The sequence below is a fragment of the Cyprinus carpio genome, chromosome B4 (genome assembly GCF_018340385.1).
Source record: "Cyprinus carpio isolate SPL01 chromosome B4, ASM1834038v1, whole genome shotgun sequence".
Taxonomy (NCBI): domain Eukaryota; kingdom Metazoa; phylum Chordata; class Actinopteri; order Cypriniformes; family Cyprinidae; genus Cyprinus; species Cyprinus carpio.
Window position 1 is genome coordinate 34,551,575 of NC_056600.1, and position 72,089 is coordinate 34,623,663.

At 39.6% G+C, this 72,089-nt stretch overlaps 2 protein-coding genes across 3 annotated transcripts in view; both read right to left on the minus strand.

The window, feature by feature from the left end:
- Positions 1–20,247: 20,247 nt before the first annotated feature.
- LOC109063074 (bifunctional apoptosis regulator) lies at positions 20,248–38,501 on the minus strand. Its single transcript, XM_042722972.1, has 8 exons — positions 38,179–38,501; positions 37,576–37,840; positions 29,088–29,292; positions 28,821–28,990; positions 25,210–25,358; positions 21,431–21,606; positions 21,155–21,351; positions 20,248–20,945 (listed from the first exon to the last, which is right to left on the minus strand). Exons 2-8 carry the CDS (start codon positions 37,821–37,823, stop codon positions 20,774–20,776), a joined length of 1,317 nt encoding a protein of 438 aa, XP_042578906.1. The 5' UTR covers positions 37,824–37,840; positions 38,179–38,501; the 3' UTR covers positions 20,248–20,773.
- A 28,726-nt stretch (positions 38,502–67,227) lies between these two features.
- Positions 67,228–72,089, minus strand: part of LOC109077368 (gastrula zinc finger protein XlCGF57.1-like) — a 9,329-nt gene continuing 4,467 nt past the window's right edge. Inside the window, exon 3 of one of the 2 annotated variants that reach the window (XM_042722929.1) lies at positions 67,228–70,821. In XM_042722929.1, the coding sequence (XP_042578863.1) occupies positions 69,596–70,816 (1,221 nt within the window). In that variant the 5' untranslated portion in view covers positions 70,817–70,821 and the 3' untranslated portion in view covers positions 67,228–69,595. The remainder of the gene's footprint in view (positions 70,822–72,089) is intronic. The other variant, XM_042722928.1, reaches the window with a different exon arrangement.

Here is a 72,089-nt window from a genome sequence, read left to right on the forward strand (position 1 = left end):
CCTTACTGGACCCCCTGCAGTTTGCTTACCGAGCAAACAGGTTTTTGGATGGGATTGCACTTCATCCTGCAACATCTGGACAAAACAGGGACTTATGTGAGCCCAGTATAAAGCCACCATCACATCCCTTCCTCAGTGTCTAATCCCAACAGTCCTTCAGACCAAACTGACCCAGCTCTCTGTTCCTAGTTCTACTGTCAGTGGATCACCAGCTTTCTGACAGATAGGCAGCAGCTAGTGAGACTGGGGAAATTCATGTCCAACAGCTGCTCCACCAACACTGGTGCCCCTCAGGGATGTGTTCTCTCCCCCCTGCTCTTCTCGCTGTACACCAACGACTGCACCTCAAAAGACCCCTTTGTCAAGCTCCTGAAGTTTGCAGACGACACCACACTCATCGGTCTCATCCAGGACGGTGACGAGTCTGCTTACAGACAAGAGGTTGAGCAGCTGGCTGTCTGGTGCAGTCTTAACAACCTGGAGCTCAACATGCTCAAAACAGTGGAGATGATAGTGGACTTCAGGAGAAACCCCCCTGCAACCCCCCCACTCACCATCATGAACAGCACTGTGGCTGCAGTGGAGTCATTCAGATTCCTGGGAACCACCATCTCTCAGGACCTGAAGTGGAACACATTGTTAAAAAAATTCCCAAAAAAATTCCCAACAAAAGCTGTACTTCCTTCGCCAGCTGAGGAAGTTTAACCTGCCACAGAAGCTGCTGAAACAGTTCTACTCAGCCGTCATTGAGTCTGTCCTGTGCACTTCAAATAACTGTGTGGTTTGGTTCAGCTACAAAATCAGACATCAGAAGACTACACAGAGCGGTTCGGACTGCTGAAAGGATTATTGGTGCTCCCCTGCCCACCCTTCAAGAACTGTATACATCCAGAGTGAGGAAAAGGGCTCAGAAAATCACTCTGGAAAGGTTACTGATCAGGCACAAGAACATTTAACTCCTGCCATCTGGCCGGCGCATCAGAGCCGCAAATACCAGGACATTCAGGCACAAGAACAGTTTCTTCCCCCAGGCAATCTACCTCATGAACAGTTAAATGTTCCCCACTTATACAATAAAAATGTGCAATATCCTTATATTTATTTGTTACCCCTTCATCCTAGTACATCCCTGCATCTTACTCAATCCAATTCCATTATATTTATAGCACAATTGTTTATACACTTATTTATCTGCAAAGGGTTTTATTTTTTATTTTTTTGACTGTGTGTTGTTGTCTTTTGTGTACTGGAAGCTTATGTCACTAAAACAAAATTCCTTGTATGCGCAAGCATACTTGGCAATAAAGCTCTTTCTGATTCTGATTTTCTTAATGTATATATTTCTGTGTGTGTGTGTACATATATATACATATACATATATATATATATAAATATATATATATATATGTGTGTGTGTGTGTGTACATATATACCATGGGCTTAAGGCTTACAGTGGCAGTCTGATATACTTTAAAATAAACATTTATTATTTCAAACCCATACATGATGATGTCCGGCACACTTATTTATTTAGAAGTGCGGGGGGGGGGAATTTTTTGCTGCATACCCCTCTAACACTGGATAGTTGCGCCCCTGGTCGCGTTGATTGCATCACATTTTTATTGGTTGGTCAGTAAATGTGGATCGTAAACACATTGTGCAAAGAAATTGCTGAATTTCTGACACTGCCTGAAAATTATCGTAGACTATCTTTGGTCGCAAGACTGTGACAACGGCCATCTTTGAACCCCTCTCAATGTACGACATAGGACCACCGATTAGGAGCCACGATCACAGAAATCCCAACTATCACTACACCAAGCCAATCTTTTGTCTGGGACAGTCGAAAATCGTGCAGTGTGTCTCGGGCTTAAAACATTTCATAACTTTTTAATCTAAAAATTAACTTTTTTGTGTAGACTGCCCCAAATATTTGACGTATTTACTGTTTTACTGTTTACAATTCAAAAAGTCACAAGGCAACATGGTAACAGTCTTCAATTTGAAATTTTTTTGGATGACAAGATTATTTAGATTTTATTTTTATTTTTTTTTACCTATGGGGCTGTTGAATGCTTGAATCAGATTAGTTGATGAAGGTTCTAATTATTTTCAGGCAATCTTACGTCTAAAGTAGTTACAAGCATTTCTTGACCACATTATGACCGTACTTCACCGCATTTGTCCATATCACTTCGCCAGATGATTTCAGTTATTTCAAAAGGTCCTAACAGCCTAATACAGCTAAATAACCAAAACCCAGAACAGCACTGGCCAAACAAATAAATATAGTGAACAAAATGATAAAAAAGACAGATAATTTCCATGTTTTTGCCACAAAAATACATTTTATTATGTACGGAATACTCTTATTTCTCCCACTCTCTCTCTCTCACAGATGCACATGTACAATAGAAACATTTTACCAGTAAAATAGTTTAGCAACTTAAAGGGGTCATATGATGCGATTTAAATTTTTCCTTTCTCTTTGGAGTGTTACAAGTTGCAAAGATTAAAGTCTCAAATCCAAAGAGGTATTATTTATAAAAGTTAAGAATCAACCACTCGTTCTAACATGCCCCCACGTCTACGTCACAATGTGGGAAGATTTGCATAATGCAGCCCAAATGTTTACGCAAAGAAAGAGGGCGTAACTTTTATTCTTGCTGTTGCCACCGGCGCCATGTTGTGGAGTCGCTGTGTTTCGTTGTGAAAGCAAAACTACTTTGGTGGTTAAGTTGTATTTACAACACTGTTGTATTCAACCCAAATATTCAGATGTGTGCAGTGGGGCAATTCCAGCGTTGCAAGGACAGTCTGGCACTTCTGACTCACAGCCTGTAAGTACGTTTTCATATGTAAAGGATTTGCCACTGATGATTCAAACACTAGTTTTGAGCAGTGTAGAGTAGCACTTGTTGTTTGTCATTTCTTTGATCACAAATGCAGACATGGTTTTATGTTCACGCAGTGCGATATGCAATGCAACAAGTAAAAACACAGTATAAGTCATTATAATCAGTAGTTATGTCAACAAATGCCTCGTTTGTAATGGGTTTCAATGGTTTATGTCTCGTCGCGCCGGGACACACGGCATCACAGTACGGAGGGGTGTAACTTTCCATCACACACTTGAGGTATTCAGCCAATCACAAAGCACTGGATAGCTGGCCAATCAGAGCACACCTTGCTTTTCAGAACGATGAGCTTTGTAAAAATCGATGCTTTTCAGAAGGCGGGGCACAGAGGAGGAAAATTGATGTACATTATGTGGAAAATAATGTTTTTTGAACCTTTAACCACATAAACACATTGCATTAAACCAAATACACAAAATAATGTTCTTTTAAACAAGGTCATATGACCCCTTTAAAAGCTACATGACATTTATCACAAGCGAGGTAACAAAGGCGCTGTTCTTGAAGAAAATGAACAAACTTTAACTATTAGTAGAGATGTTGCTGCCAAAACTTGCTGAGAGATGCACAGACTCAGGTAATTCACATGCTTAATCTCTGTCTTTCATAATTTAGTTATTAACTGCATTAGTCTGCTATCAACGGCTCAAACCCCCTTCACTAGGTCTAAAATGACATTTTGTAATTACCAATAGAGGCACTGGATGAGATGCGTAAGAAATAATACTACTCACAAAAGCATTTTAAGGACAAAAACCCAGATGAATGCCTTGAAATATATCATCTGATTGATGTCTTGTGGTGTGGTAACCATGGAATAAGTGGAATAATTGACTCCAGTACACTGAATTATTAAAAAATAATGCACACCCAAGGTGTAACAGCCATGACGCGAAGTCCATTATTTTCTAATAATTCAGCAGCCTGTCATCAATTATTCCTTACTTAAATTAGATTAGGCCTAATCATTTAATGGAAGAAATAATTGACAGGTTTAACAGACAGTCTTCTTCCAGCACAGAAATGTTGCAGGGTCGATAAAAAGCTCTAGTTTTGGTTCAAAATGAAGCAGCCAAAGTGCTTACTGCTTTTCATCAGCTCAATTGTATCACTAGACTACATTATAATCACTACACAGACTGGTTTGTATTAGTTTAAAGATTTTAAGCATTTATTTTTTTCCACCAAATGCCACCGTTTGAAATTGCTCTATTGGTGAACAAGAAATGAAGCTGCAAGCAGCAACGAGGGGGCCAAAGGCACAGCAAACACAGAAAGCACTGTAAGCACAGTTTGTGTGAACCAACCTTAAAATGTTCAATAAGACTTTACAACTTTATTTAGAAAATGCTTCATTCAAATAACTTTAGAATCACAAGGCCTAAAAATGTCATGTAGTTCGTAGCCGCTTTTCCACTGTCAAGCCAACAAGGAGTTGTTTGAGGCAAATAGCTTCAAACCTTGAACCGCAAGGCTTAAAAAAAAAAAAAAAAGAAAGAATCCACTGTCAGTCCAGATGTGATGCAAAAGATGTGCACGCTAGCTATTACCATAGTAAACATGGTAAATACCACCGCTTGATCAGAAAAATCATACAGGCTATCACAGTGTATTTATTTGGTAACATATTTTATCTGTCAAGAAATCTCATCTTTTTATACTTAACTGTCTGATGTTCATTTTAGATCATAATATATCATATTTTTTTGTTCAGGAGTTCCTTCTGTTTCTCTGACTGAAAATATAAAAATAAATGATTAGGGACTATGGACGTCACACGTGGAGTTCAGGAGAAGAAACGCTAGATTAGCTTAATGTCAGCACTTATAAAAATACTGACTTATTTATGGATTGATTCGGTGAATGTTTACTCTTTATATTCAGGTATGTTAGTGTATTATTATAATATTTTGCAAACTAATTGTTTTGACTATCTGAATTATTTTAACTGTGGTCTCCATGTTTTTGTTCGATACTGTTGTATAGTTCACTTGAAAAAAAAAAAAAAAGATGTTTTTCAGTGTTTTCAATTCAGAAGTTTATTTGGAGTTTAATGTTACAGAAAATAATGTTATTTAGGCTACTTCTGAATTTTTTTTGCTGTCAAAATTAGCTTGTTAACACAGCCGATTAATTTTTCTTGTTTTTCCAAAAATATTTAACGCAGTCAATGCAGGAACGGAGCCACACCACTCACAGCTGCTGCTTCTGTGTCTTTTTTTTTTTCCTGAGAAGAATTGTATTTATTTTGATGTCAAACAACAAATAGGAGGCGTTAAAGACACGCACTCTATCTTCACTTCAGTACCAAGCGCTACTCAAATGAGTGCAGGAAATGTACTGTGCTCATAGCACACGCTCTTCAATTGCACACACATAGGTGCCAGCGAGCACTGTATCATTTCATATCAAAGTGCGAAAGAAAATATGTGCATGCAATGTCATCAGTTAAAGTCCCTGTAAAGTCAAATTTAAGTATGTGTTCTGAGTTTGTCATACCACAGAAAAATGTGTTATTAGCCACCCAGCAAAATTTGAATGATAAAAAAAGCTATCAAAATCTCGAAAAAATGAGCAGTAGTCTCAGCTCTCAAACGCTGGGGGGCGTGTCCGCTGGCTGCGCTGAAACCACGCCCACTCGCGGGAAAGCTGCAGTAGCCATCATAGATATACATAATAAAGGCTAGAGGCGTTTCTCAATGTCAAGGAAGGATCCTCGGAAGCCAGAATTTCGAGGATGCTACGTCATCGACATCCGTCGAAGGACTGTTCCAATGTCGAGGATCTTCGGAATTTCAACCAAGGACTGAGTCCTTCGTTCGAAAAATATCCCATATACAGGAAAGGATGCATATGTGTAGCCTTCACGCTCTCAAATCACCCACAATCCTATGCGCGCAGCTTTGCTATCTTGTTCAAAAAATTCAAAAATGTCAAACGTTAGTGGAGTCGAAGCGTTAACGGGGCAATATGCTTTCAATATGTATTTACGTTACCAAACATTTGTTATAACTGTAGTAAATATAAGTAAAGTTTAACGTTTAAATGCCAGTACAAATTACTACTGTATTGATATTATAAATTATACAAATACAAATTACTACAATTAGTTATTGATGGCTAACTGAACCGGAGCTGTCATTTAACAATTGTTAGCTTGGTTGCCGTCACCGGCATTTCTTTTATAAATAACTAGTTAAGTTGTCCAAAGTAATTTAACGTTAATATTATACCATTCACAGCGTTATTCATAGCTTTCTCGTCTTTTTTTACAGGGACCAAGGAACAAACGGAGGCGTTCATACGTCTCCGTACGTGTAGAAAACAAGCAACCAAACCAGTAACGTTTGCACTTCCATTTTTCAGCGCCTACCGTTTTAGCATTTAAAACTTGGTTTGACTATCAATAAATATAATTTTGGATAGTCATAATTATAATTCGACTAGTCACAATGACAATTAGAGATATCTGCAATTATAATTCCAATAGTAAGAAATCGGATTAGAGATATCTCTAAATACTTTATGACTAGTCAAAACTAAAAGTAAAAACTAAAGTTTTAAATGCTAAAACGGCCGAAAGCGGACCTCTTCACTGACGTAATGACGTGCACTTGCTAGCCTGTTCCATTTACGTGTTCTCCGAGTGCTAAAGAGGAGCCTCGCCTAGACTCTGAAGGAAGTGACTTGGAAGGACCAGTCCTGCCAAGGAAGTATCCTTGACATTGAGAAACGCCTTAGATGTCTTACGGCGGAGTCTCTAACGTCATCATTTACAAAATGTTTGATTTCTTACAAACGTTATTAACGTGTCTATAATTCTGGATGCATGAACATGTTGAAATTGCAGCTTTTCTTTTCGAAAAACGACTTGATCGTGCAGCATAGTTGTGTATCACGGCTACTGGCTGAGACCACAATCGAGCTGTTCAATTATAAAGGTTTTACTGACACCAATAACGATTTTATGACAACTAATCTTTTGTCTAAATTACAGTCTTTGTGTATGTGGTTGTACGTTAGTTATTAGCTGGCTGTGAGTGAGAGCTAGTAGTTACAGTTAGCTGCTACAGCAATTTTACATCAGTGGGAGAGGCAGAATTGCTCCTTCTTTTCAATATAACTTAAGTTGCACATGATTTCCAATCGGTTTGGTTTGTTAAAAACATCTTACGTTATGATACAGGACATTGCTGGCTTTATAGGAGAAGATGCCAGACTTTTGTGCAGCCTACGGATGCTCCAATCGCCGTAGTCTCAAAACGAGAGCCCGTGGATCACCTTTCACCTGTAAGATATGACAATATTATGATTATATTTGGGATAATCTTTAGTTACTTAGTGGATGTGTGTCCAATACAGGTCCTGTTACACAGGAACAGCGGGGCTATGACATAATAGTATTACAAGATTGTTGCTGACCCTAAGTTTGTTTTTACAAGTTTGTTTACACAATCACAGAATGTTTCTTTTGGACACCTTTTTATAACTAGTTTAGTGTGGTTGTCTTGTTCTAAAGTACATACATGCATACGTGTTGCATACGTGCACATTCATACACACAATTACCCCAAACATGATAATTTAGGTGTGTATTTTTGTCCTTACCCTTAATGTTGAAAGAAGGAAAAAGGGTTGGAAATGTTGACAATATTTATATATCTCGGTACATTTCTCACGTTTTTAAGGTTTTCCAAAACCGGAAAGATGAGGAGGCAGTGGGAACTTGCCCTAAGAAGAGACTGTTTTGTTGCCTCTGACAGGACACTGCTCTGCAGTGAGCTCTTCTTCCTCAACCCTAATGCCAGCCAGTTGAAGAACATCTTTAGCAAGGTGATGGCCCGGTGTGCAGAGGCAATGTGACACACAGGATGACCCAGAGTCCCTACCCGCTGTCATCCACACCTCTACAAGCCTGTCAGCTGTAGATATGTCCTCTGCAGCAGGAGGAGAAGATCTTCCATCCCCGTTTGCTGACATTCCTGCCCTAGTACATGACCACAGCTACCTTCCCGTCCGCTTCGATGGTCTCGTGGACAACGCTCTCGTGTACATTTCAGGTAAAGGCTGACTGAAAGTCCATTTTGCCTATAATCGATAGTGCCAATAGTCACATTCTGGGGGAAAACCATCTCACGATAGTCCAAAAAGAGAAATGTTCCCTTAATTTCCACATCCTTATTAATGCTTATTATTATAAGTTATGATATTATTATACTAACTCAAATTTCAGGGTTTATTATGCGACGGGCTCTGAAGAAGCTGTCGGGTGATGTCTGCCGTGCCAGCCTGGTGACAGACGCAGCATCTGCCATCAAGGACCAGAGCTACCAGCTGCTGACTTTAAAACACAATGGAGGTCTGGTGATGCCCTCAGAAGACACAGTGAGGGTCGTCAGGGAAGCAGAGAGGGTCATTCATCAGGCATCAGCAAGTACCAGACGATCACAGCCCGTTAAACTGCTAGAGGTCGTGTACACTGTACAGAAGAGGATAGGGTCAGAGGATGTGTTTGTGCTCGGAGCACATCAGCGAAACGCAGTATGGCATAGACAGCCACCACAATACGCTGTTAACATTAGTTGTGTCCCTGTTTTTTAAGCTAAGGCTGCACCACATCACTAAAGTGACTAACCTTACCTTACAGAGCAACAACATGTGACAGAAGCTCAAAAAAAACGTCCTTTTCAAAGGGCATTAGCCCAAGCTATGTTATTTTGGGTCATTTTTGGGTCAAGTGTAGTTCTCTCTACAGGGTGGGGATTTCAACATGCAGCATTTCTTCATGTATATTTGTAAAGGGGAATCTTGTATCTATTTTTTTTATTGCAAATGTAACTTTTATAATAGTTAAAAAAATAAATAGACTTTTGTGCAATTATTCCATATTTTGTGTAGTCATTCTGTATCAGAACCCCTGACATACAATCCAAATAGTCTACAAGAAACTTCAGAGTGTTACCTTTCATTTGAGACCAGGATTATGCTTCTACACCAAGAGGTTGCCACACAGTAAGCCTTTTATCGTCAGTATGCATTTTGGGTAACCAAAAGTCCTATGGGGAGTTTTCGTAGGGCATTTTACAAAACGCATGAGCATACCTTGGCAAATAAATGGTCTAAAGTACTCATATTTCATTCTATATTGATCTGCTTTTGCACACAGCTTCACAAGAACTGGTGCTTGGGCTCAGTTGTGTTTCTAAAGTCATATCAAGAGACCTAGAAGCTGAAATGTGGTCAACTGAGATGCTTGTTATCCAGCAGAAAGAAAAAACAATATTCTAGCCTCTATAACTCTGTGCCAGTACTTCACACAATTATTCTGAAGTACAATTGTTTCCTAAGAAACTACAGGGTCTCAGCTTTCTAAAGAGGTCAGGCATTTGATGGTAGGCAAAAATATCTGGGAACAGTGATCTCTGAAGTAGGCACAGTGCAATGTCGAGGGGAAAAGCCTAGTAAATGGACCAACCCTGGAGAAGTTAAAATAAACGTAATAATTCAAATTATTTTATTATAATAGTAATATTAATATTATAAAAGTGTATATATATAACTCTCATGTTGCCATTATGTACACTGAGTTTTAGTAGCCTATATATTGATTTAACATAAATACCTTGTGCGTGTGTATATTCATTGCACCTATATGTTCTGTTCAATGTTATTTTCATATGGAAGTCCATGGTTATAATCATTCATAAGTATGCAGTGTCATAAGTACATCTCTGACGTTTATAACAAACCAAACAGTTTGAAAATCGGTAGAAAATTGAGCAAGTTATGGTCATTTAAAAAGTAGATGCACCATTAAAACACAATGTTATGAGTGAGCGAGCTGCCTGTGGCAAGATGGCCGCCAGGTGCAGACGTCGACCTCCATTGGCCAGCAGTGCGCACGAGACATCTAGCCTTTATTATGTATATCTATGGTCGCCACACTCAACTGTCACTGCTACAGCCGGAATGGATGCTCCTAACAGCTTAATTGGTTGCACAAAACCATATATGTTTGAGCCTCCAGAGCCAAAATGTAATTTAGATGATGGTAGTACGCATTTTAGTGACGAAGGCATAGCTAGCAAACTGTAAGCTGTAGTAAGTAACAGTATGACAGTAACTCGCGGTTGAGCGGTGAACTGATGCGAATGTGCTCTATTTATATTGTTAGGGGCGGGCCAGGAGCTCAGGGGGACGCAGTGCGTCATCAATCCCCCGTTTTAGCCCCGCCCAAAAAATCCGGATCACAGCAATGGTCAGAAACTGTTTAACGGTCTAACTCCACAATTCAGTGTTTTACAGTTCACAGTCTTTGTAATATGTTTTAGCAATACATTTCTAACATGTATAATGTGTTTAGACATTTTTTTGAAATTGCCTTTACAGGGACTTTAAGTCATGAAGTTACCAAAAAGGCAATTAAAACTACCTTAAAACTGTGCATGCATGTACGTATTTGAGTCACATTTAAGAACATGTCTCTGAAATGGTTTTCAAAACTGTCCTGAATACTACACAGAGACGTAGTTCACTGACAAACTACGCAATATCATGTTCATTAATGCATGTGATTCGTCTGTGATAATAAACGCGATATTGCATAGCTTGTCAGTGAACTACGGCTCTGTGTAGTAAATGTCGCTCCATCTGAGTCACCGGCTCATTAGTAGAGATGACGCACTGAGTTGAGAGAAAATATGATGCGTGTCAGATCCACGTCATGTTCAGCAGCTGCAGCTCTTAAAGTAATTAAAAGCAGCCAAAACAACCTAATAACCAGCTGCTGCGATGTCTGTTCATCAAACAGCAAAGGAAAAAAAAACTTTATAAGTTTTAAGGATTCTTCTATATTTAATTTAGATTTTAGTGATAACTTTATTCAATTTCTGTATATTTGTTACTTGCTGAAGGGCACAGCTAGCTAAATATAACATTTATGATAATGGGTTTATGTGTAGATTGTTTAAAAAAATAGCTTAATATAAGTGAACTTAAAAGTCTAATAAATGCTAAAATGGATAGCTCTCAATTATACTTCAATGATGAATGGCTATAGTCAATGGTTAAATATTAGGAAAAAAATAATTTCCTCGAGACATCAGTAGTATTGGTATCATTTGTATACTCTATCACAGATGAAGTGAATAAAATGCAATATTTGTCAAAAACACAGACGTTTCAAAAACATTTTCATGAGCAACAGAAACACTTTATGTACTGCTTAATTCATCTGTTCAAGAATAAAGTTCAACATTTAAATACTTATAAAGTTTATGTGTGGGGGTGTATACGTTTTTATCAGTGCGTTTTGATAAATGACTCATAATAACATTTCGACTACAGTAAAAAAGCTTTTACTATTAAGAAAACAGATTTGTGAGCAGTATTTGAATTGAAAATGTTAGAATAAACCCGAAACACATATGATTGTTGTCATGTGGTGATTTTAGCCAATCGTGAAACAGCGGTGTCATCATCAAAGCTCCTGCAGTCGCGCTGGACAAACTGTTTAAAATTAAAGGCTCTCGCGGTGCTTTGATGAAACACATGTCAAGCTGAACAAAATTTCTAACCAGCATACACTGCTTCAATTCAGATTTCAAACGATTTGCGTAGCACCGCGTTAAGTCGAACACACCTTTTGTGTGGTCATGTGATCTCAACATGTGTGCACATGTGGCGACCCGCTCCATGACAAATTAAACCACTTAAATTACAACAGTCTTATGAGTTTATTCAACAATATCATTCATTTCTGTAGAGCTGGACATTTCAATAAGAACCAAATGAGTGAGTTCAGCTTTGAGAATGAAAACCAACCTGTTTGTTCCTCAGTATCTTCATGTTTGACTCTGAATGTGTCTTCAATCTTCATATCTTCACTCTCCTCTTTAATAAACTCCATCTTTGTTTGTTCCTCAGTATCTTCATGTTTGACTCTGAATGTTTCTTCAATCTTCATATCTTCACTCTCCTCTTTAATAAACTCCATCTTTGTTTGTTCCTCAGTATCTTCTTGTTGGACTCTGAATGTTTCTTCAATCTTCATGTCTTCACTCTCCACTTTAATAAACTCAATCTTTGTTTGTTCCTCAGTATCTTCATGCTTGACTCTGAATGTTTCTTCAATCTTCATGTCTTCACTCTCCACTTTAATAAACTCCATCTTTATTATCGTGTGTCACATGGATCTCAGCTGCTTCAGGAGTTTTTCTGTGTGTTTGAACACTTGATCATGTTTAAGACCAGAATAATTAACAGAAAGAAAATTAAATCCAGACTAAATCTTTGGATGTGTCTCAATCACCTCCCTAGTTCAGTAGTCAGCACACTGGTGAGGCTGAGAACACACTACACCAGCGGTTTTCAACTCCAGTCCTTTATATATATATATAAAAAAAACCTTTTACCATAAAAAAACACAGATTTGTGAGCAAAATTGAAACGGAATATGTTAGAATAAACCAGAAACACACATGATCGTTGTCTTGGTAGTCAGCACACTGGTAAAAGAGTCAGACAGAGTGATATTTAATAGCCTTAAATCACCTGACAAGAGAAAAACAACAAAAACTAGCACTCAGTACGCAAGTTTTGTATAAAGATTTATATCTGGTATTTACTGATTTGTATGTTATATTCAATTTGATTCTACTTTTATGAAAACATTTGCAGTTGTTTTGAAAAAATTGTCGCTACACGTTTGTGTTTGTTGTTCTGGTTGCATTTACACTGTTTTGAGCAGAAGATTTGAGCGAATCAAAACAGTGAATCATTTTGTGAATCAATAGATTCAGTTGACTTTCTCCATCACTACTTGCCAGTAACTGAATTCGTGTTTATGATGAACTGTTGCCTCATTTACATATAAAGTATCCTTCATTGATGTCTGATAGATAGATAAAGCACCAAAGTGTTACATTAGGTAATATTTAAGTTCTCTGAATGAGCTGTATTGACTTAAACACTCTAAAGGTGGAAAGCACTCACTTTTTTTTTCAGCCGAATCATAGACGCAGGAGCGCGACGCAGCCTTATGACGTCACATCGACAGACCAAAATAATAGTCTTTTTCACCAAAACCAATGGCAAACAAACAAATGTATGTATATGGTAAACTGAAGTGAGCTTTTCTTTTCCTCTTACCTCTGTATAAAGTAGCGTTCATAGCTCTGTTCTTGTACAGTGGTAAACAAGGAAACACTAATATATTTCATGTAGCATAATTACACAAAGACACTTCTGTTTACATTAACAAAAGGACTAAAGAGGAAAACGAGTTGTTTTGGCAGCATGGTTTCAAAAAAAGTTATTTTAGCAGTGTGGATGAATTTTCAAGTCTGAAACTTGCATTAAAATTTGATTCCTTGTGTCATGACCCTTTTTAAACTGAACAAAAAGTTAGTTCTATTCTAGATTGCAATATAAGGCTACGTTTACATGAAAAAAATTATATTTACAGGTCCTTCTCAAAAAATTAGCATTTTGTGAAAAAGTTCATTATTTTCCATAATGTAATGATAAAAATTAAACTTTCCTATATTTTAGATTCATTGCACACCAACTGAAATATTTCAGGTCTTTTATTGTTTTAATACTGATGATTTTGGCATACAGCTCATGAAAACCCAAAATTCCTATCTCAAAAAATTAGCATATCATGAAAAGGTTCTCTAAACGAGCTATTAACCTAATCATCTGAATCAACTAATTAACTCTAAACACCTGCAAAAGATTCCTGAGGCTTTTAAAAAAACTCCCAGCCTGGTTCATTACTCAAAACCGCAATCATGGGTAAGACTGCCGACCTGACTGCTGTCCAGAAGGCCATCATTGACACCCTCAAGCGAGAGGGTAAGACACAGAAAGAAATTTCTGAACGATTAGGCAGTTCCCAGAGTGCTGTATCAAGGCACCTCAGTGGGAAGTCTGTGGGAAGGAAAAAGTGTGGCAAAAAAACGCTGCACAACGAGAAGAGGTGACCGGACCCTGAGGAAGATTGTGGAGAAGGACCGATTCCAGACCTTGGGGGACCTGCGGAAGCAGTGGACTGAGTCTGGAGTAGAAACATCCAGAGCCACCGTGCACAGGCGTGTGCTTTTGAACCAGAAACAGTGGCAGAAGCGCCTGACCTAGGCTACAGAGAAGCAGCACTGGACTGTTGCTCAGTGGTCCAAAGTACTTTTTTCGGATGAAAGCAAATTTTGCATGTCATTCGGAAATCAAGGTGCCAGAGTCTGGAGGAAGACTGGGGAGAAGGAAATGCCAAAATGCCTGAAGTCCAGTGTCAAGTACCCACAGTCAGTGATGGTCTGGGGTGCCATGTCAGCTCCTGGTGTTGGTCCACTGTGTTTTATCAAGGGCAGGGTCAATGCAGCTAGCTATCAGGAGATTTTGGAGCACTTCATGCTTCCATCTGCTGAAAAGCTTTATGGAGATGAAGATTTCGTTTTTCAGCATGACCTGGCACCTGCTCACAGTGCCAAAACCACTGGTAAATGGTTTACTGACCATGGTATTACTGTGCTCAATTGGCCTGCCAACTCTCCTGACCTGAACCCCATAGAGAATCTGTGGGATATTGTGAAGAGAAAGTTGAGAGACGCAAGACCCAACACCCTGGATGAGCTTAAGGTATCGAAGCATCCTGGGCCTCCATAACACCTCAGCAGTGCCACAGGCTGATTGCCTCCATGCCACGCCGCATTGAAGCAGTCATTTCTGCAAAAGGATTCCCGACCAAGTATTGATTGCATAACTGAACATAATTATTTGGAGGTTGACTTTTTTTGTATTAAAAACACTTTTCTTTTATTGGTCGGATGAAATATGCTAATTTTTTTAGATTTTGGGTTTTCATGAGCTGTATGCCAAAATCATCAGTATTAAAACAATAAAAGACCTGAAATATTTCAGTTGGTGTGCAATGAATCTAAAATATATGAAAGTTTAATTAATGAACTTTTTTCACAATATGCTAATTTTTTGAGAAGGACCTGTATATAAAACTAACTTCATACTGACACACGGCTAAACAAAGGCAGAGTACCGTAACTCAATTTGAATATTTCAAAACAAAGCCAAAGAGCGGTAACTTAGTTTCTCCAGGGCTTTTCAAAGTTACTGTTACGATAACCCATTATTTTCTCGAAAAAACAATGAAATTGACTCAAGATACTCATCCACATAATAAAGGAGGACTCATTTTTTACCAAAATCGAAATTACGGTCTTTTGCCTTTACACGACAGAATGGTACTTTAAACGGATCCCCACAGCGCATTAATATAGAACAGTTATTAAACTTACTTTTCTGATTTTTTCAACAGTCGTCATGCCTCAAAGTAGTCATCTAAAAATTAAATGTGTTAAACATCAGAATTATTTCAAATTAACAGGGTAAAAAGAACAGAATTATAGACAATTACATAAGGCCAAAACATTGTTATATTTGCTTACAATAGCCATTTAAATTATTATTATTTTTTTTTTTACATTTTTTTTTTTAAAATTAGCATATCACATGATTTAATAACTCTGACATCAAAGGTTTCCAGTCAGGTCCAGGTTCCTCTGCACTTTTCACTGCCCTGTCCACTCTTTCATAATTTCTGCAATTTGGCCAATAGACAACTCCATCGCTGCACCAGTTTTGAGGCACCGCTGCTACTGTTTTGTTGATCAGGAAACATGATGAGAGCTTTGGATTTTCCAATGTTTCTCTATGGTGCTGAAACCTAAAGATGTCCGAGTACTGGTCCCTGCACAACTGATACTCGACTGCCACTGGCTCATCTGCGTTCGAGGGGAGGGGCTTACCGATTGGTCAGTTGTGGTGTCTATGAAGGCTTTTCATAATTTATGGCCTTTGCAACATTGACATTCTTACTGAACTTAATTGAATCAACAATAATCTGACAATTTACTGTAAAGTTACTTTGAGTCAATCTGTATTGTATAATGTGCTACATATAACTATATATGACTAAAATAAAAATACAAGCAAACAGGCGATTATTATCCATTTTTAGAAAGACTGTAGTGTTTGTGGCGATGCAAGTTGATGACATTTTTTTTGTTGGTCTCTGACCCTCATTTTGCATAAACATCTATCCAGTCAACACTAATGTGCAACCGCTACAACTAATATTACACCAACAATACTACCACCATCATTCTCCTCAGGAAACAATATAACAAGCAGCTAAACTTGAGTTTTTTGTTGGTTCCTTAAAGCATAAGACATTCAACATTTTTGAATAATCTCTGAAGCCTTGGCACACGAGTATATCAGATGTTTGTAAAGTAGTATAGATTTTCAGATAGTCAGAGTTGAATGCGTAAGTGAAGAACAAAGACTTTTCTGAAAATTCTTTGTGTACTACATACACTCCATCACTGCATGTATTCTACAAATGTCATTTCCACTGACAAACACATTATCCCCATGTGACACTTTAACAGTCCACTTGTCAAAGGTCAAGTCACCATACTGCCCAGCTAGCAGGGAACGTTCTCAGAACTTTGGCTAACATTCCGTACAGGTTTGGTTGATGTTTTAGGGTGCTTTCACACTAGCACTTTTGGTGCGCACACGAGTTCGATTGACGTCAGAGTTCGGTTCATTTAGATGATGTGAACACTGTCTTCTGAACTCAGGTGTGCACCCACGAAGAGTCCGCTTATAAAGGGTGTTCTGGGGTACTGTTCATGTGAATTCTGGTACGGTTCGCTGCTGATGTGAACGCAATCGTACCAAATCACGAAAGTGAACTGCTATTAATGACGTATTATATGATAAAAATGTGTGTTTGTGTGTGTTTCACTCACTTCCCTGACGAGCGTGACTGACGCGCTGCAGACAGAGAACCATATCTCATTTCTGTTCGCCTTCAGCGTTCTTTAGATCATTTGTAGTACATTCGTAAGACAGACGTTAGAAGAGTTTTTAGTCTTGTATGATGCCAGTAAGTCTAAAAACCTAAATTTGCCATGCAAAATATACTCGGTTTTTCGAAGTAGAGGAAGTAAAGGGGAATCTCAAGTCTCCTCATCCAGCCCCCTCAGGAGCATGCCGTGTCTCCCCAGCTCAACCCACGCTGGGAACCCCCACATACCTCACCAATGGTTCCGCCCACTTGCCAAAACATGAGACGAAAAGGACTGCTCTCGACCCTCATCCTCACCCCAGTGTGGGCTCCAGCCCCTGAATCCAGCCCAGAGAGGCCTCCAGTTCCTGAGTTTAGCCAAAAAAAGGGGTCCCATTCCTGAATTAGGCCCAGAGAGGGTCGCGGCCCCCATGTCTAGCCCACAGAGGGCCTCGGAGCCTGTAATTTTCCCCAAGGATTATTTTTTTTTGGGGGGGGGGGGTTTCAGCCATAGAGGTCGGAGGCTGATCCGCCATGGCCCCCTGAGCTCCCAGCGCTGCCATGGCTCCCTGGACTGCATGCTCTGCCTTGGGCCCCTGAGCTGATGTTATGTGGTGCAATGAATGGGGGCGAAGGGGGGAGTTATGTTATGTAAATGTCCTGTGTCTTGTGTTTTGTTTAGTTTCCTATGTGTCCCATGTGCCTTTTTGCTCTAGTTTTACCTTGTGGTTTCCTTTGCCCATATTTGGTTCTTCCTGTTCCTGTTCTGATTATGTTGATTTGTCTCCAGCCATGTTAATTTAGTCTCATCATTTGTGCTCCTTTATAAGCCTGTCTTCTACGTTTATTCGGTGTCCAGTCTCAGTTATCTTTAGTGTGTGTACTCTCCACGTTTCCTCAGTTTTCTATTAAAAGTTCTTTATTGCAAAGATTCTCAGAGCCTCCTGCGTTTCCCTGCCTGACACAACGTAACGGGCACTCTACCTCAATGTGCCTTATGTAATTTAATGGCTGTTACTGCTTGTCTGGAATAAATAGCAGGGTTATAGGAGACACACTCTACCGTGCATGATTCTTTAACTGGAGTCAATCCATGTTTGCCCGTTATGATACCAGACATTGAGTAAATGTTGGGAGTTGCTACCTAACAGTGAATGATGTTCCGGGTTGCTAAAGACCCGAGGTATGCATTTAAGGGTTAAAGCTGAACAGCACAATAAATTTATATTTAAACTTTCTGTTGTTATTATTGAAAAACAATGAATTAAACATTATATTAGACATTCTCTCTACTAGTACTCTAATTTAATTCACAACATTAACCTGACACTGGAAGACATTTTCTGCAGATTCTGAGAACATGTTCAGTATTCACTTTGATATGTTGTTTTATTAAACATTTTTAGAAACAGTAAATTATTTGCTTTGAAGAAGATAACATTTAAATACTTATTTACATAATGATTCAAGTGATAACTGCACAATATTTGTAATTTCATACATACAACACATACACATCACATACAACACATATGATATTCATGATAAATTTATATAAGTTAAAGATGCTTTTTATTTTAAAGCCTCAGTATAAATAAACAATATAAGTAAATCATAATACTACAACAATAGGTCTGTGCAAATTGCAATTAATTGCAATCATAATTTAAAAACATAAAAGAGGACAGTAATGATGAGGATGACAAATATTTTATTGAACATAAAAATAATGTAGAAATAGGCAATGAAACAATTACAAAAAATTTCTTTGACAGTAAAGTCATAATAGAGACATGGTAACACACTAAACCATAGTTACTTATAGTACTGTGTTATGAAATTGACGCGTTATAAATGTGAGAATAGTATACTGCCCTACAAAGCAAAAAGGCAGTAACTACGCAGAGTGCAGAACTGAGAAAAATTACTTAAAAGTTATCCTGTCATCCAGCCTAAGTAGTTGTAGGTAGATTATTGGACATGTTGCTGTTATGTTACTTTATATTTTTATAAGATGTTTTGTCACATAACAAAGGATGCCTTGAATGTCATGAAAATGACAATAACTAATTTTTGACCAAAAATGCAGTTACTGCCTTTTTGCTTTGTAGGGCAGTATAGCTGTCAGGAGAAACTACCAGTACCATGTACTTGTTATGATTTTTAAACAGATAAATATGAGAAATAAAAAGTGACAACAGCATTTCTCTGAATGGGGTCTCACAAATGAGTAAATACAGAAACTGCAGCAATGACATAAAACACTCAAAAATCATGAATTTTGCTCAAATTACTCACTTACCCACGGTAACTAAACACAATGTCTCCTGACATAAATAAAATTCAGTCTCGTTTTTATTAGTTTAATTAAGAAAATTATTACATTTTGAACCATTTTATGACATTAATAATGTAATACTTTTTACATTATGTGCATCTATTACAGTATGTGTAGCAGCTCATGTAATAACCAAGCATACTATAATAACTGCACATAATGTAATAAGTATTAGATTATTAATGTCATAAAATGTTCATAATATAATTTTTTCACAATGTAATAAAATCTAGGGCTCATAATGTTATAATTTTTCACACAATGTAATGGTTATTGTATGAGAAATGTATTTATAACTTATGAAAACTGTTGCAACTTTTAATGTAATCACATTTCATAAGAAAATTCCACATTATAAAAATTTTTTACAATATAATAAATATCTTTCAGTATAATAAATCTGACCACAAATCATAATAATAGTTTTTTTTAATGTAAAATAACCTATTACATTAAAAGAAAATTATGCTTTTTAGGCTTTATAGTGATACCTATATATACTGTATATATCTCAATTTTTTTTTTATCTTATTGATGATTTTGAGTCACTTTAACCCAGAAACACAATTTAGGTTTTATGCACTAAATTAAAAATAAATAAAGTTTACACTCTTATGTAATCCTAGTTTTCTTTTTCTTTTTTTCAGTTTGAGATACAGTTATTTATATTCTTCACCACAGGTTTTCAAACAAGTTACATTATAAAATAAAATTGTTTTCATAAAATCATAGTCAATATATAAAAGGAATAAATGTGCTAAATATATTTGACTAACAGATAAAGAAAACGAAAGAAAAGACTGCGATATAATATAGTATATATAGTGTAACTTGTCTAATTAACTCTCATTGTCAAATTAAAGAATCTTTTATATTATATTATAATTAAAGCCTTAGTGTCTTTGACTGATGTATAAGAAGTAATGTACTGTAATAATACTAATATTATCAACATAATCATCAATAATAATAATAATAGCATAATCTCATGCTATTTGAATTAGAATTAGATTTTTAAAATGTTCTGTAAGGGAATGCCAATGTTTTTATGTTTTTTTTTTTTTGTTTTTTTTTTTAAACTATTACAATTATGACATATTGACAATATTTTTGGTCATTTCTCATTATGTACAAATTAATATTATATTACGAGCCCAAGATTTTATTGTGAAAATGATTACATTATGAACATTTTAAGACATTAATAATATAATAAATATTGCATTATGCCCAGTTATTACAGTATGCTTAGTTGTTTAAAACATTTCCTTATTAAGACAAGGGGGAATATTCCTCACTCCAGGTTTTAATGGTTGGGTTAGGTTTTTGAGGGGATGAGATACTAAAGGTGAATTAAATCAAATAAATATAGAAAAATATTATAACAACAATGTTAACAAAAAGTGAAAACACTTGTCTAATTGCTGTTAAGCTTAATAGTGAAGTTATTATAGTTGGTTAAGTAAAGCTAAAATGCAACCCTGCAGGCTTGTTGGTTGAAGTGATGGTTATTAGGTGACTGACACAAAATATGGCTTTTTTATTACATTCAAGCAAGTGTATTTTGTAATAGAAATAGCAATTGTACTGAAGTACTTCAAATTTTCTGACTCTAAAAGAGAAAAAAAAATCTCAACGTTTAGGTCTTTATTGCTGTGCCAGCTTAAAAAAAGATTTCCGAACAGAGATATAAATAAATGAGCTGAAAAAGAGTCCGCAGTAGAATTCAAAGTCACATAAGAACTGAGGCATCAGAGGCCACAGCAGCACAACGAAGAACATATTGAACATCTTCTGCAGGATCATCTTAGGGAAAGTACTGAAATATACACACAAACACACAGTATTTGACTTGTGGATGTGGAGTGTAAAGCGATTTTCTCTATATCGTGTTTAAATTATGTCATTAGTGTTTTAAGATCTTTCAGGTTATCTGATTGAAATCATTTGTGATCGACTCAAACAACCGCATATAACTACACTGTATTTGCAGTATGTACAGTATATAGAATAAGTATATGTGTGTACCTCATCTGTCTTCTTCTCCACAGTGTCCAGACATAAACGTACTCCATTACTGTCACTACCATGGCGTTACCAATGACAATCCATGATATCCAGTAATGAACGCTCAGCCATTGCCAAGCAAAGTCAACCAGTAGCAGATAGGGCATCAGACAAACCTTCACACGAAACTTCACCCACTGATGTTGGCTTGGCTCCTGCTACAAACACACAGTTACTCCCTGTTCTAATATTTCAACCGTTGTAAGTTAACAATGGTGAGAGTTCTAGGACACAAACCAGTATGTTTTCAGGTTGGATGTCCTGCATTGCATTAGTTCTGTGTGCAGGACAGCAGGTGTGTATGAAGGGTAGAAAGGTGTCTTCATAATCAAACAGGTACAAGTAGAGAAAAGTGAGACGTGGAAATTCTCTCAGACCAAACTGGAGAAACAGTGATTTTCCTAAATTTGCAGCTTGACCAGGAAAGAGAATTATACACACTCAATTACAAAAAGTTATTATCCATTAAACAAATAGGCAGTAAATATTCTTAATTAAAGGTTTAATAAACCAGCTACTAAAGAATGGAGTACAAAACATATGACAAATAAATAAAAAAACATTTGTGTATGTGTTTTTGGACTCCACTCCCTAATTCAAACACACACAAAATATGAATTCTGATGTGTTGGTGGCCTCTTTAAAATTTAGATTTGGTGACCAAATTTAAAATGTGACAGTTTGAATGTTCCCACAAAGCTTAGAGTTTAAGGCAGGCGTGTCCAACTAGCTCCAACTTACTTGTCTGGAGGTTTCAAGTGAGACTGAAAACCTTGATTAGCTGGTACAGGTGTGTTTAATTATGACTGGAGCTAAACCCTGCATGGCCATAATTACAAGTTTGGACACAACTTGTTTAAGGTAACAACACACTTATGCATTATGATGATTAGTATTTTAAACAATTTTTGAAACATTCCATTTTATGTTGACTTTATAGACTGCTGTTTTGCAGAGTTTTAAACCAACACCAGTTTATATATATATATATATATATATATATATATATATATATATATATATATATATATATATATATATATATATATATAAACTTGTAGAGGTTAAGCTACATCCACCAAAATTAGTGGACCCTGACTAACATTGCTATGACTTTTCTGATTGGAAACAGTTTCTGCAGAGTAAATCAAAAGGTGACTGAAATCAATAAAAGTAATGACTGATGGAACATTAACGATGGGCACCATCAAATGTAATTAATACCTACAGAAGGCCTTAAAGGGATAGTTCACCCAAAAATTAAAATTAGCTTATTATTTACATAAGTTCCGTGAAAAGCAGTAGACGGTCCCGGCGTCTCAATGTGCATACGATCCACCCTATCTGCCCTAAATAGTATTGAAAATGACTAATACACATAGAATTTAGGATGGATAGTATGCACATTGGGTCGCAGGTGATATCTGTGGGTGAGCACGTCTTCGCCATTCAAAATCAAAGCTTGCCTTTTCATTTTACAATGCCATCTTATTGCTCTTCTTTGTAGTAACTGTTAGGTGCATTTTAAAAATGTTTTCCAGAGGAACACTTGACTCCTGTTCAAAATGATAAATTAATATAATGACAGCTACAAAAATACTAAACAAAACAACAAGCCCTCAAAGCTGTTGTCGTTCCATCTTGACGGGTGACAGCTATGAGCAGAATTATGGAAAATAATCTGTAGAAATTTGACCAACTGAATTTTACTTCAATTTTCCCACTGCAGCTGGAGTGAGCTCTTTCTCATTTTCTCTTGTACTTTTAATTTCATACTATACTCATAAAGTCCGACCAATAATAATAACAACGACCACGGGCTCCCCTGTTCAAAGGCTTTGGAGGCTCCCTGTTCATGGGCTACACTTATTCCCACCCCGTAAAGCGCTGATTGAGCCCCCTGTTCGAATGTAGTGAGAGTTTGCCCATTTTTATTTACAAGGTGCCTGTTCATGGTGCAGTGTGGGCTCCCCGTTTGGAGGCAGCGACAGAGCCAATTTTACCAAAATCTTCTCTGCCACTCTGAAATGCTGGTTGAGCTCTCCCAACTGTTTACAGGTTTGGCCTACCCATCCAAGATTCCCCATTCCTATTGGATGCTGCACGGGTCTTCCAACTCAATCAAGCAGACCAAATCCAGGTAGGGCTCTCCCGTCCGATGCAGTGAGCTGCTGCTCCCATTGGAAGCAGTGAGAGTCCTCCATCTGATGTTTCGCATCGTGCTCCTTATTCACCAGCAGGGCTAACCCATTCAATGCTGCAAGTTGCAAGCTCCCGTCTAATGCAGCATGGGCTGTCCTGGTCGCCCTGCCTCCTCCTTGCAAATTCCAACCCATTTCTCTTCATGGAATGCAATTTTGTGGGGTTAATAGACAAATTTATTCTCTGGCTGCAGTCTCATGCTCATTTGCTTCTTTGGGGGAGTTCTCTGGGTTTGGGCTATATTCCGAGCTCGGAGCCCTCCCTCAGGACAGCACGCCAAATATGCTTAATTTTTGCACAATCTGATTATATGTAAGTGCGAACTCATGAATTGAATTATTGTATGGACACAAGTAGTGTACTGCACCTCTTAAGAGTAAATTGAGAGGTGGGTATTTTTAACAGTAAAATGTCTAGGTTACAACTATAACCCTGGTTCCCTGAACTAGACACTGTATCAGAATGTTTACAGTATGTGAACACCTGACCTGCATCCGAAGCATCTGTGAAATGAATCCAATCTCAATGGCGAAACATAGTCTCACGACAGGTGATGGACATTACCTTCTTGTTTATTATTTGCTTATTTATGATGAATCACTTGTATTCCTCCTTTGTAAGCCACTTTGAATAAAAGCATCTTTTAATTGAACAGGTTAATTCTGTGGAAAAGCGATCCTGATGGAACTGCAGCACTGAAATAATTGGGCAGCTGATTCATCCTAGAACCTATCGACAACAGTATTGACTGTTGCCAAAAGCCCAGGAGAAGAACTCTTCTCTCTTTTATTCCTGAAAGGTTCACCCAGAGATGCCTGGAGAGACAAATCTCTGGCCCAGCACAACTCTTGCGCACCCTCGAACCTTCATGCATGTCCTTCAGCAGGTCAGCCTGTTAGGTCAACAATGCACCATTGAGATCCAGAAAGAAAGGTAGGCTTGGACACAGAGAAGGTGATTTACTAGACGGGAAGTGCTCAACTAATTTGCTCTTGTGATGCTCTTTCTTCTTCTCAGCTGGTCAATTGATGTTTAATTTGGCTACAGCATGGGTCACAAGCTGGGGAGAAAGATGGCGAATCCTTGAACTTCCTTGCCTTAATGCTAACAACATCCAACTTCTCGGTGCTGGATATAGCCAACATCAGGACCTCACTCGTGTGAAGGCACTAAAACCAGCAGGTGAGAACTGAGAAAGGGAAAATCCCACCTCAAGTTCCTCTGACAATTCCATCTGCAACACCCCTGATCTAAGCCACCAGATCCAAACCACAAGGGGCATGTGCCTGGTCTCCCTCCTCAAAGACAGACAGGTGGGGGTGGGGGATTTCACAGGTCATGAAGGGAAGACACAGGTCATGCAGAAGCATTCCTGTCACATAAGCATTATGACATAATGTTGAAATTCCTTCAAAGGGAAATTAAAAACTCCACACAATGTGTCAACTGAGGCAGGAGAATTTGCTCCAGGCTCAAGAAAATCAGAATCAACTGTATAACAGGGATACTTGGCTATAGGAATTTTTGCACAGGGAGATAAAGTCCTAACATTACTCCTCACATGAGCTCCAAATTACTTGCCAAGTGGCAAGGGCCCCTGAGGTCACACATCATTGATGATTGGGTAACTCAACTGAGGTTCAGCAAACAAACAGAGGTAGGCAAAATTAATGAGTGACTAGAAATAGCCCAACTGTTGACTATTTATTTGCAATAGACCAATGCAGACTTTTGAGACTTTTTCATTGAAAATCTTGATTTGACTGAGCTCTTTGCTGAATGAAAAACAGATAATTACCAATAAAACACAAGACACACCTTGTACTCCCACAGGTTTTGTGGTAGTTTGACTTTGAGCGCTTTGATTTCCTGGATTTCCTCCAGTATGATCTGTCTGTGTGATGGATTCTTAACATTGAATGGAGCAGCAGACAGTTCTTTGTCTCTGAGATGAGCCAACAAACTGGAAAAAAGAAAAAAAAAAACTTATCAGTGGTGACAAGTAAACATTAACTATTGTAACAAGTGTATACATGAACCATATTATAGTTTCAAATGATTTTATTCCTATTTTGCTTTCTAGTGGTTTGTTTTCATTAGTTTTCAATCTATGATTGAGGTCTCACATTTCAAAATTTGTTGGACTGCCTTCAGCTTTGATTTTGGCAAGCATTGTTTCAACAACCATAAAAACATCACAACATTTATTTCTGTATCGTAGTTGCATCACTGCAGTCTTGACTTGATCTCATATTGACAAATTACTAACCACCTAATGCCGTGCACACTGTGCGATTTATAATAATCCTTTATGATTGTTGTTTGTTAGACTGTGCAAGCACAAACGTGATCCTTATGTCACACTGTAGGATCTCAGCTGTCATTAAAAGGGTCATGAACTGCCTTTGTTTTTTATTTTGTACTGTTCACTGAGGTCCAATTATAATGTTATCAAGATTTTTACATTAAAAACCCCATCATAATTTAGAAGTAATTAACCCCCCTCATCAGAACGTTCTGTTTGAATAGGCATGGCAGATTGTAGACTCAGAAGTAAACGCCCACTGATATGATTGGTTGTGTATGTTTGACAGCATACATTCCTCATAGATGGACGCTGCTGTGATTTATGTCAAAAAACACATAAATAACTCCATACATAACAAACGATCTGTTAGAAGAGACAAAGTAATAGTGACCACGTAATGAAAACAGTTACTCTTGTGTTGCAACATCACTGTCAGATCCAATATATTCGGCACAGCATCGTCTTTCATCTTCAATGTTTTTGAAAATCCAGCATCGAATTGTGTCTTGTTTGTAAACGAATCCGCAGTAAAATGAAGTGAACAAAAGACCAAGTTCTTACAGACGCGGTCTGGATCTTCATTAAAAATAAAGTTCATTCACTCTTTCCTAATGTTGGAATCAGAAGGAAGGCAACACAAACACTGTTTTTCCACAACTTGGCACTGCACAACGTCTTGTTGTCTTCAGGGCATCTTTATCGTTTGGTTTCTGCATAGACCTACACACTTTTGCCTCTATCTTAAACACTAGATGCACGAATCGGTGGGCGGGGCTAACAGCGGAGGCGGTGCTTATCCACACTTTTACATCATAGAGTAGAACATTCCACAATCTGTCGTTTTAGCAGACTGCATTTAATATAAGCTGTTTTAAGATTAACTACAAACTTTTGAGTTCTGAAACTTACAGGATGTTTTGTAGTACAATGGCCTCTTATATGTCAAAAGATCAAGGGAATTTTTGTTTCCCAGTTCTTGACTCCTTTAGCGTCAGACTGTTCAACAGTCAAGACGAGCTAAAATGGACTCGCTCAGCGCAAGAAACATCAACCCATGATATGTTTGGTGAAGGTGAGCTGCATAACACAGGAATGAAATGGTGGATAATGGTGCGTGTCCACTGGCGCAGAGCACAGCGTTTTCAGTTCATTCCTATGTAACTGAGACAAATTTTGGAAATTTTCTATTCATAATGTCATATTTAAAGAAAAAAAAGTATTACATTTTTTTAATTCACACTCACGTGTGAAGCTCAACTTCTATTAATAAATTAAAAATGCTCGCTCTGCTCCACTCCAGTGGACAAGCACCGTAATAATGAAATCTCCAGCGTTAATTTTGATCATGGCTTGTCTTGAAATATGAAGATAATAAGATGTTCATCATAGGAGGAGTTTTACTGCAGGACTGTGCACAATCTAATCACACAGCAAAAACAAAATCTGACTCAAAATTCCAAAACATACCAAAAACCAAAGATTTTAGCCTTGAATCTTTTAGTATTTGCAAAATTTGTCTCAGATGGCCAAATCATGGCCAAAATCATACAATGTGCACCTGGCTCATGTCTTCTCCAACACATCCCAAAGATTTTCAATGGGGTCAAGGTCAGGACTCTGTGGTGGCCAGTTCATGTGTGAAAATGATTCCTCATACTCTCTGAACCACTCTTTCACAAACTGAGCCTGATGAATACTGGCATTGTCATATGATGGTTTTCTCTGTTACATCACATTACCTGAACAAAATAAGCCTTTTATAGTAGATCTTGTTAAAGTTGATAAAGTTCTGTCTTGAAACTCTAGATGGCGAGATCCGATAGGTTTAACTCAATCTGATATCTCATGGCGCAACTGATTGGTTCTTTTTTGTATCAGCAGCCAATGATCATGCTGCTCAACATTCAAATATTTGGTTAGTGCTTGCTCTAGCAGTTGCAGCTTATAATAAGAACTCATATATTCATATAATGTCGTAGTTGTGTGTTAGTCACGTTAAATCAATGAAAGCAGTTCAATCTTCTGTTTGCTGGAATGACATGCATTTCCTCTGCTGGGCATATTTGGAGTTTCAGTGCGAGAGCGCCCTCTGGCCTTCGGATAGAGATTTACTACTGTTCACAGAACCATGCTCCACTTACGAGCTGGGCATGAAAATCGCAGCTTTTGTGTAATCACGAATACAATTTAATTCTGATTAATCATGCAGCCCTAATATATATATATATATATATATATATATAAATATGACATGATATATATATATATATACACACATTAAAGGAGTCACCAGGTGTGTGTCTGTGAAGTATTAGCTCAAAATACACCACAAATCATTTATTATTCCATGCTGTAAAAACTAATTTTTTGGTGGAAATATGACATGCACTTTTCATGTGAATCTTTTTAAATGCAAATGAGCTGCTGCTCCCCGCCCCTTTCCAAAAGAGGGCGGAGAATTTATGGCTAGTGCCTTGGTTACTATGGCAACAACAATCATCAGTTTGTTTGTGATTATCTCATGTGATGTTGCAGTTTTCCACTATCACAAAGTTCACATGTGTTTACTTGCGTTTAAAAAGCCTTGTCAATTTAAACTTCTGATATACAATTTTCTGAGAACACATACGCAAACTGTGTGCACAGAAAGCCAGCTCTTTCTCATCAACTGTCAAATACACATAAGGTTATGTCAAAAACACAAAATCCACATAAACACAGTAGGTTATGTCAAAAACATAAACAGATGCATGTGTATCAGTATATGAGATCTGTGAAACAGCGTCTCTAAACCAGTGCTCTCCCCTCTCATTTTTTGTGTATGCCTTTTGCAGGAATTATTTAAATGAGGGATATTGTGACATTCCCAGATAAAGACTCAAGACCACAATCAGGCGTTTGAGCAAGTTCAGAAACAGTACTTACTGATATAGAGAATAATTCCCTGTGGAGTGGGCTTTGTGTTTTATAACTGTGCAGATCTTTTTTCATGTACAAACAGCAACATTACACACAAAGTTTTAAATGTAAAATAGCATAATAGGACCCCTTGAAACATGTTTTATCTCATTTTAACATGAGAAACGTTGTCATAATGTGTGTCTGGATGGTGCCCACCTGCCATTAATTTGTGCTCTGTGGAACATTTCTCTGTACTGATTGGTCCAAGGACCCAGATGCTCCACCCACAGAATGACATCATGGGGTTTCCACCTGTTGATTGGCTTCTGGACCAAGATGTCGTAATTAGAAACAGTGCTGATCCAGTGATATCGCAACAATATAACCTAGAAACATTCACAAGGTGTTATGTCCTGTGCACAACCAAACCCCCGTCAAGATTTCTTCAATCTTTGAGTATGTATATGAGAAAGCGCATCTCACCCCCATGCAGATCAATGCCATCATGACTCCAGAACAAAAGCTGTCTTGTATAGCTTGCTGTAGGCCTTCCGAAACAGGAATTTGTTGCTTCAGTACCTGCCCATACTGTTGGAATATCTGGAGAAAATAATGGAAACGCTGGTCACTCTGGAGAGCCCTTCTGCGTCTGCTTATCTTAGTTGGAAACGTCTTCTCCACTGCATCCCTAGGACACACACATGCCATAATAAATAATGCATTGTTTTGTCTCCTCTAACCTTCACCAAGTGCATGGATGCAGCTCTGGATCTCTTGTGACTTCAGGGCATCCATGTACTAAATTACATTGATGACTGGGAAATGTACCCGAGTCCACTTAAAAAGGGGTGGCTGGTGTATGGTTCATGTGAACTCTGGTACAGTTTGCTGCTGATGTGAATGCAATCGTACCAAATCGCGGAACTGAACCGCTATTAATGATGTATTATTTAATAAAAATGTGTGTGTGTTTCACTCACTTTCCTGACGAGTGTGACTGATGCGCTGCAAACAGAGAGCTGTACATCTCATTTCTGTTCGCCTTCAGCGTTCTTTAGATCATTTGCAGTACATTCGTAAGACAGACTTAAGTGCTGTTATGTAGCGAAGCTTTGTAAACAAAACGAACGATTCAAAAACATAAATATATAAAAGTGCAGAGAGCAATGTTATGCATTTGCCTCCTTTTCTTGTGCCTAAAACAGCTGCTGGCTTAATGACGCAAACGAACCATGGTTCAGACCCCAAAAAAATAGTATGAATGCAGTCCAGCGGGGGCAGGTGGAGGGGGGAGCAATCAAACTCGGGTTCAGACCAGGTGTTCTGTCTCCTGGTCAGAGAACTATGTTACTCTGGGTGATTTGGTATTCAATTACAATGCAGCAACAGTTGTCCCCTTCCTGGGTGGATTTCATTCTTGCCATGGTAGACAGTCTGAGGCTAGGTCCGGAGGTTTCTGACCTTCAATACCAGATACTGTTGGGTCTTATGGCTGCAGCTGCCAGTGTAATACCGTTGGGCTTGCTGCATGAGGCCTATTCAGTGGTGGCTCAAGAGCTAGGAGTTTCACCCCCTATTAAAACCCATGTGTATGTTAAGGGTCATGTGCCACAGACTTGGCACATCAACTGCCTGAAGATGAGGGCTGTGTTTTTAGTATTGAGACATTTTCTCCCAGATCTCAGGGGCTATCATTTGTTGGGGCAAATGGACAACACAACCTGGTTGACTGCTTGGTTGGTTCAATTACTCGTTAACAGTTACTTATTCTTACTTTTTTTTTTAAAATCATAAAAATACATAGATAAATAAATAAAACATTTTATGTTTAAATATTCAAAGTGGTATATTTGAATACTACTCTTGTAGCATTTTTCATGCTATATGGGACAGTGAAATTATTAGATTATGCTACGATGCTATGAAATTAGATCAGGGTGTCTACAGATAGAAACAAGTTAAATGTAAGACTTTTAAAGACCTTTTTAACACCACCTTATATGAAATTTAAGAACAACATAAGCCACACAAGCCCTGCCACCTTTGAGACACTTCTCCATGAGACTGAGCATTAACTTGCTCTCTCATTTCTCCCACAGACAGAAGCGTGTGACTGACCAGCCCCACAGGAGCACAGCATGGACCCACTGCACTGGGAAGAAGGAAGAGAGCACTCACGGCACCAGAGCACCCACCGGGATCTTTCTCTTTTTCACACCCTCTTGTAAATAAATCCACCCTCCGGGGCATTTATTGAGCCATCCTTGTGTGATTTTTTATTTTTTCTTCACCATATGACACTGCTGGATAATGCGGGTAGATCAGTGAAGAATAACTGACAAGCGATCTCCTTCACCTCACCTTTTTTTTCCCTTTGTGTCTTCGGGTTTTCTGTCACAGACGAGCACTCCTCCTCCAACATGGACAAAATCCTCCAGCAGCTCACCGAGGTTAGCATCCGCCAGCAACAGATCGTGGAGCACCTCGCCACGCATCAAGGGGAGACAGAGCAGGAGCTCACGGCTCTTCGTGCCGCCGCTGCTCAACGCATTCCGCTGCCAGACCCCCGAGTACAAGCTGCTAAGCTGCTACCCAAGCTGACCCTCCATGATGATGTGGAAGCATTCTTGCAGATGTTTGAAACAACGGCAACCTCTGAAGGATGGCATACGGACGACTGGGCATGGGTGCTGGCTCCCCTGCTGACGGGTGAAGCCCAGTTTGTCTACTTTTCGCTCTTCCCGCTACCTCCGCCGATCAGTATAAGGTCAAGAAGGAAATTCTAGCCCGCCTGGGGGTATCCTCTATCTGTGCTGCTCAGTACTTCCACAAATGGGAATATAAGCCCCATCTGCTGGCCCGTGCCCAAGCCGCCGAACTCACGTGACTCGTGCAGCACTGGCTGCTGGAGGGGGCTCCATTGGCTAGTCAGGTGGTAGTATGCGTGGTGATAGACCGTCTTCTCGGAGCCCTTCTCCGATCTCACTGACAGGCAGTTGGAATGAGGAACCCAACCACCACCTTGGAGCTCGTGGAGGCTATTGAGCTGGTGGATGCGGCCAAACATCGGGATGCTGGGGAGCGAGCGCCACCGTTTTCCCCGGAGGGTGGTCCAGGAGCGACGTGCGCCAGAGGGCACCCAGCGACCAGTGAACAGGCCGGCGGCTCCCTCTCCGCGGGATGAGCCCCTGCCGATGGAAGCCCCCATGCTTCCAGCACGGACCTGGATGGCAGGCTGCATTGTGCACCGTGACCTGCCGGTTGGAGCTCCAGAAGTGGGGGTGAAAGTAAATAGAAAGTCCATCCTGGACTCTGGCAGTACAGTTACTCTGGTACAGTCTCATATTCTCGCCCCACGAATGGAGTATAAAACCTTCCTCCCCATAACCTGTGTCCACGGAGAAACACGACTACTTCCAGCTCGCAGAATGACTATTTCTGCTGCTCCCGGCACCTGGAAGTTGGGGTAATTAGGGATCTTCCTGTCCCCGTGCTGATTGGGAGAAACTGGCCCGGGTTTGACCGCCTGCTGGCCACGGCTACGCAGTCTGCCAGCCCAAGAGGGGGCTGCCGAAGAAGGAGGCCCACGAAAGGACCTCGTCAGCGCCCCGTTCTTCTGGCCTCGGACAACAGGAGAGAAGGTGACTCCCCCTCCCAAAATCCTAACCTCTTCTATCATGTGTTCCAACAGGTGACGGGAGGGGGCTCTTTTGGAAAGGAACAACGCGAGGATGACAGACTGAAGCATTGCTGGACCCAGGTCAGGGTCATCAAAGGCAAGGAAGTTCAGCCTGGCCCCCATCCTCTCCTGCATTTCGTCATCCAAAACGGCCTGATCTATTGTGTCGCTCAGCACTGGGGGAGGAAAAATTATTGTTGGTGGTGCCACGCACGAAGACGGAGACCGTATTGGAGCTGGCCCACTCACATCCCTTGGCAGGGCATCTAGGGTCCACAAACACCATCCAGCAGATCCGCGACTGCTTCCACTGGCCGGGCCTGGAGACTGAAGTAAAGCAGTTCTGCCAAGCCTGCCCGACCTGCCAAGTGACGTCACCCAGGATGCCTCCCCCAGTCCGCTGATACCACTGCCCATCATCGAGGTGCCCTTCGAGTGCATCGGGATGACCCTTTGGCGCCGTTGCCTAAGTCTGCCCAGGGACATGAACACATCCTGGTGATCGTTGACTATGCCACCCGGTACCCAGAGGCAGTTCCCCTCCGAAAAGCCACCGCCAAAGCCATCGCCCAGGAACCCTTTCTTGCTCTCCAGCCGAGTCGGCATCCCAGCAGAGATCCTGACTAATCAGGGTACCCCCTTTATGTCCCGGCTAATGGCTGATCTCTGCAGGCTGTGGTGAAGCAGTTGAGGACCACAGTCTACCATACCCAGACCGACGGACTGGTCGAATGCTTTAACCTCCTTTGTGGCAAAGGAGGCCTGGGAACAACAGCCGGCAGCCCATTGCTCAGCACGAGCACAGACCCACTGCACTGGGAAGAAGGAAGAGAGCACTCACAGCACTGGAGCACCCACCTGGACCTTTTCTCTTTTTCACACCCTCTTGTAAGTAAATCCACCCTCCGGGGCATTTATTGAACCATCCTTGTCGTGTGTTTCTTCACCCCGTGACAATACATAAACTGACACACACATATATATACAGGTCCTTCTCAAAAAATTAGCATATTGTGATAAAAGTTCATTATTTTCCATAATGTAATGATAAAAATTAAACTTTCATACATTTTAGATTCATTGCACACCAACTGAAATATTTCAGGTCTTTTATTGTTTTAATACAGGTCCTTCTCAAAAAATTAGCATATTGTGAAAAAGTTCATTATTTTCCATAATGTAATGATAAAAATTAAACTTTCATATATTTTAGATTCATTGCACACCAACTGAAATATTTCAGGTCTTTTATTGTTTTAATACTGATGATTTTGGCATACAGCTCATGAAAACCCAAAATTCCTATCTCAAAAAATTAGCATATTTCATCCGACAAATAAAAGAAAAGTGTTTTTTAATACAAAAAAAGTCAACCTTCAAATAATTATGTTCAGTTATGCACTCAATACTTGGTCGGGAATCCTTTTGCAGAAATGACTGCTTCAATGCGGCGTGGCATGGAGGCAATCAGCCTGTGGCACTGCTGAGGTGTTATGGAGGCCCAGGATGCTTCGATAGCGGCCTTAAGCTCATCCAGAGTGTTGGGTCTTGCGTCTCTCAACTTTCTCTTCACAATATCCCACAGATTCTCTATGGGGTTAAGGTCAGGAGAGTTGGCAGGCCAATTGAGCACAGTAATACCATGGTCAGTAAACCATTTACCAGTGGTTTTGGCACTGTGAGCAGGTGCCAGGTCGTGCTGAAAAATGAAATCTTCATCTCCATAAAGCTTTTCAGCAGATGGAAGCATGAAGTGCTCCAAAATCTCCTGATAGCTAGCTGCATTGACCCTGCCCTTGATAAAACACAGTGGACCAACACCAGCAGCTGACATGGCACCCCAGACCATCACTGACTGTGAGGTACTTGACACTGGACTTCAGGCGTTTTGGCATTTCCTTCTCCCCAGTCTTCCTCCAAACTCTGGCACCTTGATTTCCGAATGACATGCAAAATTTGCTTTCATCCGAAAAAAGTACTTTGGACCACTGAGCAACAGTCCAGTGCTGCTTCTCTGTAGCCCAGGTCAGGCGCTTCTGCCGCTGTTTCTGGTTCAAAAGCACACGCCTGTGCACGGTGGCTCTGGATATTTCTACTCCAGATTCAGTCCACTGCTTCCGCAGGTCCCCCAAGGTCTGGAATCGGTCCTTCTCCACAATCTTCCTCAGGGTCCGGTCACCTCTTCTCGTTGTGCAGCGTTTTTTTGCCACACTTTTTCCTTCCCACAGACTTCCCACTGAGGTGCCTTGATACAGCACTCTGGGAACAGCCTATTCGTTCAGAAATTTCTTTCTGTGTCTTACCCTCTCGCTTGAGGGTGTCAATGATGGCCTTCTGGACAGCAGTCAGGTCGGCAGTCTTACCCATGATTGCGGTTTTGAGTAATGAACCAGGCTGGGAGCTTTTTAAAAGCCTCAGGAATCTTTTGCAGGTGTTTAGAGTTAATTAGTTGATTCAGATGATTAGGTTAATAGCTCGTTTAGAGAACCTTTTCATGATATGCTAATTTTTTGAGATAGGAATTTTGGGTTTTCATGAGCTGTATGCCAAAATCATCAGTATTAAAACAATAAAAGACCTGAAATATTTCAGTTGGTGTGCAATGAATCTAAAATATATGAAAGTTTAATTTTTATCATTACATTATGGAAAATAATGAACTTTTTCACAATATGCTAATTTTTTGAGAAGGACCTGTACTGATGATTTTGGCATACAGCTCATGAAAACCCAAAATTCCTATCTCAAAAAATTAGCATATTTCATCCGACCAATAAAAGAAAAGTGTTTTTTTAATACAAAAAAAAGTCAACCTTCAAATAATTATGTTCAGTTTATGCACTCAATACTTGGTTGGGAATCCTTTTGCAGAAATGACTGCTTCAATGCGGCGTGGCATGGAGGCAATCAGCCTGTGGCACTGCTGAGGTGTTATGGAGGCCCAGGATGCTCCGATAGCGGCCTTAAGCTCATCCAGAGTGTTGGGTCTTGCGTCTCTCAACTTTCTCTTCACAATATCCCACAGATTCTCTACGGGGTTCAGGTTAGGAGAGTTGGCAGGCCAATTGAGCACAGTAATACCATGGTCAGTAAACCATTTACCAGTGGTTTTGGCACTGTGAGCAGGTGCCAGGTCGTGCTGAAAAACGAAATCTTCATCTCCATACAGCTTTTCAGCAGATGGAAGCATGAAGTGCTCCAAAATCTCCTGATAACTAGCTGCATTGACCCTGCCCTTGATAAAACACAGTGGACCAACACCAGCAGCTGACATGGCACCCCAGACCATCACTGACTGTGGGTACTTGACACAGGACTTCAGGCATTTTGGCATTTCCTTCTCCCCAGTCTTCCTCCAGACTCTGGCACCTTAATTTCCGAATGACATGCAAAATTTGCTTTCATCTGAAAAAAGTACTTTGGACCACTGAGCAACAGTTAAGTGCTGCTTCTCTGTAGCCCAGGTCAGGCGCTTCTGCCGCTGTTTCTGGTTCAAAAGTGGCTTGACCTGGGGAATGCGGCACCTGTAGCCCATTTCCTGCACACGCCTGTGCACGGTGGCTCTGGATGTTTCTACTCCAGACTCAGTCCACTGCTTCCGCAGGTCCCCCAAGGTCTGGAATCGGTCCTTCTCCACAATCTTCCTCAGGGTCCGGTCACCTCTTCTCGTTGTGCAGCGTTTTTTGCCACACTTTTTCCTTCCCACAGACTTCCCACTGAGGTGCCTTGATACAGCACTCTGGGAACAGCCTATTCGTTCAGAAATTTCTTTCTGTGTCTTACCCTCTCGCTTGAGGGTGTCAATGATGGCCTTCTGGACAGCAGTCAGGTCGGCAGTCTAACCCATGATTGCGGTTTTGAGTAATGAACCAGGCTGGGAGTTTTTAAAAGCCTCAGGAATCTTTTGCAGGTGTTTAGAGTTAATTAGTTGATTCAGATGATTAGGTTAATAGCTCGTTTAGAAAACCTTTTCATGATATGCTAATTTTTTGAGATAGGAATTTTGGGTTTTCATGAGCTGTATGCCAAAATCATCAGTATAACAACAATAAAAGACCTGAAATATTTCAGTTGGTGTGCAATGAATCTAAAATATATGAAAGTTTAATTTTTTATCATTACATTATGGAAAATAATGAACTTTTATCAACAAATCCCAATATCCATATAAAAACAAATAATATTGATTTTTTTTTTGTTACAAACAAACTGGCCCATTCCGAATTTATTGTTTATTTGCTCTATAACAGGCAAACTGGCCTTAAACAAAAATCTCTATAGCCATTTGAAATGAAAAGCAATCACTGCATTTTAATCATGATCCAAACATAGATGCATACATATAGAATGGACCAAAATACATACATACAGAAACTGAGCAGTTTTTGATTCAAATTAGATTGCATAATTACAAGATTTAAAGCAAAAACAGAATGGTCTGACTACAGATGTGTGAAGTTATGCTACATGAAACTAAAACAGCAGATGCGCTAAATGAGAATGCAAATTCACTAATAAACTCTACTTTACACTTAGGTAAGAGGAAAAGAAAATCTATTGAAACTTCTGAAGACAGTCAGTTCCCCTGTTTCAGATACATTCATGTAAACCCCCACCCCCAATTTAATGTTTATCTTTTGCTACCTCTAGCAAATATTTCTGCCTGCTACAATATTTTCTCCACTTTGCATCTGTCTTCAGTGTCTCTGGCCACTGTTAACAGCTGCTTTCAGGCTATCGCATATTCCCCTGTACTTCCCACTCTGTGTGTGTGATTCTGTCTGATGGTGCAGTAACTATCATGGAAAAAAAGAAAAAATCTCCTTTGGTCTGTCAAACGATTGTTAACAGTCATTGGGTCCGTCAGACTGGAGAAATGTTTGTGGTAATGTGACCACAAACAAGGGGCAGCTGTGGGAGTTCATGAACAGCACTCTCTTCCACCCTCAATACCCATGGCTGAAGTGCCCTTGAGCAAGGCACTGAACCCCCAGTTGCTCCCCAGGTGCTGGATACAGCTGCCCACTGCTCCGGGTGTGTGTTCACGGTGTGTTCACTTCTCACTGCTGTGTGTGTGCACTTGGATGGGTTAAATGCAGAGCACCAATTCCGAGTATGGGTTACCATACTTGGCAAATGTCACGACTTTCACTTTCACTTAAAAAAATATTTAACACCCATCAAATCTGAATTTAGGACAGTTTAACCCTCAAGCATCCTTCGTATAGCAGCCCTATATATATATCTATATAGATAGATAGATAGATAGATAGATAGCAATGGTTCTCTCACCGAAGGAGGATGTTGATTCTGGGAAAGCCCTGCCATCTCTCTCTGCATTCTGGACACTCGTTCCGCCGAGAGGAATGTAACCATTCTGCCAGACAATGGCGACAGAAACTATGGCCACAGTTAAGTGTAGTAGGATCTACAAGGACATCATAGCAACAGTGACACGTAAACTCAGGTGCTGCCAGTTCTTCCATGTCCTCATCTAACTCACTGAGGTCCGACTCTATTGTGATGGATTCATCTGTCATCTTGCCCTCATACAGAGCTGAGTAAAAAAAGAACAGAAAACTGAAACGGTTTTAATAGCATGTGTAGGTTCAAGCAATGATAGAACATCAAACAATTATAGTTACATCTCTAACTTCACTAATTACTTCAGTCGTTCCCAGCCTATCAAACAGATTTGTTTAGCAGATATACATAACAAACACACATATTTTGTGCTGTGATCTTTGTACTTCCATTAATTTTGATCTCCTCCAACAATAGTACCACATGAAACACACACATTTGTCCACTGCCTCACCTATGTGTATAAATGTAGTTATGTAATTATATATGTGTATGTTTATATATAATTATAATTATAAATGTGAATCTTACTGTCAAAATCGTGGCTGATTTTCAGATCTTCAGGTCTCGACAGGTCACTGAGAATAAACAGAAACAGAAAGTCTTCTATTTGTGCACATGACCAAACTGAAACACAGAGGCGCCTGACAGAAATACTTTCGGTTTCAGATTTCAGTTGTCATGACAATACCTGTATATTCAAACAATTTAGGCTTTTCTGACACTAAACTCAACGTGTTTTACATAGTGAATGGGTTTCTTAATAAATACAGAGTTCTGGCGCGAAACTCTAGATGGCGCAGTCCGATAGGTCTAACTCAATCTGACCCAATGACATCATCACATGGCACAGCTGATTGGTTCTCTCCTGTACTGGTAGCCAATGAGCTCGCTGCTCAACATTCAAATATTTGACTAGTGCTTTCTGTAGCAGTTGCAGCTTGCTTCAGAAACCCTCCACCTTCCCCAGCTCCACCTGTATAGATCTGCTACGAGGTGATTCATGTATGCTACAGTATCTCACAAAAATGAGTACACCCCTCACATTTCAGCAACCATATTAGTATATCTTCTCAAGGGACAATACTATAGAAATTAAACTTATATATATATATTATGTATTATTTAACTTATATATATATAATATATTATATATATACTTATATATAGATATATATTTAGAGTATTCAGTGTGCTGCTTGTATAGCAGTATAGATTTACTATCCTCTGAAAATAACTTAACATACAGCCATTATTGTCAAAATAGCTGGCAACAAAAGTGAGTACACCCTAAGTGACAACAAAGCCGCATGTCATATTCATCATGTTCATGTTTTTGTCTGCTTGACAGAACCATACAAATTTGTGTATCTTGCATTAGAGCGGTTAAGATTTTGTGCTTTGAGTACAATTCTCTCATACAGACCACTGGATGCTCAACATGGCACCTCATGACAAAGAAATCTCTGAGGATTTAAGAATTATAATTGTTGCACTCCACAAAGATGGCATAGCCTATAGGATGATCAGTAACACCCTGAAACTGAGTTACAGTACAGTGGCCAGGGTCATACAGAGGTTTTCCAAGATGGGTTCTACTTGGAACAGGCCTCGCAAGGGTCGATCAAAGAAGTCGAGTCCTCATGATGTGCATCAGGTGCAGAAGCTGGCTTCAAAAAACAGACGCATGAGTGCTGCCAGCATTGCTTTAGAGGTTGGAGAAGTGGAAGGTCAGCGTGTCAGTGCTCAGACCATAGGCCACACACTGCAACAAGTCAGTTTGCATGGCCGTCATCCCAGAAGGAAGCCTCTTCTGAAGCTGCCTCACAAGAAAGCCTGCAAACAGTTTGTAGAAGACAACCTGTCCAAGAATTACTGCAACCATGTCCTGTGGTCTGATGAGACTAAGATAAACTTGTTTGGCTCCGATGGTGTCCAGCATGTGTGGTGACACCTTGTTGAGGAGTACCAAGACAATTGTATCTTGCCCACACACATCTCTCTCTCTCTCTCTCTCTCTCTCTCTCTCACACACACACACAATGGCCATATTATAGAAAAAAATTGAGTTATATTAGTATATAAATAAAATTATAAATATTTTTCACTGTGGACATTTACACAAAAAAAAAGAAGAAAAACAGTTTTGACCACAAAGATGACCACATTTTGACATTCATTTTGTGCAAGTTTGTAGCAATAACACTGACTGAGAGGCGCTTTTAGTGAGTCCGTTTTTGATGTGTGTGCACGGAAACCCATCAGCTTTCAAGTACTTAAATACACATGCAAAGGGGAAGTCGTCGCCTAATGATTAGGGAGTAAGACTCGTAACCGAAAGATTGCAGTTTCGAGTCTCATACCGGCAGGGATTGTAGGTGGGGGGAGTGAATGTACAGCGCTCTCTCCCTCCTTCAATACCATGACTGTGGTGCCCTTGAGCAAGGCACCAAACCCCCAACTGCTCCCCAAGCACCACAGCAAAAAATGGCTGCCCACTGCTCCGGGTGTGTGTTCACTGTTGTCTGTGTGCACTTTGGATGGGTTAAATGCAGAGCACAAATTCTGAGTATGGGTTGCCATGCTTGGCCACATCACGTCAGTTTCAAATACTGAATATCATTTTTGTGATAATGCACTGGACTCAGTTGGACTATTATTAATTTTCAGAGTCCCAAAAGCTTGAGTTCGAGTCAGGTCGGAGTAAAAATACATCCGAGTCCATGACAAGTCCACTAAAAGTTGTACTCGAGACCGGACTCAAGTCCGAGTACCGCAACTCTACTGACCATGTTGCAAATAAGCTCCTTCTGTTGAGGTGTGATTTGGGCTGATCTAGCAGTCCTATGGAGAAGAAATGCAGTAAAACAAAACATGATTTTTCCTATGAAAAAAAAGTGCATATTTAAAAAGAAAAAATACATTTGTGTGTTTGTGTTGCAGTATGTATCTTTATAAAGTATATTTGCTGTATGCTTTAAAACACATGTGGACTACTGTATTATGAAGCATTACAGTAAGTAAAACAGTACATTGCACATTGGTGGACATACACATTCTCGCTGAGAAACATTTGAATTATTGAGTACACGGTCAATCTAGGCACCCTTCGGCCAGCCTCAGCCATGGTAAGGCCATGATTGACAACATGGTCCACAATAGTGGCCCTTATTTCATCTGATTTATGTACCTATGTCCTCTGTTTTACCTATGTACTCTTCCACTTCCATTCTTACTCCTCTTCTTCATCTCGGCTGTTGACCCTGTATGTTTCCTGGTTGTTCATCCATTGTCAGAATTTGTAACACTGTGTTGTGCTCTGTCTATATATGCTTGCCAGTTAAAGGTTCATGAGATGCACCTTTGAGCTATTTTAGTGAACATGATGATCATGGGTTGATCTAACACTTTACATTCCCTTCATTAGTGCAGTCAAGATTCACCTCCACAATTCATCAATTCAGGGCACATTTACAAAAAGTCAAATAGAAATGTGTGGAAAATATGCTTGACCGTTTATGACAACTAAATCAACCATTCTGCATTTAATGACTTAATGCAAGGAATTAATGCCTAAATGTTTTGAGAGGTAAGACTGATATTTTGATCAACATGATATAAGCAACTGATAACGTAGGAAACAGCAGATAATTGTACATAATCAAATTGCATGACTGGACCAAAGCATTTGCAATCTGTTCAAAACAATAAGAAACACTTATGATGTGCACAAGTGACTAGATGATGTGGAGGTTGAACAAGTAGTTTTGAGAATTTTCACTTGTGATCTGAGAAATGCACTAAAGCAAAAGTAAATTGCCCTTTGACATTCACTCACTGGTGTCTTGACTCAGTAGCCCTAACATTTCAATATGTTTAATGAATGTGAGTGAGCTCTGCTTATATTCAGATTTTAAATAGTCATTTTGGCAGCTCCTGAAATGGGTCATAGCACAGATATTAGCAGAGTACTGAGCAGTTGAAGTAAATAGAAAACTCAGTTAATTCAGTGTCTGCAATGTAGGTATTGTAGCAGTGCTAAAGCAAAAGAAAAAATATTTACATTTACATTAAATGATTTAGTTGATGCTTTTATCCAAAGCAACTTACAAATAAGAAGAACAATAGACACAATCAGACCAACGAGCGCAACAGTATACAAGTGCTGTGACAAGTCTCATTTAGTCTAGCACAGTACACATAGCTAGTTTTTTTTAAATAGAATGGAATGGAATAGAACAGAATAGAATAGAATAGAATTTAGGGTGAGCAGAGTGTTGAAGCAAGCAGCCTGAGGTTTTTCTAGGTGGATGTTGAAGTCACCGAGCAGTACCAGAGGAGTACCGTCCTTAGGAAAGTTTGATAGTAACACATCCAACTCCTCCAAGAAGTTACCCAGCTGACCTGGGGGACGATAAACAACTACAAAGTGGATTTTAACAGAGTGGGTAATAGTAATTTGCATGTGATTCAAATGAACTGTTGCCTGTAAGAGATATAAAATAGAAAATCTAATTTCCATTCATTTGAGATAAGTAGACCAGTACCTCCACCCCCTCAATCGGGCAAGGGGTGTGGGAACAAGTGAAATTGGTGGATAGGGCTGCAGGAGTGGCAGTGTCCTCTGGTTTGATCCAAGTCTCAGTTATGGCCATGAGGTTGAGACTGGAATGAGTAGCAATAGAAGAAATAAATTGTGCTTCGTTTACAGCAGACTGGCAGTTCCAGAGACCAACTGGAATAGAGAGTAAAGTAGTAGAGGACATAGGAACAGGCCATAGATTATTAGGATTGGCCTGCCTCCAATGTACAGTCCGTGCTTTCAGAGTGTTTATAGTAATAGTAGAGATTTAAAAGCACATAGTGAGTACAATTGACTTAAATGGAGTTAATTGGTTAACAGATGTTCAGGAGCAGGGCCACACCCTGTCCTTTTCTCTTGAAGGACAGATGGACTCGCCTGGTCTCGACGGCGTTCTGAGGATCACCTCTCATCGTCCCGATCGCAGTCATTTTACGAGCGCTCGCGTTCAGTCACGCACAGTCCGGGCCACGAGCGTCCACTCCCAGGCTCATCTCGGGAGGACTCTGAGCTGTTCCCGGGCTCCACTCTCTCCATCAGTGGGATCTGCGGGCTGAGTTCGCCATCATCGTTTGCGTGGTGGACACAGAAACAGAATTCTCGCTCCCCTCACGAGCCGCTTCTCTGATGCTTCATCAGCGCTCCCATTGCAAGTTTTTCAGAATCCAGAGCTGAGGACAACTGAACCACGGGTCACCTTAAACACGCACTTAAATCCAAGATATCCAATTCAATTGTGCAGATAACAAACAGTTATTTCAACTATATTCAGTATCAATAAAACTTCTGTCATGACAAACTTTGAGCCCTCAGCACTTCCGGCAACTCCTAGGGAGTCACTCTCCGTCACACGTGACGTCACGAGAACTCTGCTCCACAGCATCAGACAGCGGCTCCCTCTAGCGGCAGGCTAGATGTAATTCCACCTAAACTGGCTCAATCTGATCTCTCCCAAAATTCTTCTCTTGTCTATGGTCACAGTTTGCTCATAAAACTCCGGTCACAAACATCCTTTCATCCCAACATACATTCCTATACCCTTCCCTTCAGCTGGTTACAGCAATACGGCTCACAGCCCAAAGACACACAGGCTGGTTAAATTGAACATTCTAAATAGTTCCCCCTTGACTCGTATATATAACAGACTTGTGTACGGATTGATTTATGTATTAACTGGTTTTCACCATGAAATATAGCCACATATCCTGGTATGGCTTAACAAGTAAATAAACAAACAATCAGCAATACGGCTCCATGTTTTCTAATAATTATCTATAGCTACTTCTAAATTCCAGATGCCCATTCACTGTCCAGTGAGACTTCACCTCACGCCAAAGTCCTTTTAAGACAAGTCATGTCACTCGGCGGCCATCTTTGAAACGCCTCTTAGGCATGCAAGAGCAACTCCTATCTCTTTGTATGGGGAAACCTCAAATTCTCCAAAACTGTTCACTAAGCTTACGATTAAATGTAATATTTGTAATCAACAAAGAAATCTGACAACAACTGTGTCATAAATGTTGTTACTTTTGCTCAATTAGCGTTATTAAAACTTATTTATTCAGGCTAGATCAGTCAGTGTGCATGCACAGTTCTAAGCGCACGTCTCAGACCACTGACTGTTTCTATAGCAAACGGGACACTTCTAACGGAAGCTGCAGTGACACGCTGACTTTACCTATTAGCGATTGGCTCTTTCATTCAGAAGGCAGGGCTTCCTGTGATTGAGCTGCTATATTGAGCATTGCATTTTTTTCCCCATTCAAAACTAAGGGAGTGACACGTCTTGGGTAATCTATAGTCTTTGCTCACACAGACCAGCCGGTCTCCTTCGACCTCCAATTCTATTTGCTATCCATTCTCTCCCTATCTCCCTCCCTCCATCCCTGCATCTTGCAACACACCCCACTCACAAACATCCTTTCATCCCAAAATCCATTATTCCACCATTCATTCAGCCGTTTACAGCAATCCTGCTTCCATGTTTCTAATAATTCACAATAGCTACATAGAAAGTTTTAGAATTTAAGAGGTTATTCTTAATAGCTTCTTATTCTCTCCTCTCTATACCTCCCTATCTAACTCTCTCTCTACCTACCTCTCTTCCTCCCTCCTTCTCTCATTCTATCCCCTCCCTCCACCAATACCCTCTCATCCTCTCATCATTGAGGGACCTTATATATAAATGCTTAGGTGTTGTATTCCCGTAGGTAGATGGGGATCAGCTGACTAACGTGACCTGCCAGAACTGATGCTACGCTCGATCTACTTAAAATGCTTTTTCAGCATTGTGATTCTTCTTTTACACAGTACAGTAATACAATCTTTCATAGAGGTGTTTAAAAGCAATAAATGTAACAAACACATTATTCAGTGCTTTTTACTTTTGCATTTACTTTTAGATTTATATAAATTACTCAAGCAAGTGGCAAAACATTTAAACTACTTTCCTTACATTATCACAAACATTCTAAATTAAAACTTACCATTGACAGAAACAGTCAGTTCTACTGCCTTTTCTTTTGCATTTAAATCTTTATTACAAGCAATTCTGCGGTTCATAAAGAACTTTGTTTTCCTACCTCCACGAGTGGCATCTATTATTTCCTTGTTTATCTTAAAGTGCTCTTTTCCTTTAAACCTAGCCAAAAGTCTATAGCCTATGTGTTGGCTGAAACACAGTAGACTTTAATTATATGCATTTATGGTGTAATTACTACATTTTCATGTCAATCCATGTTCATATTTACCACAAACAATGCGCTGTTACTTTAATTCATTTCGTTCATCACAGCAAAAATAGACTCAGTGCGGAAATGATCTCTGCACTGCTGCAGACACACTGCCAGTGTTGGGCAAGCTACTTGGAAAATGTAATAAGCTAAGCTACCAGTTACTCTACAGTACATGAAGCTTCACTACACTGAAGCTACCCCCCCGGGAAATGTAGCAAGCTTAGCTACATCAACAGTAGCTTGCTACATCTAAGCTACTTTTAAAATCCAATTTTTATGTTGAACACTTTTTATTACAAGTCAATGCTCTCTCAGTGTTCAAAACTGTCAGTCAAACAGATAGGCAGGTGTAATTGTTTAGTCCAATTGTTTATTGTGTTCCTTATCAATCTGGCAACAAAAACAATCAAAATACATGTAATCCACGTAATAATGTACGCACAAGTATGTGTACGCACCTGTTTGCATGGGCATGCTTAATATAGGCCTTTGGAGAACAAAATGCAATTTAATTCAAACTCAACTCAGCTCAAACTACAGTAGCAAAACAATTAAGACCTCCAAACAGTACCAACAACAACAAAAAGTGTGTGTGTGTGTGAATGTACGAGATTATCACACAATTTTTACAAGAGGTGTTTATTCACTCGACACAGCAGAAGTTTTTCGAAATTTCCATCAGAAAGGCAGTTTCTCTTTGGTCGGAAGATGTCTTTTCCTACACTAAAGAGTCGCTCACAAGCTGCGCTAGCAGGGACTCCTGTGTTGTACTTAATGAAGATCTTCTTCATTATTGGAAGGTTTTGTAATGCATTGACAAGGTTGGTTTCAGCAGATTGCAAGTAGGTGTCCACTTCACTTCAGAACTGGTCTTGTTCTGAGAGATGGGAAGTATCCAGTTATTTCATCACCATCATCACTTGGGTCACCATCTGTTTACATGTGATCATCATCTGCACATTGAGTTTGAAGCTGGTTTACTTCTGCTTTTATTTTGGACACAACATCAGCCTTCTTTCCACTGGGGATGTATGCCAGTCTGAACACAGGATGAGCTGCAGAGGCTATAAGCAACCTTGCATCTTGAAAAATGTATCCAAACCTATGCTTCACCCCACTGATGATTGCATCTATCATTGGTTTACAGTGATATATGTTTTCCTCATGCTTTATATGCTCCATTCGATCGAGGAGAATTGAGATGGTTGGCATCAACACTCCAGTGTAGGCCATTTTATCAGATTGTAGTACATCAATGGCCTTGGCCAGAGGTGCCATTACCTTAAAGATGCAAAGAAAAGGAATACATAAATTACTGAAAAGTGATAGCAATAATAGTGATAGTAAGTGATAGTAATGATAACAAGAGTTTTCCTATTTAGAATCATCATCATTCTAAGTAGTAGTAGATTAACAATCAGCTGGCAGCCTAGCTTGTCTTTGATTATGTCTGAAGCTTGTGTGCTTCTTTGTTGCTTGTTCCATAGTGCCTGGCATTTGCCAGTCGTTGATCTTGATATTTTTTTGAAGGCCTCTGACAGTGTCAAAGCACTCTCAATGTCTCTTGTTGCTACCAGGTTGAGGGTGTGGCAGGCGCATTGCTGATGAGGTGGGAGACTGTAGGCTTCTTCTGTGTCATTTAAAATGTCTGTGATATCTATTAAGACAGTGTGCTCCTCTTCTTCTTCTTCCTCATCATCCTCTTCTCTGTCTGGAATTGTTCTTTGAACTTCTGCAAAGACACTGAAAGCCTTCACAAAATTTGAACCATTATCTGTGGTTGTAACGGTCACCTTGTCTTTTATGTTGAAATCTCTGTGCACATTTTCCAACATCTCAGCCAAAACATCATATGTGTGGCGCCCTTTAATTCTACAACAGGCTAATGCCCCAGAGCAGATGGTTAATGTTTCTTGGTTTATCCAGTGGATAGTCACCCCAAGGAAGCTTCTGTTGTTTGAAGACCATGCATCTGTTGTGGTACATACATGTGTCTGTTTGGACAAAATCATAGACAGTGTGCTTTTCATTGATATATACTCATCCTCAAGCATTCTTCCCAATGTTCTCCTGGGCCCTCATTTATCAATGGTGCGTACGGACAGATTTGTGCGTAGTGAGTGCGTAAGAACAGTTTCACGCAAAGTGTGGTATTCACCAAGTTGTACTTATACGTAGAAATGTGTGTAAATACAAGCACACTTCTGAGCATGCTTACGCAGATAATCTAGTGGTAGAATAGCGACGCTACACATAAAAAGCATTTAAGAGTGTCACAGTAAGCATTAAGCAATCCACATATGTCCTGTGTTTCCTTTAAAACACTCAATTTATAATTTGTCTAGTTTTAAACACGATGCTTAATTGGTGTCAAACCCTATAAAAGACAGATGTGAAATATATTTGTCTCAGTGCAATGGCTTATCTTGCGTTATTGGAAGACTTGGCAAACAATGCGCTCCGCAGAGAGCACATTTTCCAAGATCGCGCTGATCTGCTTGGCGAGAGCACAGAGTGGCTTCTAAGTAGGTACCACTTTCCCAAAAATGTACTGCTGGATTTGTGTCGTGATTTAGGACCAGTGTTCGAGAGAGAAACAAATCGCACGAAAGCCATTCCCGTGCACATCCAACTCCTGTCCACCCTTGGATTTTTAGCTACTGGCACATTTCAGCGTGAGGTTGGAGACATGTGTGGTATATCCCAGCCATCAGTGAGTAGGATCATGCCGGCAGTGTTGGATGCAATTATTTCCTTGGCCCCAACCTACATCCAGTTCCCTTATTGAAATCCTCAACAAGCCGCAATAAAACGGGACTTTCATGCCATTGCTAGATTCCCAAACATAATTGGAGCTATAGACTGCACCCACATCGCCATAAAAGCACCATCAACCAACAAATTTAATTATGTAAATAGAAAAGGGTTTCATTCTGTTAACGTGCAAATAATTTGTGATGCAAATTTGTTGTTATTAAACGTCATTGCGCGGTGGCCTGGAGGAACACGAGACTCGTTAGTTCTGCAGAATAGCTCTGTGGGTGTGCGTCTCCAAGAAGGCGCTGTTGAGGATGGCTGGCTCATTGGTGAATTTAAGGCTACAACATGTTTAAAATGCTATTGTAGGGCTATGTACAATTACTTAAAACTATTTCATCATTAGGTGATCAAGGTTACCCGCTAAAGCCATGGCTAATGACCCCCCAACCAACCCGAGGACCGAGCAGGAACAGGCGTACAACCGTGCCCATGCGCGCTCAAGGAGCACAGTTGAGCGAGCAATAGGCCTGCTGAAAGGACGATGGCTGTGTCTGTCAAACACGGGAGGGACACTGCAGTATCAGCCAGAAAAAGCATGCAAAATCATCATGGCTTGCAGTGTGCTACACAACTTGGCCATCAGACAGGGCATCCCTCTGCAGGAACCCCCACGACCAGACGGCCCTATCCCCGATGCAGTGCCCCTGCACCTCCTAATGCCGCTGGCATTCAGACAAGACAGAGGATCATACAGACATTTTAGGTAAGTCTGGCCATTGGTCAAGTGCAGAAACATTACAGCGATTTAATTTTGTGTTTTGCAGCTTCGTGGAAACAAATAACTGAAATCATATTAGTCCGCGGTTTATGGTTTATTAGCAATTGTATTTGCGCAAGAGGCAATCTGTTTCAGAGACTCGTTGATTTGAATCAATACATTCGTTATGTTGCTCAGTTGATCCTTTAGGTCATTAATGGATTTTGTTGTTTCCTCTTGATTTTGTAGCACCACCTCACTCAGCACTCTTGGCGCACGGCGCATGGAAGGGGCAATGGATGGGCCCGGCTCCTCAAGCTCCTCAGGCACAACAGGTGTCGCTATTAAGGAAACACGTTCACATTAATTTAATTGAGTTTATCCTATGAATGATTTCATTAAAAGTTTACAAATTGAAATAAAATGTATGCAAGCACAATATCCTATTCCAGTTGGTTTATTTTACCTTCACTCTGGGTGTTAGATGGCAGGGTTTGTTCTGTCGCAAGAGCATCAGTGTCACCGTCCTTAGTAATCCCCGACAGAGCCGTGTCTCCGATGATGCAGGCTATGCGGATGTCCAATGGGGAAAGTTCCGTTGTTGTCTGTCCTCCTCCAGTTGCGGACATTTCTCGTCTGTGTGCTATGACACGTTTTTTAGCCAATACTTTAATATCAAACCATTTTTTTTAAATTTCTGGGACAGTTCTCTCCTCAGACCCAACGGAATTAACTGCATTGGTGACATTCTCCCATGCAGAATTTTTTCTTTTATTTGTAATTCCTCCTGCAGTGAATGAACTAAACAATATCTGTTGGTTGGATTCAACTTCATTTACGAGTATCTCTAATTCCGTGTTTTGTGAAGTTCCTCTTCTTTGCTCTCTTTGCCATTATTGCAGTGAGGAAAAAACACAATCACGTAATTTTTAAAGGGAAGTGTTGTCACCATATATGGTTAATTGGAGCCGTTTCCGAATGCTAATGATCATGAATGTGAACGAGCATGGTACTTACGCACATGTGGTATTTATCAACAATGATTGCTTACTCATGTGCGTAAGAACTATGAAATCTATGTATTCTGGTCTCTCCACAGTGTGAAGTGGATACAGTTAAGGATCGAAGTTATCGAATGATGAAGTTAAGGATCAACTTGTCAAATCGCTCTTGGGTTACAGTGGGGTTACCTCCTCTGAAATACTTTGCTACATTGCCTTGTATGAGAGGAACAGGGTGTTCCTCATTCCCTGGTGTGCTCCTCTTCTTGGTGTGCTCACGTTCCATTTCTATTGAGGCTATTTTAGTTGGATGAACCCTCTAGGAAATGTTAAATACATTTTAAATTAGGTTTTATGTTATTTTATGAATTTTTATGATTGAATGCTAAAAATAGTTGAATTGTGTTTGAGATGTAATTGTACATATGTTGCAATACTATCTGCATACGTATTTGCACATTTAACCCCTTTCACGTCACTTCCTGTTTGTTGCTGTCGTATGCCTCTAGTTTGAGCTCCGTCGCGTTATTCTCTATCTTCTATTTTTTTTATTGTTGAAATCTATTTTATACACCATAATTTTTGTTTCTATAACGTGTGAATATATCATCTATCGTATTCTACAACAAAAACAATCAGAGCGCCTTGTTATCACTAGTTTTATTTTGATTTCCCGAGTCCGCTAGTAGCTTATAGCCCATTAGCATCACCAGCTTGGTTGTCGCTAAACCCGTGTGCATCGCTAATACTCTATTCACACACATTACAATTGCTTTACTCACTATAACTTGCTTTAATGGCAGATGTTTGTCTACCTTTGAGTACAGGTGACGACACGTTCGAGCTGCATTTGGTGCAGCTCGAGCTGGAGGCCGTGGAGAAGCAGATTCGGGTCCTGGAGCAGAGGCAGTCCCAGCTGAGAGAGCGGAGAGCCGCGCTGGAAACCTCCCAGGCTGACGCTCACAAGTCCAGGGTAAGTATACAGCGCGCTGCTAACAGTCCCACCACCTCCACCCCGTGTGTTTCTCTGCACAGGCCCGGTGCACCCAGGACGCGATCTGCCCAGATGTCCTTCACTCCGGCGCCGGGACACCACGGACCCTGGGTGCATCCGCAGCGGAGGACACGAGCCAGGCCCTGGGTGACGACCTCTCCCCCTCCGGTCTTCGAGATCTCCACACGGAACCACTTCTCTCCCCTCCGCGAGACGGAACGCGACGCTGTGATCGTCGGAGACTCCATCGTCCGACACGTCCGTGCTACTTTAGCCGAAGGTAAAGTGCACACTCACTGTTTCCCTGGTGCTCGTGTTCTCGATGTTTCTGCGCAGATACCCGCGATCCTGAAGGCCGACGAGAGCCCCAGAGCGGTCGTGCTTCACGCTGGGGTTAATGACACCACGCAGCGGCAGACGGAGACCCTGAAGAGGGACTTCAGGAGCCTGATCGAGACGGTTCGCAGCACGACGCCCGCGGCGACGATCATCGTGTCAGGACCGCTGCCCACGTATCGACGAGGACACGAAAGTTTCAGTAGACTTTTTGCTCTAAATGAATGGTTATTGTCATGGTGTAAAGAACAGAAACTGCTCTTTGTTAATAATTGGAATCTTTTCTGGGAGCGACCTAGGCTTTTTTCGCGCTGATGGCCTGCACCCCAGCAGAGTCGGAGCAGGACTGCTGTCGGACAACATCTCCAGGACTCTACACTCCATATGACTAGTAAGCCAATTCTCAAATAACTGCTATGATGGCTTTTGTTCTACCCACTTAAATAGAAGTACTTGCGCTGTCCAATCTATTAAGACTGTGTCTGTTCCCCGAATAATGAGGTCAAAATATAAATTTAATGTAGGATCTAGAAAAAATCTTATCGTGATTAAACCAGAAAAACGTAAAATAAATGAACAAAAACAATTTTTAAAGTTTGGGCTCATAAACATTAGATCACTCACACCCAAAGCAGTTATTGTAATTGAAATGATCACAGATAATAGTTTTGATGTACTCTGCTTGACTGAAACCTGGCTAAAACCAAATGATTATATTGGTCTAAATGAGTCTACTCCACCAAACTACTGTTATAAACATGAGCCCCGTCAGACTGGTCGTGGGGGAGGTGTTGCAACAATATATAGTGATATTCTTAGTGTTACCCAGAAAACAGGATACAGGTTTAAATCATTTGAAATACTTATGCTTAATGTTACACTGTCAGATATGCAAAAGAAATCTATTTTATCTCTTTCTCTGGCTACCTGTATATAGACCACCAGGGCCGTATACAGAATTCCTAAAAGAATTTGGAGATTTCCTCTCAGACCTGTTGGTTACCGCTGATAAAGCGCTAATTTTCGGAGATTTTAACATTCATATTGATAATACAAATGATGCATTAGGACTTGCGTTTACTAACTTATTAAACTGTTTTGGAGTAAAGCAAAATGTCACCGGGCCCACTCATCGTTTTAATCATACGCTAGACTTAATTATATCCGTGGAATCGATCTTACTGACATAGATATCGTACCTCAAAGTGATGACGTTACTGACCATTTCCTTGTATCGTGCATTCTGCGTATTAATAATAATAACTATATAGCTTCACGTTATCGTCCGGGCAGAACTATTGTTCCAGCCACCAAAGACAGATTCGCAAATAACCTGCCTGATTTATCTCAACTGCTCTGTGTACCCATAAATACACATGAACTAGACAAAATGACTGGCAATATGGGCACTATCTTCTCTAATACATTAGAAGCTGTTGCCCCCATCAAACTGAATAAGGTTAGAGAAAAACGTACTGTGCCATGGTACAACAGTAATACCCACTCTCCACAGAAAGAAACTCATAGTCTTGAGTGCAAATGGAGAAAAACTAACTTGGAAGTTTTTAGAATTGCGTGGAAAAACAGTATGTCCAGCTATAGACAGGCTCTAAAAACCGCCAGGGCCGAACATATCCACAAACTCATAGAAAACAACCAAAACAATCCATGGTTTTTATTTAGCACAGTGGCAAGATTAACAAATAACCAGACGCCACCCGACCTAAATATTCCCTCACAGTTAAATAGTAATGACTTTATGAATTTCTTCACTGATAAAATAGATAACATCAGAAATACAATAACAAATGTAGATTCTACAGCGTCTAATACTTTAGGTTTATCTATCGCACCCAAAGATAAACTGCAGTACTTTACAACTATAGGACAGGAAGAGCTAAATAAACTTATCACTGCATCTAAACCAACAACATGTTTATTAAATCCTGTACCCACAAAATTACTGAAAGAGTTGTTACCTGTAGCAGAAAAACCACTTCTCAATATTATTCACTCGTCGTTATCTTTAGGTCACGTCCCAAAACCATTCAAGCTGGCGGTTATTAAGCCTCTTATTAAGAAACCACAACTAGATCCTAGTGAACTGGCAAATTACAGACCCATTTCAAATCTTCCATTTATGTCTAAAATTTTAGAAAAAGTTGTGTCTGCTCAATTGTGCTCCTACCTGCAAAAAAATGATCTCTATGAAGAATTTCAATCGGGTTTCAGGCCCCATCATAGCACAGAAACTGCACTTGTTAAAATTACAAATGACTTGCTTCTTGCATCAGACCAAGACTGCATCTCATTGCTAGTTTTACTTGATCTTAGTGCTGCGTTCGACACCGTAGATCACGACATACTCATAGATAGATTACAAAACTATACAGGTATCCAAGGGCAGGCTTTAAGATGGTTTAGATCCTACCTGTCCGATCGCTACCACTTTGTTTATCTAAATGGGGAGTCATCTCATTTATCACCAGTAAAATATGGAGTGCCACAAGGATCTGTCCTAGGTCCTCTGCTATTTTCAATATACATGTTGCCCCTTGGTAATATCATTAGAAAATACGGGATTAGTTTCCACTGTTATGCTGATGATACTCAACTATATATCTCAACAAGACCAGGTGAAACTTCTAAATTATCTAAGCTAACAGAGTGTGTTAAAAAAGTAAAAGATAAGATGACCAATAATTTTATCCTATTAAATTCAGATAAGACAGAGATATTACTTATTGGACCAAAAAACATTACACAGAATCTCGTAGATTACAATTTGCAAATTAGACGGATGTACCGTTACTTCCTCTACTGTAAAAAATCTGGGTGTTATATTAGACAGTAACTTGTCTTTTGAAAATCATATTTCCCATGTTACAAAAACAGCATTCTTCAATCTTAGAAACACTGCCAAGCTACGAAACATGTTACCTGTTCCTGATGCAGAAAAGCTAGTTCATGCATTCATGACCTCTAGACTGGACTATTGTAATGCACTGCTAGGTGGTTGTCCTGCATCCTCAATAAACAAGGTAAAGGAAGTCCAAAATGCAGCGGCTAGAGTCCTTACCAGGTCAAGAAAATATGATCATATTACCCCAATACTACAGTCTCTGCACTGGCTACCTATTAAGTTCCGTATCAGTTACAAAATATTATTACTTACTTATAAGGCCCTTAATGGCTTAGCTCCTGCGTACCTAACTAGTCTTCTACCACGCTACAACCCATCACGCTCCATAAGGTCACAAAATGCTGGACTTTTGATAGTACCTAGGATAGCAAAGTCCACTAAAGGAGGTAGAGCTTTTTCGCATTTGGCTCCCAAACTCTGGAATAGCCTTCCTGATAATGTTCGGGGTTCAGACACACTCTCTCTGTTTAAATCTAGATTAAAAACACACCTCTTTGGCCAAGCATTCAAATAATGCATCTCATAATTTTGGACTGCAGTTATATCTGATCAAATGTGCATTATTATTCTTTAGCTTGGGTTAAACAAATTAATTTTACTCGGCTGGAACAGCAGCTACGCTAATTATGTCTCTATTTGTTTCTCTGCTTTGCCACGGGATTTACATCCCGTGGTAACTAGGATTTACACAAGCTCCAGTCTGGATCCAGAACACCTGAGAAGAGATGATGCCAGCCCCTCAGAGGAACTCAGATGATGCTAACCCAGAGACAGCATACAGAACTACCACATTTTGCTATAAGTTTGATTGCATAATTGCTGTTAATAGTGTTAATCGTCTGTTTGTTAACGTCTATCTATGATTTTTCCGAACATTTCTGCCATATGCACATGAACTGACAGTCACCACTGATAAGCTACTACTAAATATTGTAGAAACTTAATTTTCTGTAAAGTTGCTTTGTAATGATTTGTATCGTAAAAAGCGCTATACAAATAAACTTAAAAATTAATGCAGAAAAATTAAGTTTGCTTATAAAACTATTAATAGTTGCTATAATTAAACTATTTCTAAGACAAAAAAATAATGTCACAGATTTCAGCACAACCTGTCCCAGATTACAACATTCACAATGTGAATGTCTTTGGAAACCCAGCTAAATTGATTTATTTTCTGATTTACTGTTTTCTACATTAAATTATCCTAAAGAACATTGTGAAAATATAATCTTGATTATATTTAAATTATAATTAAATAATATAATCATATCAATGATTTAAATCAAACTTTAATGGGGTTTTTAAAATCACAAATTCTTAATTTAGCACGAGGGCATGTGCTATTTTCCCCTTTGTTTACAATATATATGAAATGTGATTTTCTTTTTATTAACAAGGGAAAACACTATTTTTCTACCAATAGATAGAAAAAAAAGATAGGTAGAAAGTGCTTAGTTTGTGTTTGAAGACTCAATTAATCAATTTGATCAATTAAGCCAGCTTCATTGATCAAAATGGAAGTTTTTGCAAGAGTGGAGAATTCTGTAACGTCACAATAAAACGAAGTAAATGACAACTAACTTTCTGTTTGTAATCCATTAATAATCTGAATATATTTGGTTTGTTACACTGGCTGCTAAGAGGACCAACTGTCACTGCAAAGATTTATAAGGATTTGGTTCTGTAAACTCTCTCTCTATATTGCAGAGATCTGCATAGTGATAACTATAGGAACTGATGAAAAAAGTTATTTTAAAATAATTCAGTGCATTAAACAAATACTCTTAGTAGCTTTAATATGCCTCTATAGTTAGATACTAAAACCGTTTTGACCTATTTGTAATGTGCTTTGTTTATCATTTTATGATGCTTCACTAGATTTGGGTGAAAAATGTTTATAAAATGAGCCTATTATAATTTAGGCTACCACAAAGCAAGTGTACATCGCAGTCAGTGACCAGTCTCTCCATATAAAGACCAACATTTTATAAAAACATGCAGGGCGATAAGAGAAGAATGTCTGAAAAACAAGACAAAATATGAGGAAAAAGAAATCCGCATAATCATGCCAGTCAAACATTCTACACCATAAATAACCAGTTGGAGAAGGAACATGCCACCACACCTGAAACACAAACAAACCTGTATAAACAAGAAACTATTGTGCCTAGACCAAAAGGTATTTTCGGTAGTTCCCAACACTACTGAAAGTGAAAGAATGATCTTACAGACAAATACTCGGATTGGATCTAGTGTCTTTATGAAAGCAAACTGAGAAAGTGAAAGTGCATGACACACAGTTTGCTGACTAAAGAGGGCAGTGAACATTCATGCAGGTTGAGTAGGTTTTGTGTGTAAAAAAAAATGTCTAATTGTTGCATCAGTTTACTACTTTAATTAAAAACAAACAAACTGTGCATGATCTTACATATTTGTAAAAATATGTCTTCTAAACATAAACAAATAAAACTGCCCACTGCTTGTTCCTTCCAATCATATGACAAACTAAAGACGATTAATATTCCTGGGAATTCCAGAGCAGGATAGATGTCCTCCTCTAATCCAGATATAATGCAGCATAATATAATATAAATATGAATTAAATCTGTACATACAAACAAAAATGAATGAGAAACAGAGCCTACTTTATTCCATTGCATATGTTTATCTACGGCTGAGAGGAGAACGGTCACATGAGCTCTGCCGTCTTCTTTCCTATTGGCTGTCGCTCCCGAAAGTCGTGTGTGGGTTGCTCACTTCTCTCTGTGAATACCTCTGGTATGTCATCATTTCTTGAAAATATGTATGATTTTCACTCTGTAAGCATGACTGAGCAATAGCAGAACCAGATTGTGTTGGTTGTGATGATGTGAGTTAACTTTTAATTCAAATTTTATGTAAATCATAATGGTACTAACACCGATATAAAGTTGGTTTGACATTTGTCAGAGATTCAGCCTCAGACATCTTCAATAGCTCTTTAACGATTTAGCACAAGGACAAGAAACATAATGTCTTATAATTGTTTTCAAATGTAGAAGAGAACACACAACGTGTTTTAATTGTTTTAATCTTCCTTAAGGTATTGTAACTAATAGACCTTTTAACGTAAAAGTGCAGGATAGGGACCGTTTGCAAAGTGCAAAACCAAAAGCAAAAAGCACAATTATTCCATCTAAATGCATCACTTGTGAAATGTATATATATATTAAAAAAATCTATATTGTTATGTCTTGTTACTGTTTCATAGACAAACATTTAAATGTTGGTTTTATTCACAAAATATCGATCACAAGTGCAGCATGGAGTACCTCAAGGTTCAGTTCTAGGGCTGTTACTTTTCACGCTTTACATGTTACCCTTGGGGGATTTTATCAGGAAACATGGTGTTAGCTTTCACTGTTATGCTGATGATACTCAGCTCTATATTTCTTCGCGGCCCGGCGAAACATACCAATTTGAAAAACTAGCGGAATGCATAGTCAATATAAAAAACTGGGTGATGAGTAATTTCTTACTGCTAAATTCTGAAAAAACAGAGGTGTTAATTATAGGACCTAAAAACTCTGCATGTAATAACCTAGAACACTGTCTAAGACTTCATGGGCGCTCTGTCAGTTCTTTTTCATCAGTTAGGAACCTAGGTGTGCTATTTGATAACAATCTTTCCTTAGAAAGCCATGTTTTTAGCATTTGTAAAACTGCATTTTTCCATCTCAAAAATATATCTAAATAACGACCTATGCTCTCAATATCAAATGCAGAAATGTTAATCCATTCGTTTATGACCTCAAGTTTAGATTATTGTAATGCTTTATTTGGTGGTTGTTCTGCACGCTTAATAAACAAACTCCATCTGGTCCAAAATGCAGCAAATTTTAAAATCTTGCTTATTACTTATAAAGCCCTGAATGGTTTAGCACCTCAATATTTGAACAAGCTCTTGTTACATTACAGTCCTCCACGTCCGCTGCGTTCTCAAAACTCAGGCAATTTGATAATACCTAGAATATCAAAATCAACTGCGGGTGGCAGATCCTTTTCCTATTTAGCGCCTAAACTCTGGAATAACCTACCTAACACTGTTCGTGAGGCAGACACACTCTTGCAGATTAAATCTAGCAGGGTATATGCAGGAATCATAGAGTTGAATTTACTACCTTTTACTACCTTTTTTACCACCTCCACAATATTTTTTACTACCAACACGACATACAAAGAAATGCTGGGGAAGTCGTGGCCTAATGGTTAGAGAGTCGGACTCCCAATCGAAGGGTTGTGAGTTCGAGTCTCGGGCCGGCAGGAATTGTGGGTGGGGGGAGTGAATGTACAGCGCTCTCTCCACCCTCAATACCACGACTTAGGTGCCCTTGAGCAAGGCACTGAACCCCAACTGCTCCCCGGGCGCCGCAGCATAAATGGCTGCCCACTGCTCCGGGTGTGTGTTCACAGTGTGTGTGTGTTCACTGCTCTGTGTGTGTGCACTTCGGATGGGTTAAATGCAGAGCACAAATTCTGAGTATGGGTCACCATACTTGGCTGAATGTCACGTCACTTTCACTTTTCACTTTCAAAGCACTACTTACTACTAACTATAAGGTATAAGTGTGACACTGTCACACCCATCATACACATTAGGTACACTAATGTTTAATTGTGATCATTAAGTATTGTGATTGTGAATTGTTTTTTTGTAGTGTCGAGTTGAGTTAACCTTGGCACTTCTTAAAAACAAATAACACTTAACAACCATAAACATTAATAAAGAATAATAATAAAGTGTGTCAAATCACACACACTTAGCCACATACACACATTCTTACACGCGCAGTGAATTACGATCCCAAAACAGCAATTTATTTCATCACAAGGGGTAACTTGTAACAATAATTTACACTGGACTTACACTGGACTCATTCATTGATGAATGGCAGTTTGAACATGTCCCAAAACAAATTTTAAGAGAGAAGTTGTAACAATTTGACCTGTATTCATCAGCTGATAACTTAAGCTGGCAGACTGAGAGAGATAGAGAGAGATCGAGAGAGACAGAGGGAGGGAAAGGGAGAAAAATAGGAGAGGGGGGCTGTGGGAATTGAGATGGCAGAGGAAAGGAGAATACATGGACACATGTAGAGAGGGAGGAAAGAGATGAGAGAAACAAGAAATGAATGGACAAGAAGGGAGAGAATTAAGTATTGTGAGATTAAGACGGAGGGGAGAGGCACAAAAGTCTGAATTGTGAGGACTTCTCTTCAATTCTTTCCTCCAATTGGTGGAGCTCTTCTTTTTTTTCTTTTTGCCTTCTGCAAAGTGTGTTGGACTTGATGATAAGTTCAGCCATTTTGGACCCGGCCTTTCCCTCAACCTGCTCAGCCAACTTGTCCGCGTCATTTTCAAGTGACTCACAAACACGGCTTAGTAACTCATGCTGGGTTCTGAGGTCCAAAAGCTCCTCCTCCACTGCCTTCCTCTTTAGAGCACTCTCCTTGTTTTTTCTTTCATTCTCCAGGTACAGTCTATACTGAGATCTTGCAGATGAGGCAAAGGCAAGGAGCTCCTTTGTCAGAGGCACTTTTAAAACACCCCCACAACTGCTGATCCGGTCACAGACTAATCAAAGTGATTCCAGTGTTCTATCCTGGAGATTGCATGTTTCCACGTCTTTATTAATTGAAAATCCTCTTTCAACAGTGGCTTGGCCATGGGATAGAAGAAGGAGACTCTTGCAAAACCATAGTAAGTCAGGGTAAGGCATGCTGAGAGTTGTGTAAAGAAACACATCAAGGCAGTCCTTCATTGGTTTCACGAGTTCACACTTACATATAATTAACTGAAGTTTTATAATGCATATTTGGTGTGCTGTCCGGAGGGAGGGCTCTGAGCTCGGAGTTCGGCCCGAACCCAGAGTACTCCCCACTATATAGAGGTGTAAAATGAACTCTAAGTGGAGGAGATGGGATGGAGGGGGGATGCTGATAAACCGTCAATGGATAGGGGTAAGTCAGCTGTATTTATACCCTAGTGTTGATTATCTTAAGTGTGCTCCACCTGTGCTAATTAGGCTAAGTATCTGACGTTCTCCTCCCGAACCTTGTTAATAAAACATAATTTCACGAGTTCACACTTACATATAATTAACTGAAGTTTTATAATGCATATTTGGCGTGCTGTCCGAAGGGAGGGCTCCGAACTCGGAGTTCGGCCTGAACCCAGAGTACTCCCCCCAAAAAGCTGAAGAGCAGAGGACAGCCGCCGAAATAAAGACCCCCCCCCCAAATGATTGCCGAGTTTGGCGGGCTGGCATCTTGAGAAAGGGTCTGAATGTTTGGCCAGGGGGCCCGTGATGGCGGCTCATTGTACCTGGACAGACGGGCCCTGCTGGCCTGCAATGGGGAATAGTTATAATTTGGAGCGACTGATCAGGCGAGTTTGCACCTTTCTCCGCTGGGAGACCAATGCTCGCTGGACAGAAAGAGAAAACATAAGTGCTTCACCGGGAAAGTTCTCACTGCGTCCGCTGTGAGACCAAATGTTCACTGGACGAAAGAGAAAATGTAAGTGCTCCACCAGGAAAGTTCTCGCTGCGTCTGCTGAGAGACCAGATGCTCACTGGATGAAAGAGAAAACAGGAAAGAGGAAAATGAGAGCTTGACCGGGAGATTTTCTCACACTGCGTCCGCTGGGAGACCAAATGCTCACTGGACGAAAGAGAAAAAGTAAGTGCTCCACTGGGAAATTTCTTGCTGCGTCCGCTGTGAGACCAAACGCTCGCTGGAAAAAAGAGAAAACAGGAAAGAGGAAAATGAGAGCTTGACCGGGAGATTTTCTCACACTGCGTCCGCTGAGAGACCAAATGCTCGCTGGGCAAAAGACTGTGAAACCAGATGCTCAATGGAAAAAAAGAGAAGACGGGAAAGAGGAAAATGAAATGAGTCATTTAGGTACATAGTTGAAATCATTTTCTCGCAAATCAATCTTTTTCATTTGTTTATCTGAGTGAAGTGTAATTTAAAATACAGGAAATATACTTGCGAAATTACAAAAATCTTAGAATTTTCTTTGTATTCTACGCCGTTTGTGACGAGGCTAAAATAATATCAAGATCCTTGTGTCAAAACGTCGTTTAACAACTTTCGGCAACCAACGACACTTTTTAGCGACTTACCTAAAAATGTATTTGCCACGCGGCCTGTGCTAGCGCCAGAGCTTGAGGCCCGGTTGCATGATGACGCTGCGGCCGGAAGAGCCACGGTAAAAGGTTGAGTCGAAGCGGGAAGCCAGTGAGGCTTTGCTGCGTTGAGATCGGCGGCGCGGCCCATGCTTGTTGGAAGCCTGCCGCTGCGAGCCAGCGCTTAAGGAGAGCCGGGTTTTGTGTGCCGTGGGGCAATGGAGTTGTCGAGCGAGTCGAGTTCGAGTCCCGATATATTGGCAGCCTTGTTGTTGTGGATTTAGGAGTGAGGTTTGACGGATTGCTGAGAGACTAATGGCTTAGATCGTACAGATCCACTTTGTTTACCTTCGCGAGGACGGAGCGTCTAAATTAATCGCCGTTTGCCTCAGGATTAAATGTGGTCCACTTCCCGATTGTAGGAATTGTAGGCACGGCCGAAAGATAAAAGGATGCCGGGGAAAAAATTGAAGTGACGCCGGTAGAGGCAAGGTTAAGCCTCAGCGTCGTGGGGAGCGTATGGCTGGTCTAACAGTGCGGCGGCCGCAATGAAGCACGGAGCTCGGCAGCGGTGTCTGACGGAGAAGGAGCGATTCTGGGCCCGGCAGATTGGCCAGAGAACTGAAAAATCCCCATTATAGACCTCGTCTTCTAAATGGGAGAAGCTGAGTCTGCCATATGATGGCAAAAGGTGCAAACCGAATGCTGATAAACCGTCAATGGATCATTAATGACATTTAAGTACATTTCAGTCTGCTTAACTGCCCATTACCAAAGTAGAACACCCTTAGAACATGGCCTTTATTTGAATGACCTTTACACTTCTACTGTCCCTACACATACTGTATATATTTTCTTACCAGCTGGAATGCCACCTGTCAATTTCTTTCCCTGAAGGAATGTCTGCACTACACTCTTCATTTGCTTGATGCACCTACTTCATAGCATTGAATGTAGACATGTGGGATCGTTTCTAGCTAATTATTTGTTTTAAATGTAGGCTACAGCCATTTAAATGTGTTTTACCTGCTATGCAGCAACTTAGCCACATAAAATGGATTCCCTGGCAGGTGTAATAGAAAGAAACAAAATTCCAGTGAATATTTCACATCTTATCAAAGACTGGCGGCTGTTAAAAGTGACGTTTTTTGCCTCAAAAATAAAGCCAAGACACGTCCGTGAGTTTTTAACCGCATGCTATGAAGTTACATGCTGGTCTCTTTTATGGAGGAAAGTCATGCTAAAATAAAACTTTGTAGTCACAAATTTGATTGTGTTGGTATGAATATATGTTGTAGTATGTGATCCCTACTGTGTAAATAAAATATACGAACGTCTTGGAAACATTGTAAAATTATTTCAATAGATTAAGAAAGCCACCGCTATGGTGAATACTATTATTAGATTGATTTGTTTAGATCCAGTGAAATTGCTGCCTTGACAACGCTATGTCCTGGTTTTGGTACTTGGTTATTCATAAAATAGACAGTAGATAGACAGTAAATACAGTCCCAGTAAGTATGTCAATCATTTTTTTTATTTATTTGTAGTATTCATATTTCAGAAAATCACACCCCGACAAACACAACACACACAAAATAATAGGCTACCATTGGGAAACAGTGTTCACTCTGAAGGCTAACGCTTAGGCTAGCTATGACATAAAAATGGCCAAATGGGGATATAACGACAATAAGAAAGAACAACCAAGAAAATATCAACTTACTTTAATGCTTTGCAGCAAGTCTTCAGCCCTTGCATGTCCAAGGAACTGCGGTCATCTTTCCAGAACCGAACGTGAATATCCATTTGCTTCTTCTTCACCGACTGGTTCAGAGACTCGTCAAACATTAGAACATATGGCCCAGAATCATTAATGCTATTTATAAGAAGCTTCTTAAAATGTGGAGCAATGCCGAATGCAAGTATGTACGCCGTTTTATCCTTGCCACACGCAAAACTTTTGGCTATATCGGAGTCAGTGAACATGTTTTGGAACAATTCCCCAATGCCCTGATTCGAATTATATGAATGATGGTTGGCTGCGGTTTTCAGGCACCAGAGAACCTCAGCCCTATATTTGTGATGGTAAGGTCTGCTGTCTGGCTATTGCTGCCGTTTTGCTGCTGAGGTGGTGCGACGACAGCTGACCTTAAGTTGGCATGATTTGCCGCGATCTGTGTAGTGCTGCTAGCATCGCAAAACAACTAAATAGGGAGCTGCTGGTGAAATGTTCGATCCACTGTGTGACTTCATAGTGGTAATGCCGTTCCAGGTAACATTTATAGTTTTTTTTGCAGACAGTGCAAAATGCTTCCCGGTCATTCCCCATGATGGGCTTAAGCAAGTCTTTAAATGACAGGTCGTCAACCCAAGTTCGCAAAAACTTACATTTCCCCATTTCACACTGTAAATTTGGTAGAAAATAGATGCAAGTGGCTAATATCAACTGAGGCAAAAAGGTGGAAAATGTTGTTGGTGTCGCTGATAGCCTATCAACAGCGGAACACTACACAGTTTACTTCTATGTCATTGTTATCAACTCCGACTCACTCAGGGTCTTGTTTACCATATATATTTTTAAACTAGGCTAGATGAAGTTAAAACATGGAGACACAAATATTAAGCAAAAAATGGAAACTCATTATATATTGAGGTGGTGATGAAAAATTTACTACCATGTCAAATTGCATTTGTTACCTTTTACTACCTTTCAAGGGCCTTAACCCTCTGGAGTCGATTAACGCGTATACGCGTTTTGGGGTATTTTCTCCTGATAACCCCGAAAAGAACTTAAATTACACTTTCAGTTTTGATCGTACAGAGAAGAGCAATACATCAATCGAATCTGTAAAGGGTCTACTTTTTTTTGTATACAGACATAATAACAACAAAACATTGTGCACTTATAAAATAAAGATAACAAACAAGGAGTGCTGTCTGCAGCCTTTTTCTGCGCTGATCTTCAGTTACAAACGCGTCAATAAAATGAACTGTAACTCAGTGAATACTCAACACAGAGACATGAGAGAGATATCTATAGAAAGCCTGACATGTCTACTTTTAAAACTAAACGAGTGCTGCTGAAAACAAATATTCTGTTGATAAAGTAATCCATATGAAAACAACCCGATGTCCGTTTTTCACACGTCTCCCTTCATTATCTTCTAATGCGACCACGCCCCCGCGCAGAGCGCGCTATTTGAGATTCAAATGTTTCGCTGAAGCGCGCGGCTTTTTGAATACGCCCACACAACAGAAGACAACAGCGAGACTGTTCTTCAAGTTTTTTTTATTTTACTGTTTGCTTCGCGATGAGAGGAATAAGACATAATTCACCCCAAAAAAATGTGATGTGGTTGAGGATTTGAGATTTGGATTTCCTCAGAAAAAAGAATGAAGCACTTTATTCAGCAGAGATCATAAACATGAGTAAGTCTCTTTTTATTTATTTATATACTTGTACTAGTTTTCACATAACGTGTAAACATTTTACTAGTTAGACTTTTTCCAAAGACTTTTTCCAAACTATAATTCCTGAAATAATCAAGTGAAATATTATGAAGTTTCAATAACAATATACACTACTATACCATTCAAAAGCTTGATGTACATAATATAAATGTAACAATAAATGTAACTGTAACAAATGTAACAATCATTGCTGTTCTTTCAATTTATCCCCCCTAAAAAACCTAAAAAAAAATATTCTCAGCTCTTTTCAACATTAATAATAATAATAATAATAATAATAATAATAATAATAATAACAATAAATAAAAATAAATGTTTTTTAGTAGAAAAATAAGATTGTTAAAAGGATTTCTGAAGGATTGTGTGACTGGAGTAATGATGCAAAAAATTCAGTTTGAAAGTCAGCTTTGATTGTTCCTAATAAACTGTTTAACTGCACTCACAAGTGAATATTAAATTATGTTGTGGGATAATTAAATATATTCTAAATAAACTACAAACATAAAATTATATACATTTATTTTGTCCTCACATTCTTTCTTGTAACTCATCCCTCTCAGTGACACAGCTGACTGAATGGCTCATTATGCAGCTCATTATGCAGGCCTTTGTCTTCTCAGGTGTGAATTCATGATAGTTGACGCCTACTCGCATATGACTTTTACCAACAAAAAGTGTCTTAGAAAATTTAAATCAATATATTGTTTTCTGTAAGTGAGTAAACAAGATGATTTTCACATCATTTAGAAAAAAAAAATTCTAGGCTACAAGCTCCAGTTCTCAAAATTCCTGGGAACCAATTTTCTATATGTGTTTTATTGCCTTATTCAAGTGATTTAACATTTTTATTTTTTCACTAACCACGCATAACATTTTTTTTTCTCAAAAAACACAATCATGTACATACATGCTGCTCACATATTTATTATAGCCTAGTTTGTGTGCTGATTACAGTGAGATTAGACTTTAGCCATTTAGATATTTATAAGAAACTGAAAAAAGCACAAATGTCAGGGCATGACAAAACTTCTCCAGGCCCCAAAAATACCCTTAGACTCCAGAGGGTTAATTTTGGTAGATTCTTTTTACTACCGTGCGGACACCCTGTCTAGATTAAAGACCAATCTCTTTCACCTGGCTTAAACATAAAACACTAATATGCTTCTAATATCCAAATCCGTTAAAGGATTTTTAGGCTGCATTAATTAGTTCAAACAGAACCGGGAACACTTCCCATAACACCCAATGCACTTGCTACATTGTTAGAAGAATGACATCTATGCTAATATTAGTCTGTTTCTCTCTTATTCCAAGGTCACCGCAGCCACCAGATCCAGTCTGTATCCAGATCAGATGGTGGATCAGCACCTAGAAAGAACCTCTAACGCCCTGAAAGACAGCGGAGACCAGGACAACTAGATGAGCCCCAGATACAGATCCCCTGTAGAGACCTCGTCTCAGACGACCACCAGGACAAGACCACAGGAACCAGTTGAGTCCTCTGCACAATCTAACTTTGCTGCAGCCTGGAATTGAACTACTGGTTTCGTCTGGCCAGAGGAGAACTGGGCCCCAACTGAGCCTGATTTCTCCCAAGGTTTTTTCTCCATTCTGTCACCGATGGAGTTTTGGTTCCTTGCTGCTGTCGCCTCTGGCTTGCTTAGTTGGAGGCACTTCATTTCCAGCGATATCGTTGACTTGATTGCAAATGCTTGCAAAAATACTATTTAAACTGAACTGAGCTGGATGATGACATCACTGAATTAATTAGTGTTTTTTATTGTCATTTTGCATTATTGACACACCAGTTGCTTTGACACAATCTGTATTGTTAAAAGTGCTATATAAATAAAGGTGACTTAACTTGACTTGTGTTCATCATCTGTTTGATTACGTCTTTAATTGATTTTTCTGTACATTTCTGCCATATGTACATAAACGGACAGTCACCACTGATAAGCTATTATAAAATATTGTAGAAACTTAATTTTCTGTAAAGTTGCTTTGCAACTATTTGTATCGTAAAAAGCACTATACAAATAAACGTGAATTGGATTGAATTGAATCCTTTGTGTACTTTGAAGATGGTCCCTAGCTGGCATAAGCACTAGCTCACTGCTGCTAGAGACTTTATGCATTGCAACATATCGAGGAGGAGTAAAACAAATAAACTGCGATGTGTGTTCAGTTCTACGTTCTAATGCTTTTCAGAGAAGTCATTTTTTATACAAATATACTCATCCACTCAGAATTTCAAATGCTCATCAAAGAGGCAATAATAATTATTTTAATTCTGCCAAAGCAGCATTTACCTTCTCAATCATTATTCAGTTGGAGTCATCATGTTTGGGAAACATTTCAGGTGGACTTCGGAAACTATCAAGCGGTTTTCAGTTTCCTGAATGTAAATGGAAACCACTGGAAGGTTTTGGTGTGAAATAATCACCAATTATCTCTAAATGAAGAAACAAAAAAATCAGAATCCTCGTCATCCGCTTCAGGTAAGGAGAATCATCCAAACATCTCATCCATTCTGCTTTTCATTTCCTGACCTCCATCTGAATTTTGCACGTCATCAGAATCATGTGATTGCAAACAAACAATTGAAAACCGCTGCTCTAATAAAGGTAGAGCAAAGTTACCTGTATCTCATTACGTAGTATGCAGGTCACCTGACAATGGTGCAGATGATATCAATAAATAATGATTCTCAACTTTTCAAACTGAAAAAGCTCTGTGGCCTACAATTCTGGATTCCACACCACTAAGGTGATTGAAAATGATATTTAATATAGCATCACATATCTGTTAAAATACTGTTATGCAGTTTCAGTACATCTTATGCCTTTCCACTGTTGTTTTAGCAGCCTGCCACTCAGTCTTCAGCTGCACCCCAACAGTCTGAGGCTTTAGACACGGCTCCATGCATGATGCAATTAATGTGATGTGTACTTTATTTCTCTTTTTAGTTCACCAAGTCATGCTTTGGTGTGTCCCAGTTGGCTTCACTGAAGCCCAATTTAGTGTATAGGAGGCCCCCCCAGCCCCTCTACTCCATCCTCTGCAAGGGCCCCCAGGCCTTCTCCTCCCAGCCCCTCTCGCTCTTCATCTTCTGTGAGGACACGTCTATGGTCTCTGTGAGGACCACCACACCTGCTCCATTCTCCACCTATGTATTGGACAGGCTGTGGTGTGTATTAGTTTAACCATTGTTTGAACAATAAACAAATTGTCTTCCAAACTGGGGAGCCTGGAATAGTCTGGCCAGTCCCTGCTAGGGCCTCAGCTTCATTCTGGTTGCCAGGTGAATGAAGCAAGACCATCACTGTGCAGGACCAGAGATGGACTGCCAAGAGTGTATACACTCCGGCAAGCTGTGCCCAGATTTTAAGCTTTGGTATGAGCCCCCTGTCCCAGCCCTCAGTTACCACCATATACCAACAACTGGTTCTTCACCCATCAGTTGATGGTGCGGATGTCCTACCACCTTTGGAAGGTAAGGGTGTTCTCTCCAGTTTCTAACAAGAACCTGATGGGCTATGGCAGCCAGAAGAGGGCTCGGAGGGTCCTGGACATTGACAGATATTATCTGATGGTGACAAAGACACTCAGTTGCATGTCTGCTGTATGTGTATGACTTAGAATATTTTTTTCAGGTTCTGAGCCATTCACCAGAGTCCCAAGAAGAAGAGGGCTGGTGCAGTGTTCAGATGGGATCTCATCCTGGAGGACTACAGGAAAATTGAAAAGATTGCACCTATTTCTTATGGTGTGCTCGAGGGTTCCCTTCTTGGTCCGCAAAGACAGGAAAGGTAAAATAGGCATCCTACTCTAAATATCAAGGTGCAGAAATTCTTGTACACACTTTATCACCTACTCTAGACTACTGAATCTCTCTTTACTATGGCCCGCCCATCAAGAGAATGAATAATCTTGGATACATTCTGAACTCAGCTGCTCAAGTTCTTATGGGTTTGGATCGTACGAGTAAATAATGACAAAATTTTAATTTTTTAATACATTCAGCCCTGTAATGGACTGGCCATTTATCCATGGTGCTGCCCTGCCTTCGGCCCGAGATACGGGATCGGCTCCAGCAGCCCACAAGCCTACAAACAGTGTGGAGAATGCATAAATTCTTTAAAATACTTTTTCTAATATATACTGTAATTAACAAGAAAAGGAAGGAAGACAAACTGCTTAGGATTGTTTATTGCAGCAAATTACTTAGAAAGGAAACAGTACGTACATGTACATACAGGCTACTGGAAGCACAACAATGAATAAACTGTTCTGATAAACAAAATAAACAATTAAAATTAAAATAAAATTTCAGACCTGCATATAACTAGAATATTTCCATGCTTTTCCTGATCATAAATTTAAAGTTGCCTGTTTTTTTTCAGAGTTCAAAAATCAGTAAACTTATCCAGATATTACAACATTCAATTGAAATCGACTAAACAATAAGCTAAAATACACCTACAATCAATGGGAACAAGTCATTTTGTTCGGTTTATTTGTAATCTTCCAGTTACACTGTTGCTTTTCCCAGCAAGGTAAAAGTTTGACTTATATTTTGATTCAGAGGAAATCAACACATGGAATTGCGTGACAACTCAAAATTTGAGGGAATCTATTGTAACTGTTCAATATTTGAAACTACAGCAGAGATGATGAACAGGTATGGGCACAGGAGTACAAATGCACAAAATGAAATTCCAAATGTAGGTTCGGGAGGAGCCTAATCGTTCAGGCCTGTCAATTATCAATACGAACCAATATAAGCAGCACTCATTCGACCGCCCCAGCATCAAATGAACTCAAGCTGAGCCTCAGGTTCAAGCCCCCATTGGGGACAGCAAGCCAAGTTTGTTTACCATTAATCATCAGGACTGGATGGACAGGCGAACTTGTGAAAAAAAATAAAAATCCTTATGGTGAAGCATAAAGAGATGAAGGATGCAAGTAAAAGAAGAAGTCATAAGTGATAATCAGATGTAGCCTGCATTCAGCTGTGGTGTGAACATAGCTTTGATTTCACACAGCATTTTTTTCTTGTCAAACTCTTCAACAAAAAACACAAACTGGGTCTCACATTTGCATGACTTTTCAGTGTGATGGTAAATTATTATATTACTAGACTGACTACAATTGAATTGTCTCCCAGAATGAATGCCCAGATGATTGTAGAAATTGCTTTTTCTAAACCTCGTCACTCTGAGGAAAATTGCGATTTCTTCTCAGAATGAGTTCGCAAATGACGTTTCATGCTGCTCAGACATGTGAAACTCTTCTCACACTGATGACACTTGTAAGGTTTCTCTCCAGTGTGAACTACCTTGTGAATGTTGAGGCTTCCTTCTCTTGTGAAACTCTTTCCACAGTGATGGCACATGAAAGGCTTTTCTCCAATGTGAGTTATTACATGATCCTGAAGGTGATTTTTGTCTGTGAAACTCCTTTCGCACTGATGACATTTAAAACTCTTCTCTGAGTGAATCTTCGCGTGATAAATAAGGTTTACATTATATCTGAAACTCTTTCCACACTGATCACATGTGAATGGATTCTCTCCAGTGTGAATTCTAATGTGAGTCTTTAGGTTTGCTTTATCTGTGAAACTCTTTTCACACTGAGGGCAGGTGAAAGGCTTGTCTACAGTGTGAACTCTCATGTGGGCATTAAGGATTTTTTTCTGTGTAAAACTCTTTCCACACTGCTGACATACAAATGGCTTCTCTCCAGTGTGAATGATCATGTGGGCATCAAGGGTTATTTTCTGTGTAAAACACTTTCCACACTGAGAGCATATGAATGGATTCTTTTCCATGTGACTTCTCATGTGGACATTAACGTGACTATTCTGTGTAAAATTCTTCCCACACAATTTGCAAGTGAAAGGCTTCTCTCCTGTGTGACTTCTCATGTGGACATTAAGGTGACTATTCTGTGTAAAACTCTTTCCACACTGATTACATATGTAAGGTTTCTCTCCAGTGTGAGCTCTTATGTGAGTCTTAAGATCTCCATTTCGTGTAAAACTCTTCCCACACAGTTTACAGGAGTAAGGTCTCTCTCCAGTGTGAATGATCATGTGGGCATTAAGGTGATATTTCCGTGTAAAACCATTTCCACACTGAGAGCATATGAACAGTTTCTTTTCAGTGTGAGTTTTCATGTGGAATTTAAGGCTTTCTTTACGATTGAAAATTTCTCCACACTGTTGGCAGGTGAAAGGTCTCTCTCCAGTATGAATTCTAAGGTGTGAATAAAGGTTTGTAGTTTGTGTTTTTTGAGCTTTTTTTGGTGAGGAAGTCTTTTCAGTCTGTGAGCAACTAATCGATTCTTCTTCAGTTTTGAAATCATGATGTTTCTCATTTTGATCCTTGTCTTTTGTTTCATTCTGTTCTTGACGCTCCTCTTTCAGCACCATCAGGTCTGAGGTGAATTTAAAAAAATACAAGTTAACCAGTTTAATGGCACAAAGCAACAGACATCAAAATATTTAGACTAGTGCAGTCAATCAATTAAAAAAATTACTATATGACAACAATTTCACAGTGAATCTTAATGTATCTTCGTGAAATTAATGTAAAACAACATGAAGATTGTGTATTTAAAATATGTGGTTTAATGGCATCTTTTATCAAGTAGCCTATTGTTAATGAAGACCAGTCTCATACAATTCTGATACCAGTCTGATACAATTACTGCTACTGATCTGTCTCTATTGAATGAATTTCCTCCCAATTTTAGCCATTAATTATAGCCATTATTACTGTATAATCAAAATACTTTATTTGTAATATTTAATAGGCTTTGAAAGATAGTGGAATTAAAACAATCTTCACATAAACTATATGCATAAACTATTAATTGAACATTAAACAAAAGTCAGAGAAGTGATTGATGTAAATCAAAGAGCAAAAGAAAAAGTCAATGTCACAGACTGCAGCAGGTTTCATTTTAAAAGCAGTACTGTCTCTTTAAAACCTGAGCACATAACACAAATCTGACACACATCTGCTTTTCTCCCAACACTTATCAATCATTTAGGACTTTTTAACAAATGTAAGATTATGACGTCACTACTGGCACGCTGTCTGAAGCGTCTAAATTATGTTAATTACCTTCTGTAGCGCATTCTACATTTGGTGTTCCCCAGGGATCAATCTTGGCACCAATATTGTTTTCACTGTATATGTTACCCATGGGATCTATATTTAGGAGATTTGGTGTATCATATCATTACTACACTGACGATACTCAGCTCTAAAAACCACGTAAATGTGATAAGTCTGCTATAAATCAATTAACTGTCTCCTTTAATTGAAAACGTGGCTTACAATAACTTTCTACATCTAATTAATGATAAAACACAAGTTGTTTTGTTCGGCTCAAATGGCAAAACTGACTTGAGCACAATTGATTTGGGCTCTCTTACCCCATATAAAGTCCACAATGCTAAAAATCTGGGTTTTATACTTGACTATGAATTAAAGCTAAATATTAGATATAGATAGATAGACAAATTAATGCCACTGTTAGCTCTGGTTTCTACCATCTTTGTACATTAGTGAAGGTTAAACCCTTCCTGAGCAGGAAGAGTTTTGAGACTGTAATATATGCTTTCATCTCTTCACGACTTGATTATTGTAACTCATTTTACTTTGGCTTGCCGGTCTCATCTATACATCGACTTTAGT

Excerpts from the sequence above, each read along its gene's own strand:
- LOC109063074 (XM_042722972.1), bottom strand. The coding sequence starts at position 37,823 with ATGACAGATGAATCCATCACAATAGAGTCGGACCTCAGTGAGTTAGAT. Across the intron at positions 28,991-29,087 it reads TGGCATTGATCTGCATGGGG|GTTATATTGTTGCGATATCA; the intron begins GTGAGATGCGCT and ends GAATGTTTCTAG. Across the intron at positions 20,946-21,154 it reads TGGAGAAGAAGACAGATGAG|TACTTTCCCTAAGATGATCC; the intron begins GTACACACATAT and ends TGTATATTTCAG.